The sequence below is a fragment of the Oncorhynchus clarkii genome, chromosome 7, assembly GCF_045791955.1.
Source record: "Oncorhynchus clarkii lewisi isolate Uvic-CL-2024 chromosome 7, UVic_Ocla_1.0, whole genome shotgun sequence".
Lineage (NCBI taxonomy): Eukaryota > Metazoa > Chordata > Actinopteri > Salmoniformes > Salmonidae > Oncorhynchus > Oncorhynchus clarkii.
Window position 1 is genome coordinate 68850117 of NC_092153.1, and position 62235 is coordinate 68912351.

The window sequence follows — 62235 nt, forward strand, 5'->3', positions numbered from 1 at the left end:
CCATAACCCGTTCAAAGACACTTCAATATTTTGTCTTGGCCATTCACCCTCTGAATGGCAAACACACAGTCCATGTCTAAAGGTTTAAAAATCCTTCTTTAACCTGTCCATCTCCACTGATTGAAGTGGATTTGACAGGTGACATCAATAAGGGATCATAGTTTTCACCTCCATTCTATGTCATGGAAAGAGCAGGTGTTCTTGTTTGTATACTCAGTGTATAAATACTTGCCAATATTTTAATGATAACATTTACATGTAAACAGGAGTTATAGTGACCAGAAGCATGATAAATAGATACTAATGTTAATAGCAATCAATAATCAACAGCAGCATAATGGTAATAATACATCTAATCAGTAATAATAATTTTAGCATAACTTTAGGTGTGGGGGGGTTGTAAGTGTGTGGCGTCAGTAATGAGTGTGTGAGTGAGGGTGTATGTGAGTGTGTGTATGTGAGTAAGAGTGACAGGGAAGGTGTGTGCGTCTGAGTGGTTAGAGACCAGTGGATGGGCACAGAGTCCGTGTGTATAGTCTGTGGGAGAGGCAGTAGTTTTTAGCCATTTAACAGTCTTATGGCCAGGAGATAGAAGCTGTTTCAGAGTCCGTTGGTCTGAGCCATGATGCACCATAACCACCTGCTGGACGGGAGCATGGAGAAGAGTCCATGTCTCGGGTGGCTGGAGTCTTCGGGCCTTTCTCAGTCAATCGCCTGGCACTGCCTCCCTTTACTTAGAAGAAATAAGATTTTATCTAAACTTCTCAGAAAAACATGAGCCTCCCTGTCGCCTCATTGTGTTCTCGATCTCTCACTCGAAACAATGAAAACACAGGCCAATAAGATGCCTGAACGGAGGGGCACTGGGGATTTGATGTATTTTTGCAAAGAACAGTGTGCAAGACTGGGGCACCTTTCACCATTACCATGAACTGTAACCCTATTCCCTCTCCATCCAGAAGGTTTGGACCCCAACATGTATCTAATTTTGAGACTGAGAAAATATTGTATTGATATTACTTGAAAATTACACTGTTGAGGACGGCTTAAGAATACCATGTCTGTGTGCTAAAACTAAATGATTAGTCACGCAAGTGAAGAATCTTTGACTTTATCCCCCTTTACCCACAGAGCGCTGCAGTGGATAGACAGCTGGACGAAAGCACACCATCTAGTGGGGGGGAACAGAAGGAACCGTCTCAGCGTATCCAGGGCAGTCTAGAGGAGCAGCTAGTGATGGTAGAGACCAAGGGTAAGGTGAAGGGTGAAACTGTGTCTGGTAACTTTTAGAAATGTCACCCGGGCCTGGCACCTTTCACATTTGATATCAGAGGTTGAATTACAGGGGAGCGAGAGGGGCTGGGCACCCTCATAACAAATCAGGTACTGTCAGGATGGTGTATTGGAGGCAAAGTCAAGTGCAGGAGAGCAGATTATAATGAACAGGCGCACTTTTATTATAGTTCCAAAAACCGAGAGCACTACATGAATCAAATGCAGATAAAAGTAGAGCGTGTAAACTAACACCACCTAACATTAAAACAATTACACACAAAACATGGGAAACAGAGGGTTAAATATAAGTAGCTTAATGGGGAAATGAAAACCAGGTGTGTTTGGAAACAAGACAAGACAAATGGATATGCGAAAAATGGAGCGGCGATGGCTAGAAAGCCGGTGACGTCGATCGCTGAACGCTGCCCAAACAAGGAGAGGGGCTGACGTCGGCAGAAGTCGTGACAGTACCCCCCCCCCCTTGACACGCCAACACCGGCCTCGAGGACGACGAGGCGCAGGGCAATCCGGCCGGCGACGGTGAAACTCACGCAGCAGTTCAGGATCCAAAACATCTGCAACCGGAACCCAGCACCTCTTCTCCGGCCCGAACCCCTCCCACTCCACGAGGTACTGAAGGCCCCCCACCCGACGCCTCTAATCCAGGATGGAACGAACGATGTACGCCAGGGCCCCTCGATGTCCAAAGGGGGCGGAGGAACCTCCCGCACCTCAGATTCCTGGAGCGGACCAGCCACCACCGGCCTGAGGAGAGACGAGGGGTTAATACGATAATCAGAGGGAAGCTGTAATCTATAACATACCTCGTTCTCCCTCCTCAGGACTTTAAAATGGCCCCACAAACCGCGGACCCAGCTTCCGGCAGGGCAGACGGAGGGGCAGGTTACGGGTCGAGAGCCAGATCCGGTCCCCCGGTGCGAACACCGGGGTCTCACTGCGGTGACGGTCCGCGCTGGCTTTCTGGCAACGCGCGGCTCGCTGGAGATGGACACGGGTGGCCTCCCATGTCTCCTCCACGTGCCTAAACCAGTTGTCCACTGCAGGAGTCTCGGTCTGACACTGATGCCACGGTGCCAGAACCGGCTAGTACCCCAATACGCACTGAAAGGGGGAGAGGTTAGTGGAGGAGTGGCGAAGCGAGTTCTGTGCCATCTTGGCCCAGGGCACAAATGCTGCCCACTCCCCCGGCTGGTCCTGGCAATAGGGCCGCAGTAACCTGCCCACATCCTGGTTGACTCTCTCTACCTGCCCGTTACTCTCAGGGTGAAAACCTGAGGTAAGGCTAATCGAGACCCCCAGATGTTCCATGAACCCCTTTCAAACTCCTCACGTGAACTGGGAACTCCGAGCAGACACTATATCCTCAGGCATAGCGCTGGAAGACATGCGTAAACAGGGCCTCTGCAGTCTGTAGGGCCGTACAGAGACCAGGCAGAGGGAGGAGACGACAGGACATAGAAAAACGATCCACAACGATCAGGATTGTGGTATTTCCCTGTGAGGGGGGGGGGGGGGAGATCCGTTAGGAAATCCACTGACAGATGTGACCAAGGTCGTTGTGGAACGGGTAAGAGACGTAACTTACCTCTGGGCAGGTGTCTCGGAGCCTTACAGTGGGCACACACCGAGCAGGAGGAGACATAAACCCCCACGTCCTTAGCCAAAGTGTGCCACCAGTACTTCCCAGTCAGACAGAGCACCGTCCGACCGATCCCCGGATGACCAGAGGGAGACGTGTGGGCCCAAGAGATCAACTGGTCACGGACAGCAGACGGAACGTACACACACCCAACAGGACACTGGAGGGGAGCGGGCTCTGTACGCAACGCCTGCTCAATGTCCGCATCCAGATCCCACACGACCGGCACTACCAGGCAGGAGGCCGGGATTATGGGAGTTTGATCCATGGGCCGCTCCTCTGTGTCATACAGCCGGGACAGTGCGTCTGCCTTCTTATTCTGGGAACCTGGTCTGTAAGAAAGGTAAAAAACACAAAACGGGTAAAGAACATGGCCCACCTTGTCTGACGAGGATTCAGTCTCCTCGCTGCCCGGATGTACTCCAGGTTGTGGTGGTCAGTCCAGATGAGAAAAGGGTGTTTAGCCCCCTCAAGCCAATGTTTCAACGCTTTAACCACAGCCAACAACTCCAGGTCCCCCACATCATATTTACGCTCCGCTGGGCTGAGCTTCTTCGAGAAGAAAGCACAGGGGCGGAGTTCGGTGGCGTACCCGAGCACTGTGAGAGCACGGCTCCTATCCCAGCCGACCACTGCAGCGGTGATGTAATGGGCGCCGCAACCTGGCCAAAACCCCAGATAAATCTCTGGTAGTAATTGGCAAACCCTAAAAAAATAAATCACTGCACTTCCTTTATCGTGGTGGGAGTCGGCCAATTACGCACAGCTACAATGCGGTCACTCTCCATCTCCACCCCTGATGTGGAAATGCGATACCCTAGGAAGGAGATGACCTGCCTTGACGTACAGGTCATGCGCCAACAGTCGTCCAAGTACCTTGTGCACCAAGGACACATGCTAGGCATGTAGCGGAGTAAATCAGAACCTCCATCCTTCTTCACAAAAAAAATACATTCGAGGAGGTGGGTGAAGTAGCTCCGAATGTACCCCTGACACAGGGATTTAGAGACATGTATTCATAGCCACTGAGTGTCATATGTTATAGGAATTTAATTCCTCTAATGTTTATTACCCAATTCAACTAATACACTCAGCCTATTTCTAAGGACTTATTTGCATAAAATGGGTAGAGACCAGTCTCAAAATCAAGCAATAGCGTTTATTCTCGAGAGTACTGAACATGATACAATTTACAACAGGTTATAAACTGAAAATGACGTCATAGGTTCTAAACTGTCCCGTCCCTCCTCCACAATGGCAGTACAGTTCACAAGCCTTCCTACATCATCCTCCACCAGTTTAGATCATTTACAACCAGGCCAAGGTCTCCCTGTGTAGATAAGCATTCTAGCCAGTCTGACTATAAGTTCATTCGTTTCTACCAAGGAACAGACAGTCTGTTCTAATTCTTGATTATAATTACACACATTATATTCAGTACTATGATTCAAATAAAGTTCATACATCTATACAGTAACATAATAGTATTCTGATTAGTCAGTCCTGATTGAAATGTATACATAGTCATTATTGATAAAAAATCCCTTAACATACGTATTCATAGCCACTCACGACCACCCCGTGAGAGCCCTCTGTTGCCAGGAAATAGTGGGGTTATGTAGAGCCAACCAAGGAAGGCCTAGTACCACAGGAAACGCAGAAGAGTCAATGAGCAAGAGACTGATTCTCTGCTCATGACTCCCCTGCATAACCATGGCCAAGGAGATGGTGGCCTACTTGATTAGTCCGGACCTTAATGGTCGACTATCTAGAGCGTGTACCGGGAAGGGTCTAACTATGGGAAAAATAGGGATCCCTAACCTAATGGCTAATGCTCTGTCGATAAAATTCCCAGCTGCGCCTGAATCGACAAGCGCCTTATGCTGGGAATGTGGGGAAAACTCAGGGAAACAAACAGGTGATCAACAGAGGACTCTGGATGAGTGTGGTGCAAACTCCCCTGAGGTGACGCCAGAGTGCCCTGCCTGTTGCCTCGACTCCCAGAGGAACCAACACGGCACCGACCGGCAGAGTGTCCTCTGCGGCCACAAATGGTGCACGTGATGGCTCCTCCTCCAGTCTCCCTATGAGCAGCCCCACCTAACTCCATGGGCACCAGAGCGGGCGTGCTGGACGATGAAACCGACAGAGCCCCCTCTGGATGTCCGCGGGTAACCGGCAGGTTAATCCACCAGTTGGTCGAAGGAAATGGTGGCATCCCTGTAGGCCAGTTCACAGCGGATGTCCTCTCGTAGGCTGCATCGATAATGGTCGATGAGGGCCCTGTCGTTCCAGCCTGCTCCGGCGGCCAAGGTCCGGAATTCCAGGGCGCTCCTCGTGAAAGAGCCTCTCCCCCGCCCGCTCTGCCCTCAGGTGGATGGTTGAAGATGGCCCTGAAGCGACGGGTGAACTCAAAGTGGTCTGGCGCCGCGTCTCCTCTCAACACGGCGTTTGCCCACTCCAGCGCTCTTCCTGAGAGACAGGAGGCGAAGGCAGCCACTCTCTCCCCTCCTGAGGTAGCTGGGTGAACAGTGGCCAGGTAGAGGTCTAGTTGTAACAAGAATCCCTGGCACTGTGCTGCTGTTCCATCATACTCCCTAGGAAGGGAGACACATCCCACTGGAACTCTCTCCAGATGGAACGGATGGAAATAACCCCAGTTGTACTGGTCGAGGCACTGGAGAGACTTCCTGTCTCTCCCAGCAGTCCATGGTCTGGACAACACGATCCATCATGGCACCAAGATTTTGTAACATGGCCGAATGTTCCTGGACAAGCTCCTCAACTCCTCTAACCAGGGTACCTGCTCCTGCTGACTCCATTGAAGGTGTGTAATTCTGTCAGGATGGTGTATTGGAGGCGAAGTCAAGTGCAGGAGAACAGATTATAATGAACAGGCGCACTTTTATTATAGTTCCAAAAAACGAGAGCACTACATGAATCAAACGCGCTCAAAAAAAACGGAACATAAAAGTAGCGTGCGTAAACTAACACCACCTAACATGAAAACAATTACACACAAAACATGATGGGACACAGAGGGTTAAATACAAGTAGCTTAATTGGGGAAATGAAAACCAGGTGTGTATGGAAACAAGACAAGACAAATGGATATACGAAAAATGGAGAGGCGATGGCTAGAAAGCCGGTGACGTCGATCGCTGAACGCCGCCCAAACAAGGAGGGGGCTGACTTCGGTAGAAGTCGTGACAGGTACACCGCATAAGAACTATAATATAATAATAATAATAATAATAATAATCTATTAAATTTACAGTAGCAGATTGTAAAGGGCATATATTTAGCACCTGTTAAATTGCCAGAGATATCGACTTGGAGCACACCTAAACGTAAATGTGTAACTTGAACCCTGCTTGATATGTGAATGTGTGCTTTGTAGAGGTGTGTGGCTTCTGCCGTAAGCCTGTGGCCCTGAGTGAAACTGCCATCGAAGCTCTGAACAGGAGCTAGCTACCATGCCAGTTGCTTCCAGTGCAGACAGTGCCATATCCCTCTGGCTGGTAAACTGTACTATAACATGGCAGGAATACCATTCTGTAAGGACCGCTACCAGGTATGACAAACTGGACTCAGGTGTAGACGTAACATAGTAAATGTAAATCCAGGACACTCCAATTAGTTTGATGTGTTACGTTTCCTATGGAATGTATTCATTTGTGAATGTCTATCATCCATTTTGTATGATATGCTACAAATTGCATATCATACAATATGTTATGGATTGCTATTTGTACATTAAAGTTAGCTATGTGGCTAATGTTAACGTTAGCTAGGTGACTAATGTTAGCAAGGCTAGGGGTTAAGGGTTAAGGTTGTGTTTAAGGTTAGGAGTTAGGTTAAAAGGTTAAGGTTAGGGTTGGTGGAAGGGTTGGCTAACATGCTAAGTAGTTAAAAGTAGTAAGTAGTTGCAAAGTTGCTAATTAGCTAAAATGCTAAAGTTGTCCGCGATGAGATTGCAACCTTTGGGTTGCTAGACATTCACCTTATATGCCCACCCATTCATTTTTACCTTAAGTAACCTTCTGTCCTATGTAACCATTCCAAACATAACATATTGAACTAATTTGAGTGTCACGGATTTACATTTACTATGTTACGTCTAGTCCATGAGACCAGGCTGAGTAAGAAGACCCTTCTGGGAAGGAACAAGAAATATAGTGGATGATGACTTTAAGATATAGGATCTTAAATTGATCACCAAGTTGCAGGATAACTTTTCCAGGAAATGAAAAACATATAGTATACTTGAGGTTTAAAAAGGCTTCTGAAGTTTGTAATTTCCACTTTGAGATGTCTTCATCATAGAGGTAGTGGAAACGTAATTTTCATAATCATCATTAGCCTATTATTGTCCAGCTCCCCCACCCATTCCCCAACTACCTTGAGTCAGTATGTGTGATCTCCATCAGCAGCAGGGTCTTGGTCGCTGCGTGTCCAGTCTCCATACCCTTTCCAAACTACTGCTGAGTGAGTGTCAGTACAGTATGTGTCAACTAGTATATTTACTGTTAGTGAAGTCAATATGGTGATTATAATTAAGGTTATGGTCTTCTGAAATTTCTCACTTGATTTTCCCTCCTGCTGTAATAAACTGGCTCAAACTAAGATCCTTCGTCTTTATGATGATGAAGACAATAAACGATGATAAACTACTTTCTTTCCTTCAGGCCAGTTTGGAACTTTGCTGGGTGTGTGGGGAAGTTATCAAAGACCAGATAATCTGTGCACTGGAAAGAGTTTACCACCCACTTTGCTTTATCTGTGCAACATGCAGCCAACCAATTGGAGAGCAGAGCTTTGCTCAGGGAGAGGTTGGGGAAGTGTATTGCCTCTGGGATTACTACAGGCACACAGATAGCTACACAAATCTCCATCTTCTGTTCCAAGTTCTGACACACTCATATATCAGGATCACTTGATGAGAGCTACTAAATGGGGTTGATGTTGTTGTAATTGAAAATATTCATTGTATCAATGCCATTATGGTCGTCTGTGACAGCATGGGCATTGAGACTATCTCCATTTTGAAGTATTCAATTTTCTTCTTCACGATTGGCTGATCCCTCCTGATGATCCTGTTGCACATGACTCCAACAGGGTCACCAAGAGGGATCAGCCAACGATGTTGGAAGTCCCACCCAGTTGACTACATTAAAATGGTGGAAGTCCTCAATAGCGCTGCTCATGCTAAAATGGCCTTTTGGCCACTAGAGGCCTCTATCATTCTCTATGTTGTCACCTGACCACGGTTCAGTCTGCCCAGCTCTAATACTGAACTCAGAACCAGGGCCCGTATTAATAAAGCGTCTCAGAAAAGGAGTGCTGATCTAGGATCAGTTTGGCTTTTTAGATTAATAAGCTTTTATACAAAGGGCAGACCTGATCCTAGATCAGCTTTCCTACTCTGAAACACTGAATATGGGCCCAGGCAGGAACCAGGACGGGACTGAGCTAGAGCTCACAGCACAGACATCCAAATGTGCAGTGGAGCCAATGTAGAAGCAAGCTGAAAGTCAACAGTCCTGATTGGATTGTAAAGGAGAACTATCTATGAAACTGGGAGAGAAGACAGGTCTTCTTAATTCTGCATCATGGGAATAAGTATTTGGACTTTGAATGTCACACACTTTCTTAATCACAGTATTTAAAAATTATTTGCAATTATCCCTTATGTAGCAATAAATGTTTGTCAATTGCCTCCTATACTTATTTCATACTTGATACTTTTGAACTAGTTTTTAACCCACACTAGTAAATGCATCAAAAATATTTGCCTGGATTCACCTGATTGGTCTATGTCAAGGAAAAAACAGGTGTCCTAAGTATTTTGTGGTATGCATTCTTGGAATATTATGTAGTGCTCAGTGCTGTGTGTCCATTCTCAATATAGCCTTTCATATGACAAAATAAACAAATATATTATACAGTATTGCTTTGCGCTGCTCTGCCTCTATCCATGTCATCAAGCTTTTTTCAGACAAGCATGTTCTTTGTATGGCTTCATGCATAATTTCCTCAAGGGAACACAACACACATGCTAATTCAATAATGAAATAAATTATATGTAAGGAAAACAGGATCTATGCAAGGGGAATAAACCCAGGGGCTGTATAGTTCTGAGAACATAAACAATGATAGGGGTGGACATGGTGTGCTATGCAATATCAGAGCACACACAGTAGAGGTGTCATTAAAACCTCCATGATTTAGACCTACAAAGATTACTTGCTTAACCAACCTCCATTTAAATAGAATATTCACAAAGCAATTATACAAATAAAGGCTCTTTGATTTGGGAAGAATTACGCTTATCCTGTCAATTCACTGCAGGCAAAGATCGTGCCATACCTTGTCAGCACAGGATTGCCTTGGAATAATCCATTTTGGGGAGCATATAATCACAGATCATCCTCAGGCAACATAGTAACGAAGTCTGGATGACTTCTCGATTAATTACAACCCCTGATGCTGCATAGATGTGTTTTATAATGCAAAGTCAAAGGACTGCTACATTATTATGAAATGTAAAAAACACGGAAAATTGCTCTCGAATAGCTGTCGCATGATCTCGGGAGCGCGCAAATCATGAGAAACGAAGCCGTCGTCACAGGGAAGAACACACACACATTCGGAGGCATTGGAACCGAGTTTACTAGGCCAAGATAAAAAAAAATAAAAAAAATTACACGGAATCACTCGTCGTTCATTTTGTAAGGCGGACTTCCCGACCGGCGGAGATCAAAACTTGCTAGAGCATATGTGTATGAAGGGGGAAAGTAACGTACATGATGGTTCGGGAAACCAGGCACCTTTGGGTGGGAAATTTACCCGAACATGTTCGAGAGGAGAAAATTGTCGAACATTTTAAACGGTAAGTTACGCAAGAGGAGAGGCAGCGCGCTCTGTGTCCAATAGCTAGCTATCTGAGCTAGCTAACGTTAGCCATCTTCAAGATACAACACCAAATGGTCTCTGTTTAATATTTTTTCCCCCGTGATATTTTTAACAAACACACAACATACCAGAATTTCACAATTTATTGGAATCCAGCAAGCTGAAATGCCACTGAATGCTAGCTTGTCAGCTAACTAGCTACCATTTTGTCGTTTGCTCACTTGATATACGTTAACGACGTCGTTAGCTACATCAGTTAATGCCTTGGTAACTAGTTCAGCAAGCTAGCAGAAATATAGCTACCATACTAGTTAGGTAGCAAATTGTATTATTGAAGGATGTGGTAACACATCTACTAGTTATGTTTAGTAGGGGCTATGTGTTAATCATTGGTCGGATTACTGAATAATGCAAAGTCATCTAACTTTATCGCTAAATGCATGGTTTCTCCACGTTCCTCCGATGCTACTGCTAGCTTCGTTAGCTGCCATAATTACCTAGCGGACGATATCGGGTTTGATTGCCTGGCGGCGAGTTAATCAACGTGCTAACACGATGAAAGCCCTCGTGTAACATATGGGCTTCTTGATTCTATCGCTCGTTCACTGCACAATTCATCACGCCTTAACTGCAATGTTTAGCGGTTCAAATGGTCCGAAAAGTGGCTATCATAATCATCAATCTCTCTGCTCGATCCGTAAGCGTGTGCCAGGTAACGTTATTGGATCCCTCAATATTCTAATGCTTTAAAGTGGCAAGGAGGTAGCTACTTTCTTGCGGTTATGATACGTTATTTGAAACTATTTACATCGTAATCAGCTACTTTGAGCCTAACGTTAGGTTCTTTGAACTGGCTTTCAGCTAAATGCCAGATTCAGTGAACATGAGCACTGTACACCAACACATGGATCTAGTGTTTCAGTGAAAGTGTGCAACTATTGAAGAACCAACATTTGAGTTCTTGGCATTTTTTCAATGACTTCAAAATAACAGCAGAACACCCTATTTTCACACTAATAATAGATTCCTATTAAAGTATAATTGTAATCCACAGGTTGCACTGACCCTCAAATTCTATGTAAGATGATTTAGTAAAGGAATAGAACAACTTTAAGTTGAGAAAAGTAATTTTCTTTTTTTTAAAGTTCACTACACAAAGGCGCCAAAATGCTTGGGCCTCCATTTTTAAAGGGAAAGTCTACTCAAAAGTATTGTTTGGTGGGGTTTTTACTTAGTCCACTGTTGATAGAGTCCCAATGCTTTGCATGTCAGCAGTCAAGTTTTCAAGATATTGGACTTTAAAGAAGTAAAGTGACACCGGCCACATCTGCTTCTTGAAAGTTTAATATCACACATACATACATGCATATACATACATATAATAAGTGGATTTCCCTTTAATGCTAATTTGACAAATTGGCCCAGGCAAAATCGGGCTCCTGTGCTTTCTTTGCTGTTTAAAAATCTACCTACTAGGCTAGCTATTATATTATTGTGCATATCATAAGTCTGAATGGACGCGTACATAGTATCTCAATAGTGTGACATATTTTCTCTCTTTGTTCTTGCTCCTCAGCTATGGACGTGTCGAGAGCGTCAAGGTCCTGCGGAAGCGAGGGTCGGAGGGCGGCGTGGCAGCCTTTGTGGATTTTGTGGATATCAAAAGTGCACAGAAGGCTCACAATGCTGTCAACAAGATGGGGGACAGAGACCTGCGCACTGACTACAACGAACCTGGGTCTGTCCCTAGTGCTGTTCGGGGCCTTGATGACAACCCCCCTTCGAGCAGTCACGGGCGGGATGTTTCAGGATTCTCTAGGGGGGCAGTGGGTCCAGTGTTTGGCCCCCCAGTGTCCCTCCACACCAGAGAGGGGCGGTATGAACGGATAAGAGACTGGTAAGTGGACATAGTCTCCCTCTGAAGTACTGGGGGATCGTGGTGTCAGTAAAAATATATATATATTTTATCCCGCAATAACATCATTTCATTGTTGGGTTATTAATAAATCAAGGGCAATAGATTCCTTACAGTTTTACATAAAGGTAACCTAGGGAACAATCCCTTTACCATCTGCACAGACCTGGCCTTTTTTTGCTGGATCTAAGTTAATTGTTTATGCTAATCTATTGGTCATTAAAGAGGTATGGATGTATGAGGTATTATTCAAAATTTTGGATTTATTATGTGAGACGTATCCTGCTTTCACGTTGGATATTACACCTGTGGGGAATATCCTGGTGAGTTTGGATATATCACATTTGTTGGATTTTATCCTGGTGAGTTTTCGGATATTTTTATTTTACAAACCATGGATTCTAACCGCGATTTACCTGGGATCGTCGTTCTTTGGAAGTAAATCGGTGCCTGGATGGATTAAATACCCCTATATTTTCTTGAGAATTATATTCAGGCAGGTTTATTCACCTATGGACTATTCATCAGAGAAGACAGGGAGGATTGTCGGTTTTTCCTCACCACCTTTCCACTGCTGGGCAGAGAGCATTTTTCTGGAAGTCTCCAAACCAAGGATATCTGCTACTCGTCTGGATTTAAATAACATCATGGACCAAGGGATGTAAGTTGCCATCGTATGGATGTAAGTTGGCTAGTTGTCATCACAGGGCCCCATCAATACATCATTCACAGCTAGTTGATCATTTTCAGACAAGGGAATTTACATTTTACAGGGTATAATTGTAATTTAGTATGGAGTTTATATCAAAAGGAACTAAAGAGAAACTGAGGAGTAACAGGAACACCTATCAAGAAATTCCATTGGAATATTTTTCAGAGAGATGGCCATGAAGACAACGGAAGACATGCATTATGGATGTACCTGCCTCATGGAAGTAACCCCCACATTGGGTGTAAGGATGTTGGGTATAGGATGTACACAGGTGTAACCGCACTTCTTTTGTTGGATTACTCTGCTTCAGTGTGGATTTAGCTGTATATCCTCTCAGCATCAGTATTTGGGGTTACTAACAAAGAACAGAAACGTCTTCATTTTCAAAGAAAACTGAATGAAGCCTGAAGATGTCATCTACACAGTGATGGGAGTAGACTGTCTATTTTCCCCTTGGGATATGTAATAGTGATATTTTAAGGAATTAATTACGTTGCAGTGGACTAGGATTATTCGTGCATTATGGCGAGAGAAGATACTGTTTTTTTTTTACTGGAGGGTATGCAAACTGGATTGCTAGTTTTGAAGAGGAATAATACAGATCTCTATTTTGGACAGTAATATGCAGACAACTCAGACTTGTTCCTTTTTTCTAGCAAGTTGGATATGTTTTCAGTCTATCCGGTCTCTAGTGTCACTTTTGAAATGCACCGCTATGCCCTTAAGTGGGACTCATGTTTTTTTTTTTTTTTCAAATTAAACCTGTATCAATCGTTGTCATAAAATATATTTCTTTGGCTGTTTTCTTTCTTTTTACATCAAACGAAGAGATTAAGAGATGGTGGATTATACCTACGATGCCTACCCTACCCAGTGTTCTACTCGAACATCAGACTCTATACACATGAAGACAAAATAACCTTTTTGCTCAAGTTTTTTTTTTTGTTGCTTTTTATTCCGGCTCACACAATTCTGACGACCTAGATTGTATTTGGGATTATAGGTTCGGTTACTGCTTTTGGAAAAGGTTGGTATTGTCCTGCCCACTGCGTCTCTTTTCCTCGTCTCCTGCACTAATTGTTAGAGCTTTTAGAGAGAAAATATGCAGCTGCTTGGGCCAGAGGGCTTGTTTTTCTTTCTCTTCCTTGCTCTCTTTTTCTTTTCTGTCACTTTTTCTGTCTCTCTCTCCCTTTCTTGCTTTTTCTCTTAGTTACTAGGTGGCTTAATATAGACTAGTTAAGATCTAGCAGGTCCACCAGGATTTCCCTCAACTGCCAAGACCCACTGTTCTTACTTAATTCAGAAATTGTTTTTGATCTCAGTAGGAACTCACTTGCTCACTCTGACAAATGTGATATGACACAGCTTCTAGATAATTAGAATAAATGCAAACAATGGAGTTCAATAGTTTCACAGATGTGGTTGTGTTACGTTTGGCCAACAAAGAAATTCTCACAATGTGTGTTCATGCATTTTTGAGTCTCAAGCATGGCCCTTATGAAACTAAACCTATCCAAGGGTTACCTTACTCTATGCTAGAGCTGGGACGATAAATAGAAAGTTATCGACACCAATCAGTTATCGCAGGAATTTTGCTGGTGTCGTTCATTACGATAAGTAGCCTATACTAGAGAAATGCGTAGTTTGAAATTACATAAGTTTGAATTGACCAAATGCCCCTCGTATATTCTATTGCTTCTACTGGAATCGCATATGATTGGCCTGTATCTTCATAGACCCGTGCTCAGCGGGGTCCCTGTTTGTGTGTATTTAAGTTGACATTTTAACAGTGCACTGCCTATTTTAAACTTCATTGTGTGTTGGAACTAATCTGTATTTTTGGAGTCACACTAACACTCGCCCTCTCTATATCTACTCTGTCTCTCTCCCCTATCCATCCATCCTTTGCCTGTGTCTTCCACCAGCTCAGAGACTCGGGAGCGTGCATATGATCACAGCCCCTATGGACACCATGAGCGCACTGGCACTTTTGATAGACAGCGCCACTACAACGCAGACTATTACCGTGATCGCACCATGTTTGCAGCTGGAGTTAGCCCTGGCCCTGGAAGTAGCAGTGCAATGGGGGGGAGCTTTGAAACCCCAGAGCCTCATTTTGAGTCCAGGATCCGAGGAGATCCCTTCACCTTGTCTAGTGCTGCACGCCGCGACCCCTATCGAGATGACAGGGGACGTCGTGTTGACAGGACTTACCATCACCGCCGCAGTCGATCATCTCATTCCTCACAGTCTCGACACCCCTCCCCGCAAAGGACCACGGGACAAACACCCAAAGCCCCCCATTCCCCCAAAAGAGCCCCCCTCTCCCCTGAAAGAGGTCCGTGCTCTAGGTCCTGCAGTAGGTCCTCTAGCTCTGATTCTGTCAGCAGCACCAGCAGCACTGGCAGTGGCAGGTAGGATGTGCTTTTGTGATGGTGTGAATGTTATTGTTTGTATGGATGGAGCACACATCAGTCAATTAGCCTATGTTGTAGAGAATGTAGCAAGATAAGGGAACATATTCCACTTATCCAGTTGTAAAATATCCTGCTTGACTCTAGGATTATGGAGAGAATATCGCTGACTTAAGATGCATACAAATGTACCCTTTTATTTAGTCAAGTTAGCTGAAGACCCTCTGAACATTACCCCCTCTCTTTCCTCACATTTGTCCGTTTGGCAGCAGCGATTCAAACAGCAGTTCAAGTGAAGGGTCTCGTGCACGCTCTGTTCAGTCCTCTGCTACACATGCACCTCCCTCTCAGCCCTGTTCCATGGTGATGGAAGGTGATGAGCCACGCAGAAGCTTTGGCATCAGGGTGCAGAACCTACCAGTGCGTTCCACAGGTAAGTACCAATACCTAGCAGCATACTCATAAACATGCAGTCTGTCTGGACTTTGCTGTGCACCTTGACATTCTGGTTACACTTTGCTGGGCACTATGACATTATGAAGGGGGTCACCAATAAATATCGTAATCCTCTGCCATTTCGTGTCTACATGTTCAGCTGTAGAGGTAGCTAATCAAAGCACCCCCCCCATTCTCCACCTTGACCTAACATTTTATTTTGTCCCTCACGGCAGCTGTATGACCCATATCAAGCATCAATTAACTGTCCATTTCCCCTTCCAGACACAAGTTTGAAAGATGGACTGTTCCATGAGTTCAAGAAACATGGGAAAGTGACATCTGTGCAGATCCACGGGGCTTCAGAGGACCGATATGGTCTGGTGTTCTTCAGGCAGCAGGAAGACCAAGAGAAAGCCCTCAACGTCTCCAAAGGAAAGCTTTTTTTCGGCATGATGATCGAGGTTTCTGTCTGGAACGGCCCTGGTATGAAACTTTTTAGTGTTGTAATGTAACATCTGTAATTCTTTCATTATTTGAGCTTGGGCCTTAAATCCTAATGGAGTTGTAATGAGCGGTCATTCACATACTGTTGAGTGTACTTCTATTGTCTTGTTTAGTGATTGTAATAGAAGTCTTTCCCTCAGAAACTGAGAGCGAGAATGAATTCAGGCCATTAGATGGACGGATTGATGAATTCCACCCCAAGGCCACAAGGACCCTGTTTATCGGCAACTTGGAGAAGACCACCAGTTACCAACAGCTCCTTGATATCTTCCAGCGCTTTGGAGAGATTGTGGTATGTATGTTACTGCACACTGATGGGTTGTGCAAGTTAAATATCTCTTCTAAAAAAAAATGCCAGAGAATTGCCTGTTTTCTTTTAAATATTTATTAATTTTGTCATCCCTCATACAGGATATTGACATTAAAAAAGTCAATGGTATTCCTCAATATGCCTTTGTGCAGTATTCTGATATTGCCAGTGTCTGCAAAGCTATAAAGAAGATGGATGGAGAGTATTTAGGGAGCAACCGGCTCAAGGTATTATTCATAAATCTATATTGCCCTTACCTCTAGTTATCCATGTTGGTACAAAAGGAATTGAGTTCAGTGATGCAGAACTACCCTCCGCAATTATTATTGTCAATGTTTTTACATCCTGTGTTTTCGGTCTCCTTTCCAGCTGGGTTTTGGAAAGAGTATGCCCACAACATGTGTTTGGCTGGACGGTTTGGCTTCCAACATCACAGAGCAATATCTCACACGCCACTTCTGCCGCTATGGACATGTAGTCAAGGTCTACCCTTTTTTCCCTCCCCAATGTTCTTGGAATCCCTGACATTTTTGATACTATATTAGAGAAGTTGTTCTCAACAAGATTTCTGCTTTTCTTCCTTTAGGTGGTGTTTGACAGGTTGAAGGGGATGGCTCTCATCTTGTATAACAACACAGATTTTGCACAGGCAGCTGTCAGGGAGACCAAAGGCTGGAAGATTGGAGGCAACAAAATAAAAGTATGAATAAATATGTTTCATTAATCAATCAGTGACTGACATTTTAACAGTAAATCAGATGAAGGGAGCTAATTTGTTTATTTGCAGGTGGATTTTGCCAGCCAAGAGAGTCAGATGGCTTTTTATCGCTCTATGCAAGCCTCTGGGCAAGACATTAGAGACTTCTATGAAATTCCAACTGAAAGAAGGTAAGGTTCACATTTGTGATGCGAGATGAATGGAGGGAATACTTTGAATTACTTGTTTTCTGGTGTACTTATTGGTTCTCACTTCATTTTTTCCCCCCTCCTATTCCACAACCCCCTGCTTTACAGGGAGGAACGACCAAGACCTCCATACCATGAGTTCTCAGCAGAAAGAGCTTACTTTGAGAATGTACGCACCCCTGGCACCATTTACCCCGAAGACCCTCACAGAGACTACCCCGCCCGCAGCCGTGAGCGGTATTCGGAGTTGGAGCATTACCAGGGAGAACACTTTGACCCACGCTATCATGAGGACCCTCGGGAGTTCAGGGATTATCGAGATCCTTTTGAGCAGGACATTCGGAAATACACATACATCCAGAGGGAGCGAGAAAGGGAGCGGGAGCGCTTTGAGGCAGACCGAGTCAGGTGGAGCCCGTCTCATCCACGGCGCCCGATCACCCCTTCTGCCTCCCCTTCACCATCTGAGCGTGCTCACAGAGACCCAGAGCGACAGGTCTACAGCCAGTCCTCTGAGCGAAGTGGTAGTTGCAGCTCACTCTCACCACCACGCTTTGACAAGGCTGACAAGGCTCCTCCATTGGAACATGGAGCCAGCTCTAAGAGTGAGAGGTTGGAAAAAGACGCCCACTTGGTTGAACCTGAGCGTGGAGCTGGGGCTGAGAAAAGCAAGCGGGGAAGGCGAAAGGAGAAAGGTGACAAAGAAAAAGGGGAGAAGAGTAAATCAAGGAAAGGAAAGGTGCAATCTCCCGGCATCCCACCATCTGAGACCAAGCTAGATCCCAGCCTGGATGGAGGCTCTGGAAGGGGAAAGGTGTCGGACCAAGACAGCCTTGAGAGACAGATATATAAAGGTGACAATGACCCTCCTCCTTCAGATCCGACAGCGTCAACCTCTCGCCATGAGCCTGTAAAAAGTGAGAGACTTGAGTCAGGGAAAGGTGAAATCGCAGACAAGGATGTTAAAACACGGTCCAAGAAACACCAAAAGTCTGACACTGGAAATGATGGGAAAGATCCATCACTGGATTCTGATCGGCTGGCTGCGAGAAAGAGGCGCTTTGGAGATGCCAGTGGGAGGACCATTCGGCAGAAGAGGAGAAGGCTGGAGGATGGGAGTCAACCCCCAGACTTTGGAGCAAGCACTGCCTTTTCAAAAGAGACGGATGGCGACAATAAGGCTCAACAAAAAGACTCCCAGCGGAGGGATTCAAGATCCAAAACGGAGAGGCTGGTGTTTCCTGGTAGTCAGGATCCTGTAATGAGAGGACAGGAAGCGCTGCCCGAGGGGAGCATGGACCCTATAGACTCAAAACGCCACAGCATGTCTAGAAGGTTCTCCCACGATGGGAACATGGATCAGGATAATGCAAGAGATCAAGATCCACCAAGCCCTTTCAAATATGGTGCACAGGACAATGACATGGGTGTCAAGGAAGAGCCTCTGGATATTGACCTCTCCCAGAGTTACCGCAAACAGATGGAGCAGAGGAGACTTCACCAACAGCTCCAAGAGCCAGACAAACAAGAAAAACCAGGAAGTCCACAAGACTTAGAAAGGGAGGATCTTGAACACCGCAGTCTGGTACATGAAGTGGGCAAGCCACCTCAAGACGTCACAGATAATTTCCCATCTCATAAACTCAAGAAACTAGAGCAATTTGATGCAGATATTAGTGCCAAGAGGGGGGACCGTGTCTACAGGAGCTTCCGGCAAAAGAGTGAAGATCCTGAGTGGAACAACACTGCATCTCCAGGCTTGCAACACTTCTCTCGTCGTGCTGAAGATCCTGAGTGGAACAACACTGCATCTCCAGGCTTGCAACACTTTTCTCATCATGCTGAAGAGGACTTTGCGGTATCTTCACACCTCAGGGAGGTTAAAACTGAGGATAAAAGCCACCCAGACCTGGAGCTGGCAGTCAAAAGGACACATACAATGCAAATGTCCAAGTCAAACACTCCTTTACAAATTAGTGAGGAAGAGCGGGAAAAACGTTGGGAAAGCAGAGTCAAGCAAGATTTTTTACCCGACTTAAACTTCTCAAGAGGCATTGCAAAAAATCCACACCATCGCAAGCGTTTGGAGTACGGAATTGTGCATGATTTGGAGCCTGGGGAAGTACGATCCGATTCTGAGGAGGATAGAGAGAACAAACCACACTCTCCTATGCCCTCCACTTCGGTACCTTTGTCTGACAGGCAGAGAGTGGACAGATTTTCAGACCCTAAGCTTGCCACCTTGGAAAGGATGAAGTTCTACTCCTTTGCACTTGACCAAACCATCACACCAGATACCAAGGCCCTGCTAGAGCGAGCAAAGTCTCTGTCCTCCTCTAGGGAGGACAACTGGTCTTTCTTGGACTATGATTCACACTTTGCTGGCTTACGCAGTAGGAAAGATACTGAAAAGGTTGAGTCAGCACCTCGACCTACACCCTCTTGGTACATGAAGAAGAAGAAAATTCGCAGTAGTGGGTCTGAAGACAAACTAGATGACCGGAAGGAAGAGCCCAAGCCCAAGCCAGAGGAACATGAACGCAGGGAACTGTTTGCCTCACGTTTCCTTCACAGCTCGATATTTGAGCAGGACTCAAGGCGTCTTCAGCACCTTGAGCGAAAACATGAGGATCCTGAGCAGAGTCAGGGTCAGCAAACTGGTCAGCAAGGCCTGACAGACGGGCAGCCTGACACAGAACCAGTTGTCCTCTTCCATAGCCGCTTTTTGGAGTTCACACGGCTTCAACAGCAGAAAGACCAACCGCTACCGGATGTGAAAAAGGCAGATTCCATAGATGACAATAGGGTGGAGAAGTCACCTGAGGCAGAACAGCAACCTCTGCAGTTACCTAAAACCTCAGAACTTGTCATGGATCCAGAGATTAAACCTATTAGCCCAGCTGAGAACATGATTTCCCAGCCCCCACTTATGCCCAAGGAGATGTCTCGACCCAAGCAGATGTCTCCACCCCTTCCACCCAAGCAGATGTCTCCACCCAAGCAGATGTCTCCACCCAAGCAGATATCTCCACTCCTTCCACCCAAAGAGATGTCTCCACCAGTGGAAACACGTGTCATGTTTACTCCATCCCTAGAGCCAGCTGCTCTAGAACCTTTGACTAAAGAAGAAAACATAAAAAATGAACAGCTGTCTCCCCGTTCGATGTCTCCCCCTGCTTCTGTTAATTTAGTAGCCCCCGAGCCCATTCGTTTGGTGAGAAAAGTTAAAAGATTCCCTAGTGAAGAGAAGTCTAAAGATATAGCTCAGGATATTAAAACATTGACCCCTGAGCAGTCTTCCAACAGTGATTGCCATATTCATAAAACGTTATTGAGTCGTTCTGAGCTTGAGCTGGCACCTCCTGAATTACCACCTGAATTGAAAAGTTCCACACCACCTAACCTTGTTGATGAGATGTCAAAAGAGGATACCAACACTGAAGATACAGACACTCATACAGAGGTGGAAAAGAAACTTGATCTTAATCAGATACAGGTGCTTGTTGATAATGAAACCAGGGATGAGTCAATTTCACCACAGAAGTCCAAGAACAAAAAGAGTAAGTCTCCTACTCAAGTCCCACTGACACCTTTGGTTTCAGCAAATAGTTCAGAGAAACCACTTACACGCAAGAGTGAACGCACAAAGCGTGCATCATCCCCTAGAGCGGAGTCTTTGAAGGGAAGCTTGGATTCCAAATCCACAGGCAAGTCTCCCATACATGGTGCAGACCCCGAGCATGGCACAGAGCAAAGTATATATGTTGGAAGAGCAAGGCGTAGAAATGTGAAATCTGTATATGCCACCCCAGTTGAGGAAGATACCACTAAGGGGGCTGGAAAGGATGTAACTGAGTCACCACGTTCTGCACGAAAGCGAGGTGGAGACAAAGACAAAGAAGCAGCCCCTCAGCAACCATTAGAACAGGATTCACTTGTACCTATCACCTCAAGGCGGGGACGTCCTCCTAAGAATCGTCAAAAAGGAGAGGACATGTTAACAGCTAAAGGGGATAGATCAAAAATGGAGACCAAGGATACGGACTTCAATGAATCAGAGAGTAGTGAAAGAATCTCAAAAGTGTCAAAAGGCAGACATTCTCCTCATGGTCATAAAGTGTTGGCAAGTCAGTTACCCACGCCCACAGTGACTGGATCCAGTAGGAAGGGGGGAAAAACTGAGCCCCCTGAAGATGTTGCTCAACCGATAGATTTTACAGAGGAGGACAATTTGGCCATGCCAGATTCCACTGTCTCATGTAAAGAAGATTATGTGGTGCCAGTTGTGACAAAAAAAGAGGAGAATGTCAAGCAACAACTAGGAACAGAGAAATCAAGAGATCAAGACGGGCAGAAAAATGACCCTATTGACGAGAAAGCCAGTGGAACTAAATTAGGTGAGAAAGAGACTGAACCTCCAGTCATGGAAGAACAGCCTGTTTTGGAGAAGAGTGGGAGAGGAAAAGCCCCACGCTTGACACGGATTCCAAAATCTCCTGTCCTCAAGAACCTCAAGATCAGACTAAATGTCACTGAGGTGAAAGATTTACTTCAAATGGGGGATGAAGAACCTGGAAATCAGGATGATTCTTCTAAAAAGACTAAACCAGGCGAACCTACTAATGACCCATTATTATTAGAGTCTAGTCCAGGACAAGATGTGAGTTCTAGCAACGAGGATAAAGATGGGGTGACGACAGAGAATAAGCCTCCAATAGATCCTAAAACTTTGCTACAACAGGAACAGGAGCTGGAGCAAGCTGTGGAGAACATTGCTAAACTGACAGACCCAACCCTCCCAGCTGAGCCACCCACTCCACCTGCCCAACCACCTGCAGAATTAAAAATTGAGACTGAGGAAGACAAACCAGCCAATCCTGCTAGTGAGTATGAACTTGCTGCTGCGATTGATTCCATTATGGGTGAGGATATAGCCGTCCCTCTGCCTCAAGAACCGGTAAATAGTGCTGTTGTGGATTCAGATCTAGAGATTCCAACCTTCATCCAGCCGACCAAGCGAGCTGAACCTGTGACTAACATATCTCCTGTTCAGGGGGAGTCCTTTTTCCCAACCACACCCAGGAAAGGTGCTAAGGGCAGAGCTAAAACACAGAAGCGGTCTAAGAGCCAAAAGTCTAACAAAAAGGATGTTGTAAAAGAAAGTTCATCAGAACCGGAGAACACCTCTGTTATCACATCAGACAGCACACCCTCCAACGAACAGCCTGTTCCAGAAAGTATTCCCTCATCTACAGTTGCTGGTGTCATTACAGCCACCTCTTGGAAGCCTGAAACGGTGCATTTGGCTCCCAAGACTACAGACATGCCTAAAGAATCAAAGTTGCCTCCAGCCCCTGCAGAGCAACCTCCACCTAAACATCTGAAACCTGTCTGCCCCACAACCAAAAGTCCCACTCTCACCAAGCCTCATACACAACCACCACCACCGGAGTGCATCTCACCCTCACTTTCTCCACCCCCAACCCGGCCAAACATCAGAACCACACAGCCAAGCAGGATCCCAGTTTCCCCACCAGATTGGCTCAACCAGTCCAAGGATGCAGTTGTCCCTTCCTCTCCTAGAGCATCAGCAGCTCCCGTAGAGAACCCAGGACTTCCCCTTGACACTGAGCACATGGAGACTGATCACAACATCAGTGACTTGCGTAGGATTCTCATGAAGCACAAAAATGTTTCACTCCCAGTCCCATGCAGTAGTACTGTTCCTTCCAATCTGGGCACCTCGTCCCTTAGGGATCCTCCACACCCTTCTGATAGTAATACTCCAATGGTTGTTGTACCTAGTAAGGCCCCTCTAAATGACAACAGGCTGCCATCTCATCCAGCTCAGCCTGTAGTCCGGCCCCCAGCCTCACTACCATCCCCTGAGTCGAAGTCTGTGATTTCTGTTATCGCCTCCACTGCCACTTCTGTTATCAGTCGTGTTTGCAATCCACCCGACATGGAGAAAGTTAATATGTCGGTTGACAGAAATCCCTGTGTGGACATGCCACTTCCCAAGCAGGCATACAGGCCGCCCAGCATGGAGGACAGGGACAGTGGTTTGTACCATGGACCATCAGTTGGTGAGGAGGGTGGAAGTGCTGGGAGGTACTTGGTTGAGAGCTCCGGTCTGGGTACGGGCTCTATCCCAGGTCTAAGGGTCAATACCTCAGAGGGAGTGGTGGTGCTGAGTCACTCAGGGCAGATCAAGGAGGGACCACAGAGGATAAGTGCCAAAATCAGCCAGATCCCACCAGCTACTGCAGTTGATATGGAATCTCAGCAGCTTGTGTCCATGCCCCAAATAAAACAGGAGATGTATACCCACTCTCAGTCAAACACTCCAAAGTGTCCTCAAATACAGACAGACCATGGGCATCCTAAGACGCAACAACCTGTGTCCGCTATTAAACAAGAAAACACTGGTATGGATAAGTTAGAATCTCCCTACCCATCAGGGCCTCAAGGAGTTGTGAAGAGGCTCCAGCAGACGGTTAGTAGTCCACAAGTGATGGGTTACCATCATCCAGAGTTCACAATGTTATTGAAGCATCCAAAAAAAGTGGATGGGGCTGATGCTATGACTGCTGATGGGGGTAAACCATCTTGGAACTCTGCCATAAGTCCTGCAATGAGCCCCCACTTGCCCTCTCCGGCTGGCAACCACGTAGGCTTTGTTTCCGGCTCGGCCACTGACAGAACTCCATCACATCTCAGTGGGGTCAAACAGGAGCCCCGTTCTCCTCGCAAGTCAGGCCACCCACACTCTCCGTTCACTAAAGTGTCCTCTCCCATTGGCGGCTCCTCTCCGAAAGGCCTCCCTGGGATGCTGCCCTCTGGCCTTCCCGCCATGCAGCAGTATGTCACGAGTGTCCACCACCCTGAGCAGTCTGTTATCATGCAACCTCACAGTGCTCACAGTGGCATTGGCAGGATGTCACCCCATCGTGTCTCCCAAGCAATCCCCATGGGGCACCTTGTCCAAGGAGAGGTCAGGGTGAACACACCACCCCTCTCTGTGATGAGTTTTGGAATTCATGGAGACCCTCTTGCCTCTCCCTGGTCTGGTCCTCTCCAGCAACGTCCCACCTCGCCCCAGGCGGTAGGCAGAGACATGGTCCTCAAGGTTAACCCTGGGAATGTAAGGGGCCACGAGGGAGAGCAAGAGGATGCCAGACGCTTCCATCAGGCCACAGGGAGACCATCTGCCACCCAGCTGAAACCAGAGACTATGCAGGTGGATCCCCGCGGAGCTCTACGTAGCGGGCTACAGCTGGACTCGTACATGTCACCCAGGGACATGCGTGTGCTCATGCACCACCCGCAGGGAGAGCGCTCTGCCTCAGAACCACACCAGGGACACATCCAAGAGACTGTCCCACCCTCTTCGACATCTACCAATATCACATCGTCCCTGTCCCCCAGGGCACATCTGCTGACTAAAGGTGTTTCTGAGAAGGATGGCACAAAGCCACAGGAGGTCAAGAGCCCACACTCTCCTCTGAAGGATGGGATGATGGGGATTCGGCCATCTATGGCCGCCATGGCGTCCCCACAAAGGGTGCAGTTGCTGCCATCAGGGACCGGAGCTTCCTTCTCAGAGTATCCAGGAATGTACAGCAACACCCGGGCCGTCCATTCCCAGATCCCAGAGACTTCTTTTGGGGTCAACCAGGCACCTATCAATATCACTTCTGCCTTAGTGAGTTAAACACTATTCAGTGTACTATATCTCTGCACAATTTGATAATGATCACGGGGTAGTGTCTTGAATGATGTTTGGAAAAACAACTTGTTTATACTAAAATCACTCTTCTGGGCCTCAGGGTACAGACCCCAGCCAGTCACAAGCTGATGGCAAGGTGAAACAAGTTGGACACCAACCTGTCAACATGGTGCAGCTGCTCACGGTGAGTCACTTAAGGATTTATGGAAATGGGGAACAGACAGCGAATTAGAGACAGTAAAACCAGTGTAAAACCAGAATGACAACTGAACAGGATCAGAGAGGTATGGGGCAAGAGCTTTGGGCAAAGTTGTCAGGACAAAGTGTAGTGTAGGTAGACTATTCACATTTTTTTTTATTTTTTTTTATATTATTTTAAATATTTACAAAAATAAATAGCATTTTGCATCACTGTTTTATTTTCTGTTTGAGCAGAAGTACCCGATAGTGTGGCAAGGGCTGCTAGCACTGAAGAATGACCAAGCTGCTGTCCAGTTGCATTTTGTCTGTGGCAACAAAGCATTGGCTCTACGATCGCTGCCCTTACCAGAGGGAGGAGCGCTGCTTCGTATCGTCCAGAGAATGAGACTTGAGGCATCACAACTGGATGGTGTGGCTAGAAGAATGACGGTAAGTTATTTTCCCTATCATGAGGATGAGTTCATCCTAAATTGTGTTAACTTGGCCCAGTGTAAGTGGATGCAAACAGCAAGTGAGTGGATGCTACTTGATGAGGAGCACTTTTCACTAACCTAGTCACTAAACTAGTCACTCGGTAACTAAAGTAATGGTCCAATCATTAAGGACTGGCGAGATGGTGCCGATAGACATGGTCGCCCTGTTCATGGCTCATAAGCAACTTTAGTGTACATTTTTTTTGAGTTATTTCTCACATTATTAGCTCAGAACGTCCTTTGCACTATTACATACAGCCAGAAATAACTTTTGGATATTAGAGCGGCACTAACATTCCTGAATTGGAGCATTTGTTCATACCGCTTCCAAGTATATTACTCGCTAATGTTCAGTCCCTGGACAATAAAGTAACACTCTGATTTACGGAATCATGGCTCTCTCCGGGTATACTGTCCCTGTCCATATAGCCAGCTGGGTTCTCAGTACATTGCACAGACAGGAATAAAAAACTCTCCTGGGAAAAATAAGGCAGAGATGTATGTTTCATGCTTAAAACCTCTTTGGGCTGAGATCCCGCTAACACAGGGGTGTCAAAGTCAAATGGACGGAGGGCCAAATAAAAAAATCAGCTACAAGACGAGGGCCGGACTGTTCGAATGTTCATTGAAAAATTTTTAAATGACGCATATAGTCTAGTGAACCTAATTGAACCTACTGAAAACCTAACAAATATATTACAATATGATCAGATAAATAAAGCAATATTTTCTTATGGCTCTGTCAGTAATCTTTAATTTTCAACAGACACAAAAGACAAATTTCCTTTATATAAATATCCCCATAACATGAACATTAAATGAAAGAAACCGGTATTCAAGGCACCATCAGTAGACTATATTTTCTATTTTAGCAAAAGTGGGCTAAATTTACTTCAAAGAAAAAACAATAATAGCAATTTTCTATCATCCACTCAACTGAAATATTATATGCGCGTGATGATGCTCATTGCATGCTCCATTTTCAAGGCTTTACCGCACAACGCTTCCTGGTGTATGATACAATGATAAGCTGTCAGCTCACCTGTCGCGTTTTCCTCTTGCATCTTTTCCCGTATCTTCGCCACCAGTCCGCTCCTGTGTCCACACATCGCAGGTGCTCCGTCGGTTGTCAAACCCACAAGTTTTTCCCAAGGCAGCTCCATCTCATTTACACATCTTGACACCTCTTCATACAAATCATGCCCCGTAGTTGTGCCATGCATAGGACGTAAAGCCAAAAACTCCTCTGTCACGCTTAGGCTGGAGTCCACTCCGCGGATGAAAACTGACAACTGGGCAATGTCAGAAATGTCGGTGCTCTCATCCACAGCCAAGGAATATGCAATAAAATCTTTTCCCTTTTTCACAAGCTGCTCTTTTAGATTGATGGACAACTGGTCTACTCTCTCGGCAATGGTGTTTCTGCTCAGACTCACATTTAAAAAGAGTTGCCTTTTTTCTGGGCAAACTTCGTCACAAACTTTAATCATGCAGTTTTTGATGAAATCCCCCTCCGTAAATGGCCGGGCTGATTTAGCGATCTCTTCTGCCAAAATAAAACTGGCCTTGACAGCAGCCTGGCCTTGTGATTTGGCTTTTTTGAACAGAGCCTGTCGAGATTTGAGGCCTCGTTTTAATTCCTCTGCCTTTTGTAGCCTTTGTTCCATGTCCATATTCTTGTTTTTGTCCGCGTGTTTCGTTTCATAATGTCGTCTCAGATTATACTCTTTCAGTACCGCCACACTTTCTCCACACAGAAGACACACAGGTTTTCCAGCTACCTTCGTGAACATATACTCCGACTCCCACCTTGTTTGAAACCCCCGGTTCTCAGTATCCACCTTCCGTTTTGCCATTTTTGATGGGTATCTGAAAGTTAATTTTACTGTGATGCTGACGACTGCTGTGCCAATAAATATTGAAATGAAGCAGCCTACTGCTCGGTGCGTCACCTTTGCATTGTGGGAAATGTAGTATTGGTGCGTGTAAAAGATCTGCGGGCTGCCGGCTTGCTGCGGGCCGGTTCTAATAATAAATCAAGATCATCCCAGGGGCCGTAAAAAACCTTCTTGCGGGCCGGATGTGGCCCGCGGGCCTTGACTCTGACATATGTGCGCTAACAGGACAACAGCCAGTGACAGTGAAAGGCGCCAAATTCAAAACAACAGAAATCCCATAATTAAAATTCCTCAAACATACAAGTATTTTACACCATTTTAAAGATACTCTTCTTGTTAATCCCACCACATTGTCCGATTTCAAAAAGGCTTTAGGACGAAAGCAAACCAAACGATTGTTAGGTCAGAGCCAAGTCACAGAAAAAAAGCCATTTTCCAGCCAAAGAGAGGAGTCACAAAAAGCAGAAATAGAGAGAAATGAATCACTAACCTTTGATCTTCATCAGATGACACTCATAGGACTTCATGTTACACAATTCATGTATGTTTTGTTCGATAAAGTTCATATTTATATAAAAAAATCTGTTTACATTGGTGCGTTATGTTCAGTAGTTCCAAAACATCCAGTGATTTTGCAGAGTTACATCAATTTACAGAAATACTCATAATAAACATTGATAAAAGATACAAGTATTATGCACGGAATTATAGATACACTTCTCCTTAATGCAACCGCTGTGTCAGATTTCAAAAAAGCTTTACCCGAAAAAGCACAGCATGCAATAATCTGAGTACGGCGCTCAGAGACCAAAACAACCCAAACAGATATCAGCCATGTTGTGTAGTCAACAGAAGTCAGAAATAGCATTATAAATATTCACTTACCGTTGATCTTCATCAGAGTGCACTCCCAGGAATCCCAGTTCCACAATGTTTGTTTTGTTCGATAATGTCCATTTATGTCCAAATACTTCCTTTTTGTTTGCGCGTTTAGCCCAGTAATCCAAATTCATAACGCGCGATCACTAGGATCACTCAAGTCAAAAAGGAGTGCCTTTGGGACAAGTCTCGGGAATGTCCAGAGCCCGGACTTGACCCATCCAACCTGACATAGTGACATTCTAGATGATTCTGTGCGTCTAACTTTGTGGCAACAGTTTGGGGAAGGCTGTTTCCTGGTCAGTTTGACATTGCCCCTGTGCACAAAGTGAGGTACATACAGAAATAGTTTGAGATCGATGTGGAAGAACTTGACTGGCATGCACAGAGACCTGACATCAACCCCATCAAACACCTTTTGGGATGAATTGGAATGCTGACTGCAAGCCAAGCCTAATTGCCCAACACCAGTGCCTGACCTCACTAATGCTCTTGTCTGAATGGAAGCAAGTCCCCGCAGCAATGTTCCAACAGTGGAAACGCCTTCCCTGAAGAGTGGAGGCTGTTATAGAAGCAAAGGGGGGACCATCTCCACATAAATGCCCATAATTTTGGAATGAGCTGTTCGACAAGCAGGTGTCCACTTACTTTTGGTAGTGAATGCGACCAATTCAATTTTAAGGAAGAAATTCTCAAGTTCATGTACATCACGTGTCTGTTTTAATGTGTTTTCTTTTCCTGTTTCCTGCAGGGAGAGAGTGAGTTCTGTCTCCTGCTAGCTCTGCCTTGTGGACGGGACCAGGACGATGTCCTGAATCAGACCCAGGCCCTAAGGACCGCTTTCATAAACTACTTGCAGGCCAAGCTGGCTGCAGGCATCATCAATGTCCCTAACCCAGGCTCCAATCAGGTGAGTCTCTCTGCTTGTTTGTTACTGTAGATGTCTGTCTGTTTTTGCAAACATTCAGCTACTGCTGGTTTTTGATAACTTAACATTTACATACAGTGGGGCAAAAAAGTATTTAGTCAGCCACCAATTGTGCAAGTTCTCCCACTTAAAAAGATGAGAGGCCTGTAATTTTCATCATAGGTACACTTACACTAGGACAGACAAAATGAGAAAAAAAATCCAGAAAATCACATTGTAGGATTTTTAATGAATTTATTTGCAAATTATGGTGGAAAATAAGTATTTGGTCACCTACAAACAAGCAAGATTTCTGGCTCTCACAGACCTGTAACTTCTTCTTTAAGAGGCTCCTCTGCCCTCCACTCGTTACCTGTATTAATGGCAACTGTTTGAACTTGTTATCAGTATAAAAGACACCTGTCCACAACCTCAAACAGTCACACTCCAAACTCCACTATGGTCAGGACCAAAGAGATGTCAAAGGACACCAGAAACAAAATTGTAGACCTGCACCAGGCTGGGAAGACTGAATCTGCAATAGGTTAAGCAGCTTGGTTTGAAGAAATCAACTGTGGGAGCAATTATTAGGAAATGGAAGACATACAAGACCACTGATAATTTCCCTCGATCTGGGGCTCCACGCAAGATCTCACCCCGTGGGGTCAAAATGATCACAAGAACGGTGAGCAAAAATCCCAGAACCACACGGGGGGACCTAGTGAATGACCTGCAGAGAGCTGGGACCAAAGTAACAAAGCCTACATCAGTAACACACTACGCCGCCAGGGACTCAAATCCTGCAGTGCCAGACGTGTCCCCCTGCTTAAGCCAGTACATGTCCAGGCCCGTTTGAAGTTTGCTAGAGAGCATTTGGATGATCCAGAAGAAGATTGGGAGAATGTCATAAGGTCAGATGAAACCAAAATAGAACTTTTTGGTAAAAACTCAACTCGTCGTGTTTGGAGGACAAAGAATGCTGAGTTGCATCCAAAGAACACCATACAGTGCCTTGCGAAAGTATTCGGCCCCCTTGAACTTTTGCGACCCTGCGACCTTTTGCCACATTTCAGGCTTCAAACATAAAGATATAAAACTGTATTTTTTTGTGAAGAATCAACAACAAGTGGGACACAATCATGAAGTGGAACGACATTTATTGGATATTTCAAACTTTTTTAACAAATCAAAAACTGAAAAATTGGGCGTGCAAAATTATTCAGCCCCTTTCAGTGCAGCAAACTCTCTCCAGAAGTTCAGTGAGGATCTCTGAATGATCCAATGTTGACCTAAATGACTAATAATGATAAATACAATCCACCTGTGTGTAATCAAGTCTCCGTATAAATGCACCTGCACTGTGATAGTCTCAGAGGTCCGTTAAAAGCACAGCGAGCATCATGAAGAACAAGGAACACACCAGGCAGGTCCGAGATACTGTTGTAAAGAAGTTTAAAGCCGGATTTGGATACAAAAAGATTTCCCAAGCTTTAAACATCCCAAGGAGCACTGTGCAAGTGATAATATTGAAATGGAAGGAGTATCAGACCACTGCAAATCTACCAAGACCTGGCCGTCCCTCTAAACTTTCAGCTCCAAGAGGCCCATGATCACTCTGGATGAACTGCAGAGATCTACAGCTGAGGTGGGAGTCTCTGTCCATAGGACAACAATCAGTCGTATATTGCACAAATCTGGCCTTTATGGAAGAGTGGCAAGAAAAAGCCATTTCTTAAAGATATCCATAAAAAGTGTTGTTTAAAGTTTGCCACAAGCCACCTGGGAGACACACCAAACATGTGGAAGAAGGTGCTCTGGTCAGATGAAACCAAAATTGAACTTTTTGGCAACAATGCAAAACGTTATGTTTGGCGTAAAAGCAACACAGCTCATCACCCTGAACACACCATCCCCACTGTCAAACATGGTGGTGGCAGCATCATGGTTTGGGCCTGCTTTTCTTCAGCAGGGACAGGGAAGATGGTTAAAATTGATTGGAAGATGGATGGAGCCAAATACAGGACCATTCTGGAAGAACCTGATGGAGTCTGCAAAAGACCTGAGACTGGGACGGAGATTTGTCTTCCAACAAGACAATGATCCAAAACATAAAGCAAAATCTACAATGGAATGGTTCAAAAATAAACATATCCAGGTGTTAGAATGGCCAAGTCAAAGTCCAGACCTGAATCCAATCGAGAATCTGTGGAAAGAACTGAAAACTGCTGTTCACAAATGCTCTCCATCCAACCTCACTGAGCTCGAGCTGTTTTGCAAGGAGGAATGGGAAAAAATTTCAGTCTCTCGATGTGCAAAACTGATAGAGACATACCCCAAGCGACTTACAGCTGTAATCGCAGCAAAAGGTGGCGCTACAAAGTATTAACTTAAGGGGGCTGAATAATTTTGCACGCCCAATTTTTCAGTTTTTGATTTGTAAAAAAAGTTTGAAATATCCAATAAATGTTGTTCCACTTCATGATTGTGTCCCACTTGTTGTTGATTCTTCACAAAAAAATACAGTTTTATATCTTTATGTTTGAAGCCTGAAATGTGGCAAAAGGTCGCAAAGTTCAAGGGGGCCGAATACTTTCGCAAGGCACTGGTACAGTGTGAAGCATGGGGGTGGAAACATCATGCTTTGGGGCTGTTTTTCTGCAAAGGGACCAGGACGACTGATCTGTGTAAAGGAAAGAATGAATGTATCGTGAGATTTTGAGTGAAAACCTCCTTCCATCAGCAAGGGCATTGAAGATGAAACGTGGCTGGGTCTTTCAGCATGACAATGATCCCAAACACACCGCCCTGGCAACGAAGGAGTGGCTTCGTAAGAAGCATTTCAGGTCCTGGTCCTGATTTTCTGGATTTTTTTTCTCATTTTGTCTGTCACAGTTGAAGTGTACCTATGATAAATTACAAGGGTCATCTTTTTAAGTGGGAGAACTTGCACAATTGGTGGCTGACTAAATACTTTTTTGCCCCACTGTACAAATTAAATGTTATGTTTTACATTTTGGAGCATGTCTTTAGATCGCATAGTCTTTCAACTGATCAATTTGTATCTCTCTTCTCCAGCCTGCCTATGTGTTGCAGATATTCCCACCATGTGAGTTTTCAGAGAGCCACTTATCCCGGCTAGCCCCTGACCTCCTCAACCGGATCTCCAATATCTCCCCTCACCTCATGATTGTCATCACCTCTGTGTAACAACCCCCACCCCCCTCCAGCGGGGAAAAGGAACCACATCTTCTTATTAGTGGATGTACACCAAGTTGAGCCTCAGGAAACAAGAGGAATGGCAGGATCTTTGCTCCTGGAGACACGGGAACATTTGGGAATAACGTGCTATTCAAACTTTTTCCAAGTCACGTCTTATTTTTTTTTCACACCTGTCTGGTATTTTTGTCCTTCTCAAAAGAGCGAGCTCAGGGATGGACTACACCAGAACCCTATATCTCTGCTGTATTTGTATTTATTGGGGAGTTTATTTTTACCTAGGGAGTTACTTTGAAGAAACATTTTTGATGTTTGATGAATAAGAAGAATGAGTGACTTTGTGGGTGGCCTTTTATTCTTCATCATTTTAATGATTTTTGTTCTTTTAAAAAAAAATCTTCATAAGAAAGGATCATGGAAGCCATTAAACAATGGCAAAAATAGACATTTCAATGTGTGTTTTTAAGTACAGTGATTATGTACAAACAAATTTCATTGTTCAGCCTTTCCCATAGAGGAAGAAGGAACTTTCAAAAACTTTTAGGGCACGTCTCAAATGGCATCCTATTTCTTATATGGTGCAATATTTTGGGCCCTGGTCAAAAGTAATGCACCATATGGGGATAGGGTGCCATTTGGGATGCACTGAGATCTTGTAGAGAGGACTGTATCAGCCTAACAAACCCCTTTTGATTCCACCAGCTCTGTTCCATTTCTCTACTTAAACAAGACAAGGCTGTTCCCTTCCATCTGTTTCCGCATTATACGACCAACAGTGGGATTTAAGAGTTTTTGGAATACTGGACTCTGTAAATATTTTAAATATTAAAACTGACAAACTAGAACTTGGGACAACTTGACACCAAGAGACTTCCATGGAAATACAAGGATGTATACAAGGATGAATTAATTGGGGGTCTAAGGAAGGACTGAGGGAAACCCCTTTGTGGTGTAAATACTTGTGACACAGCAGGTTGGAATACTTGTGTGGAGTTTGCTGAGGGCACTTCACATTTTGTTACTCAAATAAAAAATGAATCCAGAAAACTAAAACAGTCATGAGCTCTTTCATCTGGATGTTTTTTTTTTCTTGTTTCTCTTTGAGATGCTGTCTGTTTGAAATAAATATTTGAACATTGTGTAAATATAATCTGAGTTTTCTACTAACATTTTTTTTTATGCTGGGGATGTATATTCTGTTGCAGTTCAGTAGAAGTCTACTTCTGCATTCCTAACAGCTGGGTTAGGTTTATGTAACATATTGATAGGATGCAGTAGTGGATTACGTGATTTCCCCCCCCCCCCTCCCCCCCCTTCAGTCAGCCAGTTCGTTTTGCATGACCCGGGTGGGTGATTTCAGTTAAGGACCTGTCTAAAATGTGCAAACTCCACCTATCCAAGGTGAACTCGCCCTTTCGCAAATGCATTCCATTATGGTAACATTCTATAGTTTGATAGGATTTCATCACTGATACTGTCTACCAAAGGGGTGACTGTGTATTGGAATTGTATAGATAATCACAGAATAGTTACATAACAGTAACACGTTGGTCCAAGCCCTTACCCACTGACACTTGGCTTTCACACCAACTGAAGATCAATAAACTCCAGTGCCACCCAGCACATCAGTAACACAGCACAGTTTAAACTGCAGAAATCATTGCATAATACCAACTTCCATTTACTTTATTGACAACATTTTGACCAGGGATTACATTTATGAAATCTCCCCATCTGCAGATAAAGTATTTCCATATCAAAGCACATATTAATATTTGATTGATGGACCTTTGACCTCAAGGCAATTTCAGTACAAAAACAGCGTCTGTTTGTGTGGGAGCTATTGGGCTAGAATTATCAATAAATTGGGCTAACATGCATGAACAATTGCCAAGTCAACACAGTAAACAATACAGATACTTCCACAACAATAGTCAAAAAAGGAAAATACTACATATAAACAAAATGATCAAAGTCATTTGAGACAGTTCACATTGTAATGTTGATATCAGTTATTAAATCAGGTCCAGTAGATTCTACAATTAAATGTCAACAAATATCTTGTGTAAGTATGTAAAGCTAGTATGTGTTTAAGAAGCACTCTGTGGGATTGTGTTAGTGTGCTGTTTCTTACAATTATACTTTAATGTTTCAAATCTACACTAGAACCAAACAGAGCTACCAGCTGGTTCTCGTATTGGGAAATGTTCCTCTTCATAATCTCCTTACAGGAACCCAGCAAACGCTCAAACGCCTGAATGTCTATTACTGGGGGGCGGGGGTGTAGGAGGAAAGAGAAAAAAGGAGGGAGTGCAAGTCAATCAATAAAAAGCTGATAAAGCTAAACAGACCCAAACTGATCAGCTGGGCCTTTATTCATTCCGACCTGATTTAAGCGTGCGTAAATGGAATGGAATTCCCTTTTTACGCACATTTCTCTCTGTGTGTTTTCTGACCTTGAACTTCATGAGAATAGCATGCTATTCACATGCAATTCGTTTTGGGTGGAGATTGAATCAATTAAGGTGTGGCGGAGGCATGTCTACAGATACACCGTATTCTGACCTTGATTTAATTCCCTCATAATTCCACCACCTTTACACGCGAGGAACCTATTAAGGTCTCGCCAACCTACCTGTTTCATGTGGAAAAAGCATCTACTTAATTTTTTTCCAATAAAAATAACAGCATTCTCCATGCACTGTAATTTACAATTTGATAAGAGCTAGGTAAATGAGCAATCTGTTTGGATAACAGAATTGCAAATATAAAGGACACTTGTTTTAGATAGCCTTTATTTTACCTTAAAATCGCTGGAGACAAATGTGAAATCAATCATATTGGCAGCATACTGAAGCATATCATCATATCAACTTTCCCACAGTCAAGTTTATGAAATGCTGTGCAATTATGTAGAATTTAAATTGTATGGCCTTTTAACTTCCAGAGATGGGCACTTTCGAATGTCTTAATTATAGGCTACCCACATTTTCTGTTTCCTATTTCTATCATTTTAAATATTAGCGACCGTTTTGCTCTACGACCCCATAAATTTCACAGGACTCATCTGAAGTTAACCCACACAAATTAATAGAAGTATGGAAATAGTTTTGTGCCATTAAAAATAAAGGGTTAAATATGTGCCAAACAAACACATATTTCCTGAGCTTATTCCTGAGCTTATTCCTTAAGATTTGCTTTTTGACTAGCTAAATGATCCATGTTATGACTAACTTAAAACAATTCCATATGTTAGCCCCCCAACGGCTTACATGTTGATCACACCGCTCGCGTTGCAAAATAAATGTACACATGTTATTCAATCATTGTACCCACACTGCTTGCGAGCATCAATGAGTGTTTGCGTTGCCAGGTGCTAAAATAGAACTTGGTTCTATTTGTGACACTTGATGCGCTGAAAGTCCCACCTCTTTCATCTCCTCATTGGTTTTTAAGGATCATATAACCACATGGGTGATTGAAAAATGAACTGAGGTCCACACTCCAGTCCAGTTGGTGGTGGTAATGCGCCTTAAAGTTGGTTGCCAAACGCCATATAAAGTCCAAAGAAGAAGCCTGAAGGAGGAGAGATGACTAGAAACTAATTTGGTTTACCTTTTTATCTGATTAATTGTCAGAGTAGAGGAACTTGTGCATTTCAGGTAAAATAACAACCCAATGTTTATATCCCAGGACAAATTGGCTAGCAACAGCAAGCAAGCTAGCTAAATTGCCATAAATGTTTAATGCTTTTCGACATGTCCCCAAATTAATATAGTTTGTTCAGAGTTTGTTTTGATATTTCAACCAGCATATCCTGATCGCTTCTGGTGTGGGTGGACAAAATCAACATGCGCGCGATGGCGCACGCGGAAGCACACGTGTGAGCGGTCTGGTCAGCATGTTAGACATTTACACGGAACCTAAACCAGCTGCGCGCGTGCGCCATTGTGCATATATTTATTTTGTCCCCCCACACCAAACGAGATCACGACATGCAGGTTAAAATATCAAAACAAACTCTGAACCAATTACATTAATTTGGGGACAGGTCGAAAAGCATTAAACATGTATGGCTTTAGCTAGCTAGCTTGCACATGCTAACTCATTTGTCTTATTTAGCTAGCTTGCTGTTGCTAGCAAATTTGTCCTGGGATATAAACATTGAGTTGTTATTTTACCTCAAATGCACAAGGTCCTCTACTCCGACAATTCATCCACACATAAAACTGTCAACCGAATAATTTCTAGTCATCTCTTCTCCTTCCAGGCTTTTTGATCTTTGAATTTATATGGTGAAGGCAGGACTTGCAGCACGATCTGCGTCAGAAATAGGAATGACTTCTATTTTAGCCCTTGGCAACGCAGACGCTCGTTGGCAATAATTGAATAACATATGCTCCTAAATTTATTCTGCAACGCAGGCGACGTGTCCGGTCAGCATGTTACAGGCTGACCATACCGCTCGGCTGCGCAAGCATAGCAAAATAAATGTAGGAATATATGTTATTCAATTATTGCACCACACTGCTCGCGCGCGCCAACGAGCGTCTGCGTTGGACATCATCGGGGGACAAACAATTACAACTCTGAATAACGGCACAGTTATTTATAGCCTACTTCACTGTGGGAAAGGGTCTGCAATACATGTCATGTTTATATGATTTTCAGTTTGCTTTCATATGACTGGTTTCACAGGGATCATTAGGAAAAATCATCTAAAACAGTTGCAGAAATAAAGAAAGTAGATGCTTTTTCTACTTGGAACGGGCAGGTTTGCTCAACCGTATTAATGGTTTACTCACGTGTAAAGGTGGTGGAATTATGAGGAAATTAAGTCAAGGTCAGAATATGGCGTATCAGTAAACACACTTCCGTCACAACTTCATTTCTTAGATCACCCCAAACGAATAGCGGGTGAATAGCATGCTATTCTCATGCTTAAATTCAAGGTCAGAATACAGAGTACGCATAAAGAGAGAAGTACACTAAAAGGGAATTGCGATCCATTTACGTGCACTTAACTCAGGTCAGAATTCCCCCCTGCTTGAATACACTCCCTGATCTATTCATTTCTGACTGCTTTAGAGACAGAGAGACAGTTATTGTAATGGTGAGAGGTTAGCATGTTTTGGGGGTATGATATTTGTGCGTCTGTAACTTTCTAACTCATCATTATTCACGATTCGCTCAGGATTATCCGCAATCATAGTAACATCCACATGAGTGTAGCAGTGTTTAGAAACATATACTATTGTTATTTACAATAAAAGTGACTCTAAAATGACACAATACATTATTTACCATTAATTTCTATTAGGCACAAAATAATCTGAAACACAACCAAAACTTGAATCCAACAAGTTTGTAGAGTCATGAGCTTCATTGCTAGCTAGGAAAATGGGACCAAATACCAAACGTTTGACTACTTTAATACACATATAAGTGAATTTGTCCCAGTACTTTTGGTGCCCTAAAAACTATGTACAAAAAGTGCTCTTATTTATAGACGGTTCTTCTGATATGGATGAAAATACCTTCAAATGAAATCTGACAGTGTGCACTTTAACCCCATAGTCATTGTATCATTTCAAATAAAAAATGCTGGAGTATAGAAACAAAACAACAAACAATGTGTCACTGTACCAATACTTTTGAAGCTCACTGTTGGAGCTCACTGTACAACGTACCCAAGCACTTGGTGTCCCCTACAGCATAGACGGATGCTGCACGTGGTTTGTTGGTGACCAGAGCCAGCTCTCCGAAGTATTGGCCTCTAGAGCAGCGTGCAATCTCCACCTCTGCATTGTCCAGCTGTCCTGCTTTAGTCTAGGTAGGGAGACATACAGCTGAGTCTGTTGTACCACATTCCAATGATGCTAGACTCATACAGTGCCTTGCGAAAGTATTCGGCCCCCTTGAACTTTGCGACCTTTTGCCACATTTCAGGCTTCAAACATAAAGATATAAAACTGTATTTTTTTGTGAAGAATCAACAACAAGTGGGACACAATCATGAAGTGGAACAACATTTATTGGATATTTCAAACTTTTTTAACAAATCAAAAACAGAAAAATTGGGCGTGCAAAATTATTCAGCCCCCTTAAGTTAATACTTTGTAGCGCCACCTTTTGCTGCGATTACAGCTGTAAGTCGCTTGGGGTATGTCTCTATCAGTTTTGCACATCGAGAGACTGAAATTTTTTCCCATTCCTCCTTGCAAAACAGCTCGAGCTCAGTGAGGTTGGATGGAGAGCATTTGTGAACAGCAGTTTTCAGTTCTTTCCACAGATTCTCGATTGGATTCAGGTCTGGACTTTGACTTGGCCATTCTAACACCTGGATATGTTTATTTTTGAACCATTCCATTGTAGATTTTGCTTTATGTTTTGGATCATTGTCTTGTTGGAAGACAAATCTCCGTCCCAGTCTCAGGTCTTTTGCAGACTCCATCAGGTTTTCTTCCAGAATGGTCCTGTATTTGGCTCCATCCATCTTCCCATCAATTTTAACCATCTTTCCTGTCCCTGCTGAAGAAAAGCAGGCCCAAACCATGATGCTGCCACCACCATGTTTGACAGTGGGGATGGTGTGTTCAGGGTGATGAGCTGTGTTGCTTTTACGCCAAACATAACGTTTTGCATTGTTGCCAAAAAGTTCAATTTTGGTTTCATCTGACCAGAGCACCTTCATCCACATGTTTGGTGTGTCTCCCAGGTGGCTTGTGGCAAACTTTAAACGACACTTTTTATGGATATCTTTAACCTCTCTGATCTCCCCATCCCGGATCCGGTATCAGGAATACAGACTCAAGCTCATTACCATAACGCAACGTTAACTATTCATGAAAATCGCAAATGAAATGAAATAAATATGCCATCTCTCAAGCTTAGCCTTTTGTAAACAACACTGTCATCTCAGATTTTCAAAATATGCTTCTCAACCATAGGAAAACAATAATTTGTGTAAAAGTAGCTAGCTAGCGTAGCATTTAGCGTTAGCATTAGCGTTAGCATCCAGCACGCAACATTTCAACAAAAACATAAAAGCCTTCAAATAAAATAATTTACCTTTGAAGAACTTCTGATGTTTTCAATGAGGATACTCTCAGTTAGATAGCAGATGCTCAGTTTCTCCAAAAAGATTCTTTGTGTATTAGAAATAGCTCCGTTTTATACATCACATTTGGCTACCAAAAAAAAACGAAAATTCAGTCCTCAAAACGCAAACTTTTTTCCAAATTAACTCCATAATATCGACTGAAAACATGGCAAACGTTGTTTAGAATCAATCCTCAAGGTGTTTTTCACATATCTCTTCATTGATATATCGTTCTTGGAAGCATGGTTTCTCCCCTCAATCAAATGGAAAAGTACAAGCAGCTGGCAATTGCGCACCGAATTCCACGCAGGACACCAGGCGGACACTTGGAAAATGTAGTCTCTTATGGTCAATCTTCCAATGATATGCCTACAAATACGTCACAATGCTGCTAAGACCTTGGGGGAACGACAGAAAGTGTAGGCTCATTCCTTGCGCAATCACAGCCATATAAGGAGACAATGGAAAACAGAGCTTCAGAAATTCTGCTAATTTCCTGGTTGACGCATCATCTTGGTTTCGCCTGTAGAATGAGTTCTGGGGCACTTACAGACAATATCTTTGCAGATTCTGAAACTTCAGAGTGTTTTCTTTCAAAAACTGTCAAGAATATGCATAGTCGAGCATCTTTTCGTGACAAAATATCGCGCTTAAAACTTGAACGTTTTTTATCCAAAAATGAAATAGCGCCCCTAGAGATCCAACAGGTTAAGAAATGGCTTTCTTCTTGCCACTCTTCCATAAAGGCCAGATTTGTGCAATATACGACTGATTGTTGTCCTATGGACAGAGTCTCCCACCTCAGCTGTAGATCTCTGCAGTTCATCCAGAGTGATCATGGGCCTCTTGGCTGCATCTCTGATCAGTCTTCTCCTTGTATGAGCTGAAAGTTTAGAGGGACGGCCAGGTCTTGGTAGATTTGCAGTGGTCTGATACTCCTTCCATTTCAATATTATCGCTTGCACAGTGCTCCTTGGGATGTTTAAAGCTTGGGAAATCTTTTTGTATCCAAATCCGGCTTTAAACTTCTTTACAACAGTATCTCGGACCTGCCTGGTGTGTTCCTTGTTCTTCATGATGCTCGCTGCGCTTTTAACGGACCTCTGAGACTATCACAGTGCAGGTGCATTTATACGGAGACTTGATTACACACAGGTGGATTGTATTTATCATCATTAGTCATTTAGGTCAACATTGGATCATTCAGAGATCCTCACTGAACTTCTGGAGAGAGTTTGCTGCACTGAAAGTAAAGGGGCTGAATAATTTTGCACGCCCAATTTTTCAGTTTTTGATTTGTTAAAAAAGTTTGAAATATCCAATAAATGTCGTTCCACTTCATGATTGTGTCCCACTTGTTGTTGATTCTTCACAAAAAAATACTGAATACTTTCGCAAGGCACTGTACATTCAGTACAGTCAGTTCCTTGCAGCAGGTACCCACAGCAAAGTCTTTATTTATAGAGTCGGTCTAACACACACCCAAGTGAAGAGCAAAACATGTACACCTACTTTGCTTATTATCATGATCTTCACCTGGCCCGACTCCACGATGAAGAAACAATCTGCCTTCTCCCCCTAAAAGTGTAGAAAAGCAGTAGAAGAAGCAGTGGTTCAAAGTAAAGAATAATCTTAGATGAACTGTACAATAAAAAGCCATAATACCTGTGTTATGATGCACTCCTCATCTTTGAACGCTCTCATTCCCACGACATCAACAATCTTCATCCTCTCAGAGAGCTGAGGAAAAGACGAGGACAGAAGATGAAGGTGTGATAAAAGTATACATCGAACTTTACATGCATTCTGAGTGAGGATTGTTTACAATGTGAGCCTCTCATGTACCTTCTCTTATGTTGTACTTTGAATACACAGTACAATTTTGATTGGACACAAAAACAATTCTGTGGTCAAATAAAACAGACATACAGTGGGGCAAAAAAAGTATTTAGTCAGCCACCAATTGTGCAAGTTCTCCCACTTAAAAAGATGAGAGAGGCCTGTAATTTTCATCATAGGTACACTTCAACTATGACAGACAAAATGAGAAAAAAAATCCAGAAAATCACATTGTAGGATTTTTAATGAATTTATTTGCAAATTATTGTGGAAAATAAGTATTTGGTCAATAACAAAAGTTTATCTCAATACTTTGTTATATACCCTTTGTTGGCAATGACAGAGGTCAAACGTTTTCTGTAAGTCTTCACAAGGTTTTCACACACTGTTGCTGGTATTTTGGCCCATTCCTCCACGCAGATCTCCTCTAGAGCAGTGATGTTTTGGGGCTGTTGCTGGGCAACACGGACTTTCAACTCCCTCCAAAGATGTTCTATGGAGTTGAGATCTGGAGACTGGCTAGGCCACTCCAGGACCTTGAAATGCGAGAAATGAGAGAGGCCTGTAATTTTCATCATAGGTACACTTCAACTGTGACAGACAAAATGAGAAAAAAAATCCAGAAAATCAGGACCAGGACCTGAAATGCTTCTTACGAAGCCACTCCTTCGTTGCCCGGGCGGTGTGTTTGGGATCATTGTCATGCTGAAAGACCCAGCCATGTTTCATCTTCAATGCCCTTGCTGATGGAAGGAGGTTTTCACTCAAAATCTTGCGATACATGGCCCCATTCATTCTTTTCTTTACACGGATCAGTTGTCCTGGTCCCTTTGCAGAAAAACAGTCCCAAAGCATGATGTTTCCACCCCCATGCTTCACAGTTGGTATGGTGTTCTTTGGATGCAACTCAGCATTCTTAGTCCTCCAAACACGACGAGTTGAGTTTTTACCAAAAAGTTATATTTTGGTTTCATTTGACCATATGACATTCTCCCAATCTTCTTCTGGATCATCCAAATGCTCTCTAGCAAACTTCAGACGGGCCTGGACATGTACTGGCTTAAGCAGGGGGACTTGGCGGCGTAGTGTGTTACTGATGGTAGGCTTTGTTACTTTGGTCCCAGCTCTCTGCAGGTCATTCACTAGGTCCCACCGTGTGGTTCTGGGATTTTTGCTCACCGTTCTTGTGATAATTTTGACCCCACGGGGTGAGATCTTGCGTGGAGCCCCAGATCGAGGGAGATTATCAGTGGTCTTGTATGTCTTCCATTTCCTAATAATTGCTCCCACAGTTGATTTCTTCAAACCAAGCTGCTTACCTATTGCAGATTCAGTCTTCCCAGCCTGGTGCAGGTCTACAATTTTGTTTCTGGTGTCCTTTGACAGCTCTTTGGTCTTGGCCATAGTGGAGTTTGGAGTGTGACTGTTTGAGGTTGTGGACAGGTGTCTTTTATACTGATTACAAGTTCAAACAGGTGCCATTAATCCAGGTAACGAGTGGAGGACAGAGGAGCCTCTTAAAGAAGAAGTTACAGGTCTGTGAGAGCCAGAAATCTTGCTTGTTTGTAGGTGACCAAATACTTATTTTCCACCATAATTTGCAAATAAATTCATTAAAAATCCTACAATGTGATTTTCTGGATTTATTTTCTTATTTTGTTTGTCATAGTTGAAGTGTACCTATGATGAAAATTACAGGCCTCTCTCATCTTTTTAAGTGGGAGAACTTGCACAATTGGTGGCTGACTAAATACTTTTTTGCCCCACTGTAAGTATTCACACACCTCGAGAGACTTTAGAAGGGGTACACACTCAATGAAGGCTTCGTACATCTTTCTCTTCTTGGCATTGTTCTTCACTATGAGTCTATGGAATGTGGCCCGATCCTAAAACATTCACATAAAGGTTACAACTCATCTCTCATAGATAAACATTAAACACACACACACACTACTGTGACTCACCAATCCCCACAGTGCCCCCTCCTGGGTGGCCATGATAGTGGCAGCGCGCGGGGTGTTGTACATGAGAGCCAGCTCCCCGAAACTGCCCTTATTGTCATACTTCCCCACACACTTTCCAACTCCATCAATCAGCACAACAATGTCGTACACACCCCTACAGCAGACAAAGAGAGGTACACAGGACACCAGAGGAATCAGAGAACATCATATTCACATGATTAGGCCTAATGCTCCTCAAACAGAAAAAAATGATAGATTCAACACACACGTGCACACACACACACACACACACACACACACACACACACACACACACACACACACACACACCGCTCTATGACATAGAAGTTGTCTCCATCCTCCCCCTGGTTTATGATGTGCTCCTGTGGTTTGACCAACACCTCAAACATGCCATCCAGAACCTCTGAGAACTGCTCCTGAAGGAGAGAAACAACAGTCACACATTAGAAGAGGACCATGTGTGTGTGTTTGCATACTAAACTGGGACACCCAGCAAGTATCACACAAATGAATCCATACAATCTCTAATGTGTATTGTCTCTATTGAGAGGGGGCTTGTTGAGTTCATAACCGAACAAAAGATAAAAAGATAAAAGAGTAAGTGCTATTACTTTTAACTTACAAGTTACTCTCACTGACTTAGAATGAATTACTCTCAGTGGCTTACAAGGACTTGTCACGACTTCCACCATGTTCGGGCGGCTCCTGGCGGTCGGCGTCGCTGGTCTTCTAGCCATCATCGATCCACTTTTCATTTTCCATTTGTTTTGTCTTGTCTTCTCACACACCTGGTCTCAATATCCCTCATTACATGTTGTGTATTTAACCCTCTGTACCCCCCATGTCTTTGTGCGGAATTGTTTATTGTAAGTGCATGTGCACGTTTTCTCTGGTGCGTGACAGGTTTTGTACCTGTTTGTGGTTCTGGTTACCAGTGTTTTTTTAAATAAAACTGCTCCGTTAATTACCCAGTTTTGCTCTCCTGCGCCTGACTTCCCTGCCACAAGCCACGCACTCCCTTACAGAATTCCGCACCGCTAATGGAGTCAGCAGGAGCAGGTGCCCCTGGTATAGGGGTGGAGGAGCACGTCCAGGAGCACGCGGCGATGCTCCACCATCTTGGCACCGCCATGGACCGTGTTGTCCAAACAATGGACCACTGGGAAAGACAGGTCCTGGTCCCTGTGGGATTTGTCTCGCCTTTCCCCGGGAATACGACGGGACTGCTGCAGGCTGCCAGGGGTTCCTGTTGCAGCTCGTCCTTTACCTGGCAACCGTCCACCCGGCTCCTTCGGGCCGTGAGAGGGTGTCCGCCCTCGTCTCATGCCTCTCTGGGAAAGCCCTGGAGTGGGCCAACGCCGTGTGGGGAGAGGGAGATGCGGCGTTGTACCATTTCGAGAAGTTCACCCGCCACTTCCAGGCAGTCTTCGACCACCCGCCCGAGGGTAGAGCGGCGGGTGAGCGCCTCTTCCATCTGAGGCAGGGGACGAGGAGCGCCCAGGAGTTCGCCCTAGAGTTTTGGACCCTGGCCGCCGGCGCGGGATGGAACGACAGGGCCCTAATCTACCATTATCGTTGCAGTTTGCGCGAGGACGTTCGTCGGGAGTTGGCCTGCAGAGACACCACCCTTCAACCAGCTGGTGGACCTGTCCATCTGGCTGGATAACCTGCTGGCTACTCGCGGACGTCCAAATCGGGGTCTGTCGGTACCCCCCCCCCAATACCCATGGAGCTGGGAGGTGCGGTGCGCAGGGAGACCGGAGGAGGTTCCAGCTCGTGCACTATCTGTGGCCGCAGAGGGCACACTGCCGGTCGGTGCCGGGTTGGTTCCTCTGGGGATCTAGGCAGCAGGCAGGGCGCTCTGGCGTCAACTAAGGTAAGCCGGCACCATTCTCACCCAGATCCCTCTGTTGCACATATATTTTTGTATGTTACTCTTTCTGAGTTTTCCCCGCATTCCCAGCATGAGGCGCGCGTCGATTCAGGCACGGCTGGGAATTATATAGATAGATCGTTCGCCCATAGTTTAGGGATCCCCATTGTTCCCATGGCTGTGCCCTTCCCCGTTCACGCCTTAGATAGTCGACCATTATGGTCAGGGTCGATTAGGGAGGCTCTGGGCATGGTGACACAGGGGGGTCACAAGGAGATAATTAGTCTCTTCCTCATTGACTCTCCTGCGTTTCCCGTGGTGCTAGGCCTACCCTGGTTAGCTTGTCATGACCCCACTGTTTCTTGGCAACAGAGGGCTCTCACGGGGTGGTCGCAAGAGTGCTCGGGGAGGTGTTTAGGGGTTTCCGTTTGTGCCACCACGGTGGAAAGTCCAGACCAGGTCTCCACCGTGCGCATTCCTCCCGAATATTCCGACTTGGCTCTCGCCTTCTCCAAAACTCAATTACCACCTCATCGTCGGAGGGATTGTGCGATAAATCTCCTGGTAGACGCCGCAGACGCCGCACTTCCCAGTGTATCCCCTGTCACAGGCGAAGACGGTGGCTATGGAAATATATGTCACTGAATCCCTGCTTCAGGGGTTCATTCGGTCCTCTACTTCACCCGCCTCCTCGAGTTTCTTTTTTATGAAGAAGAAGGAGGGAGGTCTGCGCCCGTGTATTGACTATCGGCGTCTGAATCAGATCACTGTGAGGTATAGTTACCCGCTACCGCTCATAGCCACAGCGATTGAGTCAATGCACAGGGTGTGCTTCTTCACCAAACTAGATCTCAGGAGCGCTTACAACCTGGTGCGTATCCGGGAGGGAGACGAGTGGAAGACGGCTTTCAATACCACCTCAGGGCACTATGAGTACCTCGTCATGCCGTACGGGTTGATGAATGCGCCATCAATCTTCCAAGCGTTTGTAGACGAGATTTTCAGGGACCTGCACGGGCAGGGTGGAGTGGTGTTTTTTGATGACATTCTGATATACTCCGCTACACGCCCCGAACATGTGTCCCTGGTGCGCAGGGTGCTTGGTCGCCTCGAGAGTAATGGGCAGGTGGAGAGAGTAAACCAGGATGTGGGCAGGTTTCTGTGGTCTTATTGCCAGGACCGGCCAGGGGATTGGGCGGCGTTCGTGCCCTGGGCCGAGATGGCACAGAACTCGCTCCGCCACTCCTCCACTAACCTCTCTCCCTTCCAGTGCGTACTGGGGTACCAGCCGGTTCTAGCGCCTTGGCTTCAGAGTCAGACCGAGGCTCCTGCGGTGGTCGACTGGTTCAGGCGTGCGGAGGAGACATGGGAAGCTGCCCGTGCTCATCTTCAGCGGGCCGTGCTGCGCCAGAAAAACAGCGCAGACCGTCACCGCAGTGAGGCCCCGGTGTTCACACTGGGGGACCGGGTCTGGGTCTCGACCCGAAACCTGCCCTGCCAGAAGCTGGGCCCGCGGTTTGTGGGGCCATTTAAAGTCCTGAGGAGACTGAACGAAGTTTGTTATAGGTTACAGCTTCCCCCCGATTACCGTATTAACCCCTCGTTTCATGTGTCTCTCCTCAGGCCGGTGGTGGCTGGTCCACTCCAGGAGTCTGAGGTGCGGGAGGTTCCTCCGCCCCCTCTGGATATCGAGGGGGCCCCGGCGTACTCCATTCGCTCCATACTGGATTCGAGGCCTCGGGCGAGGGGCGTTCAGTACCTCGTGGAGTGGGAGGGGTACGGTCCGGAGGAGAGGTGCTGGGTTCCGGTCGAGGACGTGTTGGACCCTTCAATGCTGCAAAAGTTCCATCTTCTCCGTCCGGATCGTCCTGCGCCTCGCCCTCTGGGTCGTCCCCGAGGCTGGTGTCGGCGCGCAGCTGGAGACGGTCAAGATCGGTACCTCTCCTTGTTCGGGCGGCGCTCGGCGGTCGGCGTCGCCGGTCTTCTAGCCCATGTCTTTGTGCGGAATTGTTTATTGTAAGTGCATGTGCACGTTTTCTCTGGTGCGCGACGGGTTTTGTACCCATTTGTTTGTTGTTCTGGTTACCGGTGGTTTTATGAATAAAACTGATCCGTTGATTATCCAGTTTTGCTCTCCTGCGCCAGACTTCCCTGCCACCAGTTACGCACTCCCTTACAGGACTACATACAATACTCTACCTGGTCGAGAGTTTTGAACAGTAGAATGTCTCGGCAGGCGTCCTGGAGTCTGCGACGCTGCTCGTCTGATTTGGAGTGTACCACCCGCAGCTCAAAGTCCTCATCCTCATCATCGTCTGGGTTATAGGCCTCTGCACAGACTGGGGGAGCAAAATGACTGTGACACACACTGGGGACAAACAAATACACTCAAAGGGAATGTTGTAACTAACACACAAGTGAGACTGAAATAATATTCTTCATACACAGCATATAATAGATTGCAAAACCAAAGGATGACACTCACCAGATGCTCTGCGACTGTATTTATTACGGTTGGAGGGGGGCACTATCGAGAGAGAGAAATGTTTCAGCACCAGATATTAAGTTGGTCCCACTGAACATCATTAGTTGTTCTTATGGATCCATTGACACACTTTAGCTTACAGTGCATGACCATCCCCCTACTACCATACCAGATTCTTCCCTCTAATTTTCTCTCATCACTTATTGTCAGGGCACAGAAACCGATTTATCAAGAGACAGAGATACCCACAAACAAACTTGTATTATTTTGTTTTAAATAGACTTAAAAGTGAGAGTTAAAAAAGTTTGAATAATTTAGAGTAAAAAGGTTATAATAAAAATACAGAGGAGAAAATCTTTTAAAATAGATTTAATAATCAAATCATGAAGAATATTGCAAAAATAGTGGCCAAATAGAGATAAAAATGTCACTCACTATAGGCATCATCAGAGTCTTCATCTTCATTTGATTCAACTGAAATACTATCAAAAGCCACTCCTTCCCGCGTAGAATCGGCTAAGCTTTCTTTGACATGCGTGTCGTGTTTTCGGCTGTCTTGTAGACGCGTGAAATATTGGATTGCAAATTCAACCAAATCTGGCGGTCGGCACCGTAGTACCTCCACAGTGTATCCTTGCAGCAAATCCATCAAGCCAGCAGGTATCTCGATGCTCATCACAGAACTATGATAGGCCGAGCCTATAAATTATCTTTAACAAGTTTAAAAATACAATTTTGAATGAAACTATCTGCCTAATCCATAGCAATAGGCCTAAGAAAATCATAGGATCATAGGGATTTGTCAAATTTAAGAACTCATAAAGAATGCTAAATAGCCTGAGTATTAAAAATACAATAGCATTTGAATATAACCTTCAGTGTCTGTCCAATATAAAATGCATCCATCCCCCAATGTTGCCAAGACTTTGTGAGGATAAAGAGAGCCAGATCAATGATCAGCAGCCATGGCAAATCTCAAAGTAGGTTAAATGTTAAACAAATACATTTACTAAAAACTACCAATGACAGCTATCAAACAAATACATTTTTAACCAATCTACCGACCTCCTTGCATTGTAGCCTTTTGAAGAGGAGTTAAGGTCTGACATAATGCATGGCCTACTTTGATAAATGCACACAGCGCAGTTCTGCCCCCCCGGCGATACCCACCATCCTTTACCCCACCCCCGTCCACGTCGACTGGTTCATTGACAGGGCTACCGGTTTCCCCATTTAGACTAGAAGCAGTGTATCGGAAAGTATTGACCGGGTATACTAGGTTGTCAAAACCTTCAGATCAAATGTAGTTCATGAAAGTCTAACCTAGGCCAATTGTGTATCGGACGTTGACGCAAGGTGCTCTATCTGTGGTCTGAAGTAGGCTATTACAGTCATTCATTTCTGGGAAGGGGAGCATTATCAACTATTTTCTAGTATACAGTATTTCTATGGACCTGTCCGACCGACATGCATATTTGATGTCACTTTCAAAAGACACAACAGCCTAATGTGAGCCACACAGCATGTATACATATGTACATATGCTAGACAATCTGGACCCTCTCTTTCTAAAATGATCTGCCAAAATTGTTGCAACCCCTATTACCAGCCTCTCTTTCGTATTGTCTGAGATTCCCAAAGATTGGAAAGCTGCCGCGGTCATCCCCCTCTTCAAAGGGGGAGACACTCTAGACCCAAACTGCTACAGACCTATATCTATCCTACCCTGTCTTTCTAAGGTCTTCGAAAGCCAAGTGAACAAACAGACTACCGATCATTTCGAATCCCAGTTTCAGAACTGGTCATGGGTGCACCTCAGCCACACTCAAGGTCCTAAACGATATCATAACCGCCATCGATAAGAGATAGTACTGTGCAGCCGTATTCATCGACCTGGCCAAGGCTTTCGACTCTGTCAATCACCACATCCTTATTGGCAGACTCAACAGCCTTGGTTTCTCAAATGACTGCCTCGCCTGGTTCACCATCTACTTCTCTGATAAAGTTCAGTGTGTCAAATCGGAGGGCCTGTTGTCTGGACCTCTGGCAGTCTCTATGGGGGTGCTACGGGATTCAATTCTCGGGCCGACTCTTCTCTGCATACATCAATGATGTCGCTCTTGCTGCTGGTGAGTCTTTGATCCACCTCTATGCAGACGACACCATTCTGTAAACTTCCGAACCTTTTTGGACACTGTGTTAACTAACCTCCATACGAGCTTCAATGCCATACAACTCTCCTTCCGTGGGCTCCAACTGCTCTTAAATGCAAGTAAAACTAAATGCATGCTCTTCAACCAATCACTGCCTGCACCTGCCTGCCTATCCAGCATCACTACTCTTGACGGTTCTAGACAGACTTAGAATACGTGGACAACTATAAATACCTAGGTGTCTGGTTAGACTGTAAACTCTCCTTCCAGACTCACATTAAGCATCTCCAAAACAAAGTTAAATCTAGAATTGGCTTCCTATTTCCCAACAAAGCATCCTTCACTCATGCTGCCAAACATACCCTTGTAAAACTGACCATCCTACCGATCCTTGACTTTGGCGATATAATTTACAAAATAGCCTCCATTACCCTACTCAATACATTGGATGCAGTCTATCACAGTGCCATCCGTTTCGCCCCAAAGCCCCATATACTACCCACCACTGCGACCTGTACGCTCTCGTTGGCTGGCCCTCGCTTCATACTCGTCACCAAACCCGCTGGCTCCAGGTCATCTACAAGACCCGGCTAGGTAAAGTCCCCCCTTATCTCAGCTCGCTGGTCACCATAGCAGCAGCAGGTTTATCTCTCTGGTCACCCCCAAAACTAATTATTCCTTTGGCCGCCTCTCCTTCCAGTTCTCTGCTGCCAATGACTGGAATGAACTACGAAAATCTCTGAATCTCTCCCTCACTAGCTTTAAGCACCAGCTGTCAGAGCAGCTCACAGATTACTGCACCTGTACACAACTACCTCTTCCCCTACTGTATTTATTTTGCTCCTTTGCACCCCATTATTTCTATCTCTACTTTGCACATTCTTCCACTGCAAATCTACCATTCCAGTGTTTTACTTGCTATAATGTATTTACTTCACCACCATGGCCTTTTTTTTGCATTTACCTCCCTTATCTCACCTCATTTGCTCACATTGTATATAGACTTATTTTTTTACTGTATTATTGACTGTATGTTTGTTTTACTCCATGTAAAATTGGCCAGGTCGCAATTGTAAATGAGAACTTGTTCTCAACTTGCCTACCTGGTTAAATAATTTTATTATTTTACCTTTATTTAACTAGGCAAGTCAGTTAAGAACAAATTCTTATTTTCAATGACGGCCTAGGAACAGTGGGTTAACTGCCTGTTCAGGGGCAGAACGACAGATTTGTACCTTGTCAGCTCGGCTACTAGGCTACCCTGCCTGAAATTTTTAAAAAAAACTAAATTTCATGGGCTCATGTCTGTTAAATTGTCTGTCTGTAATGGAGTGCCCCAGGGCTCTGTACTCGGTCCCCTCTTATTCACTATTTATATAAATAATTTAGACAAAAATGTGCAAAATGCGCAACTTCACTTTCATGCTGATGATACTGTTATTTATTGTTGTGCCTCGTCTCTCACAAAAGCTTTCCAAAACTTGCAAACTGCTTTTTATACTGTTCAACATACCTTGTGTCAATTGAAGCTTATCCTCAATAGTGACAAAACTAAATGTAATGGTGTTTTCTGAAGCAAGAAATAGATCTCTAAACCTTTCACCTATTACTACCTGTCAGGGCAATGAGATTGAGACTGTAACCTCATAAATATCTTGGAATTTTAATTGATGGCGGCCTCTCTTTTAAATTGCATATTCAAACAATTTACAAAAAAATTTAAGCTGAAGTTGGGATTTTATTTTAGGAATAAGGCCTGTTTTTCTTTTGAAGCCAAAATGAGGCTAGTATCAGCTACATTTATGCCTTTACTAGACTATGGGGATATTTTATATATGAATGCTTCTGCTCAGTGTTTGAGATCAATTGACACCCTTTACCATGGTGCATTGAGATTTGTTTTAAACTGCAAAACCCTTTCTCACCACTGCACTTTATATACAAGGGTTGGCCGGCCTTCTCTAGTCACTCGTAGGCTCAGTCACTGGTATACCTTTATTTACAAAGCCATTTTGGCTTTACCTCCATTTTTATTGTTCATAAATGTGGTGAGTACTCTCTTCATTCACAGCCAACTGTTCCAAATGTCCGAAATGAATTTTGTAAAAGGGCTTTTATGTACTTTGCGCCATCGGCTTGGAACACCTTACAAAATACTTTTAAACTGGAAGAACTTATACCGATTGGTGTTTTTAAATCACTGATGAAGGATTTTGAGATTGATTCCCTGACCTGTCAATGTTTTTTATGATTTTGTTATACTCTTGTGAATTCTATGGTTTTTACTAGATTACTTGTCGTTTTTCATGTTGTTTGTCTGTAATTGTGTACTGACTTGGTGCTGCCTATCTTGGCAGGGACGCTCTTGAAAAAGAGATTTCAAATCTTAATGAGCCCTTCCTGGTTAAATAAAAATAAAGAAATAAAAATGTACAACATTAACAACGTCTACACTATATTTCTGATCAATTTGATGTTATTTTAATGGACAGCATGCCAATTGCATGCTCCCTGAAAACTTGAGACATCTGTGGCATTGTGTTGTGTGACAAAACTGCCCATTTTAGAGTGCCCTTTTACTGTCCCCAGCACAAGGTGCAGCTGTGTAATGATCATGCTGCATAATCAGATTGTTGACATTCCACACCTGTCAGGTGTATGGACTATCTTGGCAGAGGAGAAATGCCACCAATAGGGATTTAAACAAATTTGTGCACAAAATTTGAGAGACATTTCTGGGATCTTTTATTCCAGGTCATGAAACATGGGACCAATGTTGCATTTATATTTTTTGTTCAGTATAATATGATATAACAGACGGTTACTTAAATCAAAAGCGACGCCCACCCACCAAGATGTGGGCTATAACGCAAGCTCTAGCAACCAGAAGGTTGCGAGTTCAAATCTTCTCATGGACAACTTTAGCATTTTAGCAACTTTTTCAGTACTAACAACTATTGTATCTACTTTGTAACAACTTATCATGTTAACTAACCCTTTGACCTAACTCCTAAACGTAACCCTAACCCATAGCCTAGCTAACGCCAGTCAGCTAATATCATGCATTTAGCAAATTCGTAACATATAGTACATTTTGTACATTTGTAACTGGTAATTCTTAACATACCATACCATACGAAATGGGTGATGCACACCCACAAATTAATACATAATATACGAAATGTTCCGACACCAGGTCAAATTTACGACTAAAACGAAGGAGTCACTCGGAAAAAACGAATCATGACTCGTTCGCAAACTGCACAATACTACAGCTCTGTGAAGCGCTCATTGTGTAAACTGACAGTCCCTGTCATGAGTTCTATGAAATTTAAAGAACAAGGACACTAACATCCAGTAACCAATTATACATCTCTAAAGATACATTTGTATTGATTACTTTGCTAGGAATACTACCTGCAGCAGAGACCACTGAAAGTTAGGTTCGCGAGGCAAGATATTAGCAGCTAACGTTAGCTACTTTGTTATTAACTTATCTAGCGAAGACCAAGCAGACACCACCAAAGCCCCCAGCGAATAAGTTATTCCCTGGGTTTATCGCCTGCTATTTAGACATGGTTTCTGTTCAAGAAAAGACAGTTAGCTAACAAGAAAATAAACACAAAATGTTGCGTCTTTACGACCAGCAGCTATTTGGGGGAAATAACGAGCTAGCTAACCGGTCCGTGTCACCACTATCGGTTCAAATGAGAGGTCGATATATTTTCTTGACATCCACCGTCGTGTTTTGTCCAGTACGGACATAATCAAATGTATTCATAAAGCCCTTCTTACATCAGCTGATGTCACAAAGTGCTGTACATAAACCCAGCCTAAAACCCCAAACAGCAAGCAATGCAGTGGTAGAAGCATTTCACCCATACAGGTGCCCGGACCGAGTAAAGGGTTACACGTTTAACTTTGGTCCCTCTTAAATGTAGAGTTCTACCATAAACTCTCCATATTATTTGTAAACATACACTACAGGAAGAATTTTAATGCAATTCTTCGACATACTTCTACAAATACTATTTCAAATTAAAATACTGGGTATTGCGATGGATGCCCTTCCATAAAACAAATATTATTTCAATTCAAAACTAGTACAGCACACATATACACACACACACACACACAAACAAAACTGGACCACCATTAATTGAGATGTTTGTTTATTAGTAGATTATAAACATTAAGAAAATACACTTTCTTACCATCGCCACTCTCTGAACAACCATTTCAAATATATTTAATTGGGAAAATAGATACATTGATTTTATTACTATAACACAGTGGGAGCTTTAAGGGACAAAATAAGTCCAAAGGACAATGTTTAAACAACAGGAAACCATACACATACACCTTCTCACACACTTACAAAAATATACATAGACATACATAGACACAGACACATGCATAGCTTTATGCATAAACACAGGATAATAAAAACACATATCACAGAGTACACTCTGGTATATCCCATGTTTAAATATGTAAACACTAAGTGTGCTAAAGGGTACAGTATATGTGTATCATGATGGTCACTAGAACATTTTGCCACAGAAACGCTTCCACTATTAGCTCTAACAAGCATTTCGCTACACTCGCATTAACATCTGCTAACCATGTGTATGTGACAAATAAAATTTGATTTGATTTAACAGAGCTGAGTAAAAATAACCTATGATACAAGGGAGAACAAGCTTTGATAGAGTGGGAGACAGTGACTTAGAGAAGTCATTAAGAGAGTGAGACTTGCAATGTGAAAAAAACTGGATGTGTGTGTCCTGCAAAATGGGTGGAAACTAAGATGTCCTTTGTGTCTTGTACAGTGATTCCCAGGGGTACTATAGTAAGGGGTTGAATTATACAGTAGGGGGCAGAGTGGAGTGCCATCTTAAGGATGGGACTGATAACAGAGAGATTTCGTACCAAAATGATCAAGGAAAAGCAATCAATCGCGCTTGGTGACAAGTCACTTAGTTAAACCCAGACTGCAGTTAAAGTAATACTGAACAATCAAAACATATCAATCCCTTATTATTTCGTACTAATAAATAACTACCAGTGGAAACACCATTCCCTTTCACAGAGCCATAACCATATAGGAAGTTAGTCAAGGCTTAGTATGTTGAAGCAACGTGTTACAGCTTGTTGTTACTTGGTACAGCCTTGTTATTACAGTGCTGTTACGTTCCATCTACAGCACAAGCAGCAGAGCAGAGTAGGAGCGGCCTTGTTGGGAAGAATTTAGGGCATGTCATAGGTTAGCCATGCCTAGAGAGGTTACTATAGATAAAGTGTAGGGCGGAAAGCAAGGTAACAAGTAGTGCTCAGTCAGACAATCACAGCCATAGATATTAAGTGAGGTTCACCACATAGCAGCATTGCCATTGCAATAAATTGTGAGTTTTAGAAGTAACCTCAAAGCCTAGAATGTCTTGTTGAGAGAGGGCTTGTTTTCCAGACACAGATTAAGCATAGTCAATAGAGATTCTCAACTGAGCATGCTTTTTAGTTTAGAGAACTAGGCTTAATCTGTGTTCAGGAAACTGGCCCAGAATGTTTTGTTATCAGCGTATTAGCTCATTTGTCTTTTCATTTCATTGAACATACTGTGAGGCATGTGATGAGGAATAAGAATGAGTGATAAAGAAGTGGTCTACAGCAGTGGTTCTCAATCTTGGTCCTGGGAACCAAAAGAGTGCATATTTGATTTTTTGCCTTAGTACTACACACCTGATTCAAATCATCAAACCTTGATGATGAGCTGATCATTTGAATCAGCTGTGTAGTACTAAGGCAAAATCTAAAAAGTGCACCCCTTTGGGTCCCCGGACCAAGATTGAGAACCACTGTTCTACAGAATACAGTACACTAGTACCAGGGTTACAAGGCCCTACATAAAACACTGTAGTCTGGCCCCTCAGTACAAGGGATTACATCATAAGGGCTCTAGCCCTTATGATGGATGGTTCAAATCAATTGTAACAGTATGTTATCTCAGAAACTGAGTAGCGGTCTACAGTCCTTTCTTAATCCTAGGAAGTTCCTCAATACCATCCCTTAGTATCAAGGAGCAGACTACTGGATGAGTGCACATCACCACTGTCATATTCAGTCCTCCTAGCTCTCGCTGATCTGAGGGAATTCCTTGTACATCTCCTGCACTATTAGCTTATCCATCTGTTTAGCTGTGGCCCCGCCCTCGTCCGCTCCTGAGTTATCCTCCTCTCTCAAAATCCTTTGCAGTGCGCCCTGCAGGTCGGAGAGGCGGTGCAGGTGCTCCAGGTAGTCTGTGGAGCGTATGATGGAGTGCATGAGGGAGAGGTACTCCATCCTCAACTGGGGGGGAATAAGAGAGAGAGTGAGAATGTGAACCCATTAGCAAGCACAATCATTATACAGTTCACATTCACTTTCCTTTTGAGGATGCATTTATCAGGCTAAATATAAGACTCAGCCATGCTTAAGTCCCAGGCTGGCTGGCCAATGGGAAGTGTGGTGTGTGCGCGTGCATATCAATCTCACCTTGTCCCCAGGTGAGAGGTCAGAGATGCATCGAACAGCGATGTCTATCATCACCATCATGTCCGTGCGGTAGAAGATGTCTGAAGAGTCTCGGCTGGCAAAGACATCCTGCGGGAACTTAAGTACTGAGTGTGGGGCAGGGGGAGCATGTTTAAAGACACACACAGGGTCATCTGGAGAGAGGAGAGAAATAACAAGTAAGAGGGTGTAGACAGAGAGAAAAGTGAAAAAAGAAGCATAGAAAGAAGAAACCGAAAAGAAACGGCAAAGAACTTGGAATGGATTCACACTGTATCGTATTGAATATCGTCGATGTAAACAAAGGTGTGTGTCTCACCTCCTCTGTTTAGTAGAAGCACTATTTTCTCAGAGAAAATCTTCACGTTCTTCTTGACTACAGTCTGCATTATCACGTTGCTGCTGGGCACTGAGAGCAAGAAAGAACATACACACCTTGAAACAACAACATTAGCACAAATACCACACCTCACAGGTAAAACACACAAACACACAAGTAATTTAAAACACTCAAAGGGGACCCAAGCGTTCTTGGGTCCCCTTTGCCATAATACATAAAAGCAGTCAATAGGGAACATTCCGCTTCACCACTTTTTAACCTCATATTGATTAATTATAGGACACAGAATACCACTGTTTTCACATTGAACTGGTATGGAGCTACAGACTATGAATATGAAGTTAAAGAGTGGTGAAGTACCCCTTTAAGAGTGGTGAAGTACCCCTTTAAGAGTGGTGAAGACAACTGTTAAAATAAAAGGTGTATGTTCTGTCTAAAGCCTGTGTCCTCTCACCTATGAGGTGCAGGTTAAAGGCCAGGATGAGATTGACACAGAGGTCAGGGAGCTGCTCTGTGGGGTCAGAGGGAAGACCGTCCTCAACCACATCTAGCAGGAACTGAACAAAACTAGCATTTAAGTGCTCTGTGGAGGGAGAGATAGACAGCGAGAGAGAGAGACAGATACATTTTCAGCTTTGAGTTTGAACATATTGATCGATAATGTGATGGCAGTTTGTAAGTATTCTAAAGCAACATAGTGGTCCTATTTAATATTGTTCATACCATAATGGTGATAGGGCACCTGCTCCCCCATAGAGAAGATCATAGTCAGGACCAAGGCTGTGTAGCACATCTTCTGATGTTCTGGGGAGAGATAAAACACAGACACACAAACATTCATGAAAGAGATATAGAGGGGCACAGAGATGCTAAATAAAAGAGACTGAAACAGAAAGACATGAGGAAGGAGACAGAGGTCACAAAGAGAGAGAAAAGGAGAGAGATGCTCAAGGGAAGATATTTTATGGGCAGTGTGCACATAGCCTGAGGTGGAAACTGAGCTGCACTTCCTAACCTCCTGCCAAATGTATGACCATATTAGAGACACATATTTCCCTCAGATTACACAGACCCCCAAAGAATTCAAAAACCAAATCCAATTTTGATAAACTTCCGTATGTATTGGGTGAAATACCACAGGGTGCCATCACAGCAGCAAGATTTGTGACCTGTTGCCACAAGAAAAGGGCAACCAGTGAAGAACAAACACCCCTGTAAATACAACCTATATTTATGTTTATTTATTTTCCCTTTTGTACTTTAACTATTTGCACATCATTACAACACTGTATATAGACATAATATGACATTTGAAATGTCTTTATTCTTTTGGAAGTTGTGTGTGTAATGTTGATTGTTAATTTTTTATCGTTTATTTCACTTTTGTTTATTCTCTATTTAACTTGCTTTGGCAATGTAAACATGTTTCCCATGCCAATGAAGGCCCTTAAATTGAAATTGAATTGAGAGAGAGAAAAGGAAGTGATAGAGGAGGCCTTCTCACCCTGTGTGTCTGTCTGCAGGTCTCTGGCCAGCTCCATGGGCAGGATGGAGTTGAGGAGGGTGGAGATAAGGGCAGAGTCCAGGCTACACATCGCCCCAAACACCTTGAGCAACAGCAGACGTAGAGACACTCGGTGTTCCTGCACAGTGACACATGAAGTAACACTGTTACTATGCAACTATGCATTGACAACATGCCGGTGAAACATCACTCATCTATGATAATTAAGTTGATTCATACCACAAACAACACGTTTAAAAATAATGCAATGATAAAATATTGTTTACATTGTGGATCTCTTGGGTGGGAAACAGGATGACAGGGTAACATAGGGTCTGGTAGTGAGTGACATGTAGAATATCTTACCATCTGGTAATAGGTCACTAATGACAGCACTGGCTCTGAGTGGTTGGCCCTGCACATCTTCTTACACACCTCTGGATCTGCATCCGTCTGGGGACACAAACACCATCTTCCTTAGATTCAACAGTTACCAAAGGTCTCAGTGGTAATACTATCACATCTATCGAGGAATCACTTTGTCCAGGGTCGTATTCATTAGTGCACACCATAGCAAAACATTTTGCAACGGAAAACAAAGACAAGCGTTTCTTATTGGACACATTCAGGCAGTCCCTCCCAATTTCAGTCCGTTGTCTTCCGTTTGGCGTCTACTGAATTCAACCAAGGTGTCAGTCCTGAGTCAACTTTCCCTGAGTGCACATATCTCACCAGTATCTTCAGCAGCTCCTCCAGGTAACATGCAATGAGAGAGTGGTCTTCGTGAAGGGCCCAGCTGCGCTGCTGAGAGTCGTCAAAGTGACGGCCAAGGTCGCCTAAGATGACCTCCAGGCGCTGTTCATCGTGACACACTTGTCCCTGTGGCAACGCCGAACTCTGATCCTACAGGGAGAAGTCTGGGTTGATATGTGCACATGGAATTGGTTCGACCTGGCGAAGATCCACATCGGATCGAAACATTGTCACTGTTATAATTGGTATAAAGAGCATTTTAATTTGCAGACTTTCCTGTTATGTACAAGTATAATGTGCACGTATAACAGCTTAACTTTCTAAAGGTTGAGGTTATACCATGAAATACTGTGTATTGGAGCAAATAAGTTGACATTCTGCAACTAGACGATTATGTAACTGACCTTGCTCTCTACCAATGAGAGGAGGACTTTCTCGAAGGCAGATGAGGCTTGAGGTAAGGTAGTTTGCAGGTGACCCACGACCACACCCACCGCTACCCGAGACAGATCGTAACTCAGGCCCGTGTTCCTCCTCACCAGCTCTATAAGCTCCGCCCCGGTTGTCCTGGGCACAGGCTCTGAGTGAGTGGGGCTGCTGGGGGGGCTTTCAGCGACAGAGGGCGGGGCAAGAGGCCAGTCGATTTCTGATTGGTCCTCAGTGCTGGGCTGTGGTGGGTGAGTGGGCTGAGGTTGAGGTTGGGGTGCGGGGCCCTTCTTTGAGGGATCTGGCTGGGGAGAGGGGTCAGAGGGAGGTAGGTCGTCTGGAGGAGGGGGTGGGGGCTTCACACGGCTTGGCACTGGGGGCGGGGTGCTGGCAACGCTTGGAAGGCTGACATCAGAGGACACCACAGAGTGGGAGGAACCAGAGTCCAGGGAGGCAGAGCTGACAGAGGGGGACAGGCCAGTCCCTGCAGCAGGGGCAGGGCCAGTAGGAGGAGGAATGGATGACTCTGCTGAGACAGAGAGAATGAGGAAGAATAAGGAGGAGCAAGAGAGAATAGAGTAGAAGTTACAGTAGATGACATGAGTAGGGTGTGTGTGTGTGTGTGTGTGTGTGTGTGTGTGTGTGTGTGTGTGTGTGTGTGTGTGTGTGTGCATGTGTGTGCGTGTGTGTGAGTGGAAAGAAGATGTGTGTGGAGAGAAGATGAGTAGCTGTGTCTCCATGGTGACGATGAGACAGTCACCTGGGTGTCGGCTGGCTCTTAGTTTCTCAGGAGGAGGCGGAGTTATGGGTGCTGCACGACGGGGCTGAGGAGGCACCTGCAAGACATAACAGTAAATCAGAGTAAGTATCAGGATATCAGTTATATGTCTCAGCCTCCTCAAAAAAAAATTGACTATCATGAAATGGAGTATCATGCATTCGTCTTTTGGTGTGAATGAATGCAAGTCTCTATCCAAGACCTGGTAAAGCCCCTGCACATTGTCGGTACTCTCTGACATTGTGCGGCTGATCCCATTGGGTGGTTGAGGGGTGTAGCTGAGGGACAGTTCGCTGGTAGAGGAGGACAGGCCCTGCTTAGGACTGGATGGAGTTGGACTTCGCCTTGACAGGGTCTCCTTCCTGTGATGGATCAACTTCCTGTTCCAGACGCAAAGAGAGAGTCAATGGCTATGTCTGAAATGTAATGTATTCCTACTAAAGTAGTGTACTAGCCTATGTAATGAATAGGGGGTCATTTCAGATGCAGCCTATGAAGATAACTGATCAGAGAGAAACAATGCAGGTTTATTTGTATTTATTGTCACATACACCGGTTAGGTGCTGTGAAATATGTTGTTTTACAGCCATAGTATTACGGCACCCCTGGAGCAAATTAGGGTTACGTGACTTGCTCAAGGGCACATCGGCACATTTTTCACCTTGTCGGCTCTGGTATTCAAACCAGCAACCTTTCGCTCTAACCTATAGGCTACGTGCCACCCTATGATGATGAGGGATCAGCACCAATCAGGGAACTGTAGCGTGAGGATTCTACATATCAGTGTGTGTCTGTGTGTGTGTTAATGTTGCACTCACTGTAGCATGTCTCGCTGCTCCAGGTTGTATTTGCCCCCGTTCTTCATGGCCAAGTTATGGATCCCTTCGATGGCCCGGTCGATAGACTGTAAAACCTCATCCTGCTCTGGAGCCTGGGGCACAGAGAAAAGGAGAGCAGAGAGAGAGAAAGAGGAGAGAGAAGGGCAGAGAGAGAGAGAGAGAGAGAGTTAAATATTCAACATCAGCATTAATTATTACGAAACAAGTAAACAAAAAAAACATTTGTCTAGAGGGCAAAATGGGACTCCAGTCAGAAAAAACTAGGACAGCACAGTTATCTAACCCAAAATCAAACCCTCTAAACAGTAACACGCCAACCAACGCAGTCCAGATACAGGCAAAAACCTAGCCTGACCTCACCTACAAGGCCCAGGCAGGGACACAGTCAGACAGAAAATCCTGCTGTACAGTCAGAGATAGCCTGGAATCCACAATGACAATATCCAGAGCGTGGTTTCACTTCACCAAGTCAGCAAAACACACTCATGCAGTTCACACTGTGAACTCATTGACTAAAATAAGAGTGCATTGGAGCATCCAGCTGTGTAGCTGTATGGAATATGGGATGCTGGCATTAATCTGAAAGGCCTGAGATGTCACAAACTATGCATAGCTCTTCTAACTGAACTCTCCCCATAGAAAGCGTGAAACATTAGATTACAGTGTTATTGGTGTTATGTGATTAAAAGCAATGTATCCTATGTGCGTATTGTATTTTCTCTAATCTCATCATCAGTCACGAGATTTTAGACGCGACACAAATAACAGATGCGTCGCCACATTTTTCATGCATTTTGGCTTATGTCCCAACTACCCCTGCGGTACAGACCCAGCTGGCATTGCGAATTTGGCATGACTCTCTGCGCCGCTCTCATTAGACCATTTGGGTTTATTCTGAAAAAATATTTTTGTTTGCATGTAAACGTCCACATATAAGTGTCGTGATGAATATGTAAAATACTTTTAATATGCAGCTAAAAGCCTATAGCAACAAATTAGCAAAAGACAGGCAATGCAGCTAAGCATGTCTCCAGTTCACGTAGGACTGTCACGTGAAAGAAAGTCACAAAAGTAGCTGAAGTCAGGTCTATTGGAATGCAACGCAGCAATTGAACCTCTCCCGATCGTTCAATTCTTAGACTGACTGGTCCACTCTCTTTTATCATGCTAACAAGCTAGCATGGAATACTTGTCAAAATTCACGTTCCACTTTCACTAATCAAGAAAGTTAAGAAACCAGGGTTAAACATACCTGAA

The 62235-nt window shown here is 44.3% G+C and overlaps 3 protein-coding genes across 17 annotated transcripts in view; 1 reads left to right on the forward strand and 2 right to left on the reverse strand.

Moving 5' to 3' along the window:
- Nucleotides 1-9544: 9544 nt before the first annotated feature.
- On the forward strand, nt 9545-33497 carry LOC139413734 (msx2-interacting protein-like). Of its 14 annotated transcripts, none has more exons than XM_071161441.1 (16): nt 9547-9827; nt 11427-11747; nt 14403-14891; nt 15161-15324; nt 15612-15812; nt 15974-16125; nt 16245-16370; nt 16513-16626; nt 16730-16843; nt 16931-17031; nt 17158-18806; nt 18867-24754; nt 24879-24962; nt 25214-25408; nt 28981-29139; nt 32212-33497. In XM_071161441.1, exons 1-16 carry the CDS (start codon nt 9742-9744, stop codon nt 32341-32343), a joined length of 9975 nt encoding a protein of 3324 aa, XP_071017542.1. In that variant the 5' UTR covers nt 9547-9741; the 3' UTR covers nt 32344-33497. The 14 variants fall into 14 exon arrangements, with proteins under 14 accessions (XP_071017548.1, XP_071017542.1, XP_071017540.1 ...); XM_071161442.1 differs by having other exon boundaries at nt 9578-9827; nt 15164-15324; XM_071161447.1 differs by having other exon boundaries at nt 9545-9827; nt 11427-13504; nt 17158-24754.
- Nucleotides 33498-34086: 589 nt separating this feature from the next.
- On the reverse strand, nt 34087-48716 carry LOC139413749 (cAMP-dependent protein kinase type II-alpha regulatory subunit-like). The gene is made up of 11 exons (XM_071161478.1): nt 48702-48716; nt 48072-48346; nt 47637-47678; nt 47351-47490; nt 43588-43694; nt 43258-43411; nt 43078-43179; nt 41120-41194; nt 40967-41032; nt 38043-38181; nt 34087-34620 (listed from the first exon to the last, which is right to left on the reverse strand). The coding sequence occupies exons 2-11, from the start codon at nt 48310-48312 to the stop codon at nt 34496-34498; spliced, it is 1191 nt and encodes a 396-aa protein (XP_071017579.1). The 5' UTR covers nt 48313-48346; nt 48702-48716; the 3' UTR covers nt 34087-34495.
- A 5228-nt stretch (nt 48717-53944) lies between these two features.
- LOC139413741 (NCK-interacting protein with SH3 domain-like) overlaps nt 53945-62235 on the reverse strand; it is an 8701-nt gene continuing 410 nt past the window's right edge. The window contains exons 1-13 of one of the 2 annotated variants that reach the window (XM_071161462.1): nt 62231-62235; nt 60958-61070; nt 60342-60519; nt 60122-60197; nt 59340-59887; nt 58915-59085; nt 58549-58635; nt 58183-58321; nt 57402-57482; nt 57133-57261; nt 56658-56747; nt 56321-56493; nt 53945-56134 (exon numbers count right to left, since the gene is read on the reverse strand). The exon at nt 62231-62235 is cut by the window's right edge and continues 410 nt beyond it. In XM_071161462.1, the coding sequence (XP_071017563.1) occupies nt 55916-56134; nt 56321-56493; nt 56658-56747; nt 57133-57261; nt 57402-57482; nt 58183-58321; nt 58549-58635; nt 58915-59085; nt 59340-59887; nt 60122-60197; nt 60342-60519; nt 60958-61070; nt 62231-62235 (2009 nt within the window). In that variant the 3' untranslated portion in view covers nt 53945-55915. Of the gene's footprint in view, nt 56135-56320; nt 56494-56657; nt 56748-57132; nt 57262-57401; nt 57483-58182; nt 58322-58548; nt 58636-58914; nt 59086-59339; nt 59891-60121; nt 60198-60341; nt 60520-60957; nt 61071-62230 lie in introns of both variants that reach the window. The other variant, XM_071161461.1, reaches the window with a different exon arrangement.

Bases quoted from the DNA above. Each gene is read 5' to 3' on its own strand.
- LOC139413734 (XM_071161433.1), top strand. From the start codon at position 9,742: ATGATGGTTCGGGAAACCAGGCACCTTTGGGTGGGAAATTTACCCGAA. The intron at 15,813-15,946 runs GTATGAAACTTT...TGTCTTGTTTAG, and splicing joins TTCTGTCTGGAACGGCCCTG to TGATTGTAATAGAAGTCTTT. The intron at 16,126-16,244 runs GTATGTATGTTA...TCCCTCATACAG, and splicing joins AGCGCTTTGGAGAGATTGTG to GATATTGACATTAAAAAAGT.
- LOC139413749 (XM_071161478.1), bottom strand. From the start codon at position 48,312: ATGAGCATCGAGATACCTGCTGGCTTGATGGATTTGCTGCAAGGATAC. The intron at 47,679-48,071 runs GTGAGTGACATT...CTCTCTCGATAG, and splicing joins AGACTCTGATGATGCCTATA to TGCCCCCCTCCAACCGTAAT. The intron at 43,695-47,350 runs GTAGAGTATTGT...TCTCTCCTTCAG, and splicing joins TGTTCAAAACTCTCGACCAG to GAGCAGTTCTCAGAGGTTCT.